The sequence below is a fragment of the Sminthopsis crassicaudata genome, chromosome 3, assembly GCF_048593235.1.
Source record: "Sminthopsis crassicaudata isolate SCR6 chromosome 3, ASM4859323v1, whole genome shotgun sequence".
Lineage (NCBI taxonomy): Eukaryota > Metazoa > Chordata > Mammalia > Dasyuromorphia > Dasyuridae > Sminthopsis > Sminthopsis crassicaudata.
This window is the reverse complement of record NC_133619.1, coordinates 588,785,129-588,855,085: the sequence shown is the minus strand read 5'-3', so window position 1 is coordinate 588,855,085 and position 69,957 is coordinate 588,785,129. Positions and strand designations below refer to the sequence as shown.

General features: G+C 45.7%; 3 protein-coding genes across 9 annotated transcripts; 1 reads left to right on the top strand and 2 right to left on the bottom strand.

The window, feature by feature from the left end:
• The first annotated feature begins 15,164 nt into the window (after positions 1-15,164).
• On the top strand, positions 15,165-49,540 carry COL8A2 (collagen type VIII alpha 2 chain). Of its 2 annotated transcripts, XM_074305125.1 has the most exons (4): positions 15,165-15,633; positions 29,994-30,039; positions 43,749-43,993; positions 45,111-49,540. In XM_074305125.1, the coding sequence occupies exons 3-4, from the start codon at positions 43,813-43,815 to the stop codon at positions 47,033-47,035; spliced, it is 2,106 nt and encodes a 701-aa protein (XP_074161226.1). In that variant the 5' UTR covers positions 15,165-15,633; positions 29,994-30,039; positions 43,749-43,812; the 3' UTR covers positions 47,036-49,540. The 2 variants fall into 2 exon arrangements, with proteins under 2 accessions (XP_074161226.1, XP_074161227.1); XM_074305126.1 differs by lacking the exon at positions 29,994-30,039.
• Positions 49,541-51,212: 1,672 nt separating this feature from the next.
• ADPRS (ADP-ribosylserine hydrolase) lies at positions 51,213-55,085 on the bottom strand. The gene is made up of 6 exons (XM_074305128.1): positions 54,777-55,085; positions 53,681-53,777; positions 53,273-53,480; positions 52,956-53,140; positions 52,436-52,536; positions 51,213-51,984 (listed from the first exon to the last, which is right to left on the bottom strand). The coding sequence occupies exons 1-6, from the start codon at positions 55,057-55,059 to the stop codon at positions 51,692-51,694; spliced, it is 1,167 nt and encodes a 388-aa protein (XP_074161229.1). The 5' UTR covers positions 55,060-55,085; the 3' UTR covers positions 51,213-51,691.
• A 3,929-nt stretch (positions 55,086-59,014) lies between these two features.
• Positions 59,015-69,253, bottom strand: TEKT2 (tektin 2). Of its 6 annotated transcripts, none has more exons than XM_074305119.1 (10): positions 69,136-69,253; positions 68,205-68,413; positions 67,787-67,912; positions 67,327-67,532; positions 62,458-62,601; positions 62,080-62,194; positions 61,713-61,820; positions 61,400-61,543; positions 60,164-60,243; positions 59,015-59,357 (listed from the first exon to the last, which is right to left on the bottom strand). In XM_074305119.1, exons 2-10 carry the CDS (start codon positions 68,355-68,357, stop codon positions 59,045-59,047), a joined length of 1,389 nt encoding a protein of 462 aa, XP_074161220.1. In that variant the 5' UTR covers positions 68,358-68,413; positions 69,136-69,253; the 3' UTR covers positions 59,015-59,044. The 6 variants fall into 6 exon arrangements, with proteins under 6 accessions (XP_074161220.1, XP_074161221.1, XP_074161222.1 ...); XM_074305120.1 differs by having other exon boundaries at positions 68,205-68,409; positions 69,136-69,225; XM_074305121.1 differs by having other exon boundaries at positions 68,735-69,159.
• Positions 69,254-69,957: the final 704 nt, after the last annotated feature.

Genomic DNA, 69,957 nt, shown 5'->3' with positions numbered 1-69,957 from the left:
GGATTGCGGTATGATAGGGGGGAGTGGGCTGGGGCCAGCTCAGCCAGAGCAGAAGATGAGGAGGCCTTGGGACCAGAAGAGAGGAGGATGCTGGGAGTGGAGACCAAGAGAGGGAGCAGGCCGTGGGGTAGACAGACCTGGAGGTACAAACATGGGCAGGCAGCTGTCTCCTGCTCCAGCTCCTCCTCCAGCCTGCCTGCTCCAGCCCTTGAGGAAGGCACTCTTTTCCTTCCCTTACTTAAATGCTCAGTTTTCTCCCTCCTTTATCTCAGGGAAATGAACCTTCTTTGGCTGCAATTTCTTTGTGAAGCCAGCCTCCTTCAGGAAGCCTGCTCTGATAATACCCAATGCATTTCACAAGACCCCTTTCTCCAGCCTTCACAGCCCAACTCACTTCTCAGGAGGAAAATGTCCTCATCCTCTCAGCAGGCTTCTCTAACCGCCAACAGAAACGGCCCATCCATCCATCGTAGAGAGGAAGCAGACCTCAGAAGGACCTCACTGAGAAGAGTTCCTTAGATATCACCTTGTTTACCTGGCTGAGGAAACTAAAATCCAGAGAAGTTTGGTAAATGGAGAGGGATCAGTGAGCAGAAAGGGGCCATGGAATCCACATCCAGGCTCACTGGTCTTCTGGGCCTCCCAGTGGGGCTTCCCCACCCTGATTAGCTTTGAGGCTGAGGAGAGCAGGACATTGTAGTCCCTCCCTCAGTGAGATGTGAAAAGAAGCAGTGGGCAGCCGGGGTGTCCAGGAGAGAAATGGGCAAAGAGGCAAAAATGAAGTAATGAGGATGGGGATGAGGAGAGAGAAAAGATGGGGGTACAAGGAAGATTTTAAAATTCTTTTCAAATTCTATTTAACAGAATCTGTATATACAAAATAACACAGAAATCAAGAGAAGCAGAACCTGTGGTGGACTGAAGAAAACTGGATTGGGTGTGGACAGATTGAATCGCCTTTTGAGGTTATAACCGAAGGGAGTCCATATTGTGAGATATCTCCCCCTATTTGAGTGTCCTGGAAAGAGAGCCTGGAAAGGTTTCATAGAAAAAGACACACCACCTGTTAGTCCTTTTCAGAGAAGAGAATGAATTTAAAAGATCCTTAGAAGAACCCTTGAGGAGTGTGCCCTACATAGAGACCCCCAAGCTGAGACTCTATTGAAAGACACCTTCAAATTAGCTCATCCCAACCTCTAGGCTCACAAGAGCCAGGCCACCCTCCATGAGATGATTTCATTTTCTCCTTTCTCTCTTCCTCCCCTTTGGAGCTGCCCCCAGACTGGCCTGGCCTGGCCTGGCCTAGCCTAGGAGTCTTCCATCTTCCAGCCGAGCCCCACTCTCACCCCTCCATCTGGGTCTCTGGGTGGTCTGGACACATGTGTTCGAGTTTAAATGGTGATTGAAGCAAAATTGTTTTTTAAAAAAATCAGAAATATTTAGGGCAACCTTGATTCTTGTCGCATAACTGGCATTTTTGAGGATGGGGCCATAAATCGAGGGGTGGTTTGGTAGAATAGGGCACAAAAGAAAGACAGAGAGCAGAGGTTTTTGGGTCCAGGAACAGGATCACCTCAGAACTCAAGAGTTCTGAGGAAGACTGGAGATGAGGGTGATCCCCCTTTGTAGCAACCCCTTCTTCCCCTCTATGAACACCTGCTGGGTCACTGCTTCCCTCCTACAGAAAACTAGGAGTTGAAAGTAAATAGTTGGAAGAACTTACCAGAAATCACAGAAGTTCATGGAATATTCTTCCCCAAAGAATCACAGATATTGGGGCAGCTAGGTGCACAGTGGAAAGAGCACCAGCCTTGAATTCAGGAGGACCTGAGTTCAAATCTGGTCTCAGACACTTAACATTTCCTGTGTGTGTATCACTTAACTCCATTTGTCTCAGAAGAAAAAAAAAAAAAAAGAATCACAAGATATTAGGGCTAGAAAGAACCTTAGAGATCATTTGGTACTAAGATAGGTAACTTGAAGCTAGAGAGGTCAAGGCGACACAGATAAATGGAAGATCTAGAAATTGAACCCAGAGCTTCTAATTCTTATATTATTGAGTTTTCTATGATACTACACTAGAAATGGAAACACCGATGTGCTGTGACCAGGAGGGATGGTCAAGATGACTTCAGGTTTTCAATTCTTTTGGAGGGTTCCAAACTCAGTTCAAAATCACACGGACCTTTCCTGCCTCTGTGCCATCTCCTACTATGGCTTGGTCCTTTTATCCAGTGAGACACAACTGAAGTTCCAGGGACTGGGAAGGAGGAGTGGGGACAGGATGTCTCCTAGAGGCCTTTCTCACCAGAGCCATAGACCCAGCTTTTTGCACACCCTTGTCACACAATCGTGCAAATTTCCCTACTCTCTCCCCATGTCACTGTGCCCTCCACTTCACAGGATAGTGGCAGCTGGACCAGGCCCACAGAGTGAGATGGGAGCACTCCCAATTCTTCCTGGGACCCATTTGCTGATGGAAGACTTTTAGCTTGTTTGTGGGCAGCGTGGAAGCCAGAAAAGGGAAGTCGTGGAGATAAGAAGTGAGGACATCACTGAGTATGAGTTCCAATCTCTGTGGAGATTTAGATAGACGAGATAACAGAGACAGACAAAGGTGAGAAAAATACAGAGACAAGAAACTTGGAGCTTGGGAATTCCATGACAGCAGGGGCTAAGGAGAAACATCACACGACTGTGGCCTTTAAAGATGGAAGGGACCTTAAGAGAGTTCAGTTTCCTTCATAGCTCTTCTCTCCCTTTCTTCTTCTTCCTCATCGGCCTGTCCCCCCAAGCACAGGGAGTCACATGTGAGAGCTCCTCAACAAAGGGACTTGGAACAGAGATAGAAGCACACAGGGGGAGAGGGAGAGACAAGGAGAGAGGCGAATGGACTGAGATAGATGGAGAAAATGACAAGCAGAGCTGGGGACAAGAGACACAGGCAGAGCAAAGGCAGAGGCAGAGGGAGGTAGGGAGAAATGAAGACAGAAGTAGAGATAGAAGGAAGTAGAGCTTGAGACAGAGAGAGGGAGAGGAAGATTGGAGTAGAGACAGGCAGAGAGAAAAGAGATAGAGAGACAATGCAGAGACAGCAGAGAGACTGAGGCAGAGACAATGCAGAGATAGAGAGACTGAGGCAGAGACAGAGAAGAGATAAAGAGACCCTGCAGAGACAGTGGAGAGACAAAGGCAGAGATAAGAGGACAAAGGGCTCAAGCTGGAAGGTCGTCTAAGCCCAGGGTTTTCCCAGAGCTGGTCAGGAATAGTTAAGAAATGGCATTTTTATGGGTCCTTGTGATCCCATAGACCAGCGGTGGTGTCAGTGATCCCCAGTCCAGGCAAGACCCCATTTCCTGCCCGAAACCCCAGTAGGGTTTACTGAGTAAACAACTGAGGGGCTGGGAATGCCCATTCTGGCTCCTGGGTCACAGTATTCAACAGCCGTCCCCAAACTCCCAGGGTCAGCGTGGCTGTGGGCTGGGGCACAAGCTGCTGCTTTGGTGCCCAGAAGGGCTTGGGAGGCACACACACTCTTCAAGGGCCAGGAGCTCCGGGCATCTTACCAAAGTAAGCTCAGTAAGGGGAGGAACCCTCTTGTACAACCTCTGGGAGAGGGAAGAGTAGGGGCACCTACATACTAGTGTTTGCATCAACCAGGACATAGGGCCTAATGTCTGGAAGGTATTAGTCCCCAAGGTTGGGGATAGCAGGGCATCTTCTACATGGCCCTCCGGGAGAAGTCCTCTGTCCACTCTCTCCCTGCCAGCCCCATAGCTGACGTTTAGGGGGCTGGGATTATGAACTGACTAAGGCGTGCAGACCCCTCTGTGGTAGGTCCCTAGATTGAAGGGGACTAGGGCTGGGTAGGGGCCAGGCTGCCAGGAATGTGGGGCCTAAATGAGAACATCAATACCCACATTGTTACCACCCCCACCCCCACTGCTGCCCTCCAGGATTTCCCATTTCACATTCCTGGCATGGGGCCCCCTAGCAAGAAGTGTTACCCTAGTTCTGGGGGGTTATCCCCAAGACTGAAGGTCCAAACAAACCGAGGAGTTGGACTGTAGATTCCCTCTCACTTATTCTGGGATACCTTCCTCAAGGCTAGCCAGACAGACCTCTAGGATTTCAATGATCCAATGCTCTCCCAGTCCCACATCACATACAAGAAGGGAATACTGAAAGAAGTGAGGTTTGTGCCAGGGACTGGTTTCTGAGAGGTGGATTTATCCATCTCCCTGTCTTTGCTTTGAGCACAATAAACTAATACAATTCTCAATTAAAGATGCACTCCTGACTATTCAGTTCCTGGATTCTTACAACCATAATTAATTTCTAATGATTTCCCTCAGTTTCTCCTTTTGCTTTTGAAGTTCCTAACATCTTTTTGTTTGTTTTTGTTCTTTTTTTGAAGTCCCTATCTTAGTTCTTATTATATGTGACAAGAAGCAGTTTGGTATAGTAATGAGAGGGCTTGCTTTATAGTCAGGAATTAAGTAAACAAGCAACACAAATTTATTAGGCATCTACTATGTGCTAAAGACACATAGACCAAAAAAAAAATCTCCCTAAACTAGTCCCATTGTCAAAGAGCTCACAAACTGTGGAGGAAGGCATTATGTGCAAAATTAAGTATATAGAGAATAAATGTATAGAAATATAGAATAAATTAAGAATATATAGAATAAATAAATATAGAATAAATACACTATAAATGTGGAGGTCAGGAAAGTAAAACCACTTGTATGGGGGGAAAACAACTTTCTTTTAATTAATCTCTGAAATTTAGCCTTCTCTTCCATTATGAAATTTCAGCCGCATTAAATATGCAATACTATTTATAAAGGATTGACACCTAATAGGGACTTGATGAATACTTGTTGCTGTAATTCTCATCACTCATATGAGGTAACTACAACTTTGTCACAAATTGAGATCACAGATATTTTCATATCACATTATAGTTGTTGCAGATATTTCTGAGGTATTTCTTATGGTCATCTCTACCTTAACATTACTGTAGCAAAAACAAAAACAAATGTCTGTAGCTAATTGAATCTGCCATTAATTTTTACATAACAATTTTCCTGTTTGCAGACTTAATTTCTTTTAAGTTTTATGGATTCATTTTGGTTTTTTACCTCATATAAACTCAGACTACTACCATTTCATGAGAGATCTCATATCTTTAGTCCCGTTCCACTTCTGTTAAAAAAAAATAAACCAACAATCTATTCTTCTTCCCTTTGCCCGTCCTCTTGTAATAAATTTGTATAGTCAAGCAAAATAAATTCCTTCAATGTCCTTTTACGATAATATCAATATCTTTGCACCCAAAAATCTATCATCTCTCTGAAATGAATAATGTTTCATCATTACTCCTATGAAATTGTGGATGGTCATTGCATTGATCAGAGTTCAAAGTTATTTGCTTTTGTGGGGTTGTTATTGTAGAAACTTTACTCATTTCATTCCTCATCAGCTTATAAAAGGCATCCGAATTGTTCGTTTTTATAATCTTGCTGAAATGATAATGTTTTAAAATGATGGTATTACTGAGCTGGTTTTGCTTACTTCATTCTGCATCAGTTCATTCAAACCTTTCCATTTGTTTCTGAAGACATTTTTCTCTCATTTTTTATGGCACAACCTAGTCATTCCCTGCTTCAGGGGATGTTATTGACAGCTGGCTATCCCCCAAGTTTCTGGGTTCTTTGTTAGTACAACGTTTCTTAGTTCATCTTTCTTTAATCTCTTTTAGATACAGGCTTAACACTGGTATAACTGGGCACATGCCATTCACTCCTTCTTGTATATAATTTCAAATTGCTTTCCAGAAAAGTTGTTCCCATTCACAGGTCCAATAATAATGTACCCGTTTTCTCAGTCCTTCTAAAATTTATAATTTTCCCTTTTTTTTTTTTTTTTGTCATCTTTGCCTCTCTAATGGATGTGAGGAGAATCTCAGAACTGATTTAATTTATATTTCTCTGATTAGCAATGATTTGGAGTATTTTTTTTGTATATCTAGAGTTTCCCTGTGTTTCTTCCCTTGAGAACTGTCTGTTTATATCCTTAGATTATTAAACAAATGGGGAATGGCTCTTTGTCTTATACAATTGAATTAATTCTTTCTATATCTTGGAAAGTGGGTCATTTTGAGAGAAACTTGCTGTATAGATCAGCCTGTATTTCAGATCATTAGTTTCTTTTAGCATCCTTTGCATTTTATTTTATTCACTTTAACATCTTATTCAGATAAGGGGGTCCACAAGCATCACCAGGCTGTCAAGGGGTCCATGATACAAATAGGTTAAGAAGCCCTGATATAACTGGTGGTACTTCTACTGCCTTTGTGATGAAGAGATAAGGAGGGGAGAGCATTCCAGTAATGAAGGACAGCTGATGCAAAAGCTTGGAGATGGCAAAGAAAAGAAAAAAGCCAGTTTGGCTGGACCATAGAGTGTGGGAAGGAAATAAATCATGGCTAGAAAGGTAGGGTGGGGTCAGGTTGCCTGGAGCTTTAAAAGCTAAATAAAGGAATTTCTATTCTGTTCTAGAGGGAATAGGAAGCCACAGGAATTTCTTGAATAGGAGAATGACATGGTCCCATCTACATGTAAGGAAAATCATTTTGGTATCTGTATGGAGACTATGGGTGAATATCAAAATGATTTGAGGCAATTAAGAGGCTCCCAATTAGGAGGCTATTACAGTGGTCCAGGAAAAAGAGAATGACGGTTTGAAATCAAGGGGTGGCTGTGTGAGTAGTGAGAAGGGGACATAATTGAGAGATGTTGAGGAAGTAGGAAAGCAAAATCTGGCTGCTGATTGGCTATGAGGGGTGAGGGAGTGAGGAGTCCAGCAGTATAATGCCTAAGTTACAAGCCTGGCAGACTAAAAGATGGTGATGTTTCTGGTAGAAACAGAGAAGTTTGGTAGAGGCAGTGGTTAGGGGTGGGATGGGGCCTCAGTAGCAGTTGGGGTGTGGGTTCAGAAGCAGACAATTCCCTTTCTCCCAGGTGAGGGGATTTTGACTCATACCCTCCTCAGTCCCACAGCTGGAAAAACAGTTTATCCTCTCTTTTCCCAAACAATCCTCATCCCCAAGTGCCATTCCCCCAACAGACTGTCCAGTGCCAGGTCTGGCTTCCTCCAGGATCGGAGTTGTTATTTCAGTGGAATCTCCTAGCCCAGACTCTAGCAAGTCTGGAAAGTGGAAGCAGGGGCAGGTTCTGCTAGGGGGGAGAGGGTTGGGGTGAGAAGAGAGGAAATGAGGACAGGTTACAAACCTTTGTTAGGATACTTTGCCCCTGGAAATCTGGAGAAAAGACAAGTGAAAGAATAAGCCTTCCCCCATTCCTTTCCCTCCCTGAGGTCTGGTCATCTCATTCCCACTGGATTCTCAGGTTGGCGGCCTCTCTTGCTCACTGGAGTCAGGCTAGGGGACATCTGTGTTCTGTTCTGCTCCTCCCCATTCCATATCCATCTAAGAGCCAGGAAAAAGAAAGGCAGTGAAGAGGGCCTTTCTTTCCTAAAACTAAGAATTCTAAGAGACTTGAGTATCTGGAGGAAGTAGCTAGAGTAAGGCTGGGCTGGTGCTGAACAGGTAAGGTCAAGAGTGCCTGATTGAGTCTCAATTAGCCCTGAATCTATGGGAAGCTGGACTGAAGGAACAGTGTGCTGAGGAGCACCCCCTGTCAGAGAGAATCTGAGGGGAAAATGGGAATGGTGAATGCTGAGAATGAGACTTAAGGTTAACCCCCAAGGAAAAGTATGATTCCCTAACCCTGGCAATTCCAGAGTCTGCTTACTAAGCTTTTCATTGATCTATCATCCCCTTCACTGGCTCCTCATTCCTCTCAGTGAGCTCCCATCCCTTTTATGCAGCCCTCTGAGCTCTCAACCCCTTCACTGCATCCTTGCCCCTCTCCCTGAATTCCTCATCTCTATCACTGAGCCTGCATCCCTACTCACTGGGCTACCCCATTTCTGTCATTAAGCCCTCACACCTCACCAAATATTTATTTTCTCCATTAAGCCCTCATCCCATCTCTGAGCCCTAGATAGAAGAGACCCAATTTAGAGACAGGGTGTGTATATGTTAAGGAGAACCAGAGAAGGAGTGAAAATGGAAGGGAAACTGATGGGGGTGGGGTAGGAGAGAAAGATGAGGAGACAGAGCCCAGATTGAAGGAAGGAGTTTAAAGGAGAAACTGTGTGTAATTTGGCCAGCAGACAGCAAAGTGGGAGGGCCAGCTAGGCTAGGGTGGAGGGAAAAGAGGAGGTGCTGACAAGGGGTGGGGGGTGCCTGGGGACCCAACTGGATTAAGGAGGCCCTAGACCGGCAGATCAAATCACACTTGCCAAGGTGGGAGGTTTGGGGGTTTTGAGCTTTGATATGTACCAATCCCACCCTAAAAAAGGGAGGACTGCTAAGCAGGACAGTTGTAGGGATGAGCTGGGATGAGGAAATGAATCAGCCCATTCTTCAGATCAGGAGATGGAGGTTTGCACCAGGTCTCTATCTTTAAGCCTTTATTTGAGAACTTGTCAAGTCCAGGAGGGATCAGCCAGACAGAAAGGGGGGTGGGAATAAGAAAACATTTCTGCTGTGGATCCTGGCCCCATGCCTGGATGAGGTCTCTGGGGGCAGATCTGCTCCCCCGCACCCCCGGTAGCCGAGCACTTTAGGAGTGGTGCCGAAGGCCTTCCCAGCACTGCCCCCTGGCCCCACGGAGCTCACAAGTGGTTTTGGCCCAGAATGAAGCCAGGGGAAGGGGGTCTGTGCTAAGAATAGGCCCCCAGTTTTTGAGCCAGCCCATCACTAAGAGATCCAAGACCGTTACTTCCCCTGCCTCCCAGCCCCCCCCCCCCCCCAAATCCCTTCCAGTCTTGAGCCAACTCAGCCTAGCCCGGCCAGTCCGGCTGGAGCTTCACCTTGGCTCTCAGCTTTATTGCCCATAAATAACTGGCTAGGCCTCTTCCCATCAACATTTATTAGGACCATAAACCAGGTGCTCTCTAGCCTCTGTTGGGGGCTGGGGTTCCCTCATTCTTCTTCTTGCTCTTGGGGCTCCCTGTCTCATTCAAGTCCAAGTTCTCTTCCTCTATCTCCAAACAGAGGCTCCCAGAGCCAGAAAGGGTGTTTACAACCCTTCAGTGCCATCAAGGAATGGCACCTACTCCATGAAGCCTTCCTGGGTTAATCCAAAGAAAACTGAACTCTTTTTAACTGAACTTCTCTTCTTAACTCAAGAAATCTAGATCAGGAATTCTCTTCCTCTCCCATGCCCATCCACTCTCTCATATCTCAGTCCTTTGCTCTCCTCACTTCTTACTCTGTTGCCCAAATGCACCAACCCCTAAGCTCTCCAGAATGGAGTCACTACACAGAACAATCAAGACTGGGAAGCAGAAAGAGAGGTGGCCACCGGGGAAAGCCAGAGCCAGCACTGGATTCACAGTGCCCTTTAATAAATGTCCACAGGAAAGAGCCATCTGCACCCAGACAGAGAACTGTAAGGACTGAGTGTGGATCACAACATTGTATTTTCACTTATTTTGTTGTTGTTTGCTTGCATTTTGTTTTCTTTCTCATTTTTTTCTCCTTTTGATCTGATTTTTCTTGTGCAGTGTGATAATTGTGGAAATCTATATTGAAGAATTGCACATATTTAACCTATATTGGAGTACTTGACATCTAGGAGAAGGATGGGGGAAAGGGAGGGGGGAAAAAACTTGGAACACAAGGTTTTGCAAGAATGAATATTGAAAACTATGCATGTGTTTTGAAAATAAAAAGCTTTAGGGGCAGTTAGATGGTGCAGTGAATAGATTGCTGATCCTGACAACAGGGACCTGAATTCAAATCCGACCTCAGACACTTAACACTTCCTAGCTGTGTGACCCCGGGCAAATCCCTTAACCCCAATTGCCTCAGCAAAAATAAATAAATAAAAAAAAATTTTAAATGTCCACTGTATGAATGAATGAAGGGGTTTCTGTTTCAGGACTGAGTGGTTTCCTGCTTCTCCCTCCTCCCCCTTTTCCCTCCCTTTGGTTACTCTGCTCCTCCCTCCATGACCATTCTGCTCCTCCCTACCAATACCTGGATTCCCTCCTCTCCCCTTCCCTTCCTCTCCAAAACTTCTTCAATTTCCAAAGGCCCATGGGAATCCTACTTTGCCAACTCCAGCCTTCCTGGCTCTCTTGGCAACCTAAAATATCATAATTGGAAGGAAGCCTAGTGATCGCTGCATCCAATCTTATCTTCTTACAAGGTGGGAGACTGAGACTAAGAAAGGGGAAAGGGCTTACTTTAGGTCACACAGTTCAGTTCTATGATGACTTCCTTCCCCTTTCCCCAGCATCCTATCTGACGTTTTGTTCTTCCAAACTCCAACTTTGAATTATTTTTATCAAAATCTGCCTTAACTCCTTGAGTGTCTGTAAAAAGCTAGAGAAAATCATGAATCTGTGCTAACTGATCAATTAGAAATAGAAATCAAATAGAAACTAGAAATCTCTTCTTCTAGGCATCCATTCAAATCCACCTAATCAGCCAAATTTTTTCATCTTTCCTCAAAACTCCCAGGGCTCTTTCTTCCACTTACCCTCTCAGCTATGAACCTTGTCTCATGTCACAGAAAAAAATTGAAGCGCTTCCCCTCCCCAAGAGCTCCTTCTTCCCCCTCCTTCTTTTGTATCAATCAAATGCCTTCCCCCACTATCTCCTAGTCCCAACTCTGACTTGGGGAGGGGGCTTTTCCTTGTTTTACAAAACAAACCCCTTTATATGCACAAGTGATCCCATCCCAGCCCATTTCCTCCAAGAGATCACTCTTTAGTCCACAGTCTCATTTATCTCCAAATTCTCCCTGTCTCTTAGCTGCATACCCACAGCCTACAAAAACACCCAAATCTCCTCCATCCTCAAAACCTTCACCTGATCTACTACCTGTGACTCTCTCTCCTCCCTTTCACAGCTATGCTCCTTGAGAAAACTGTCTCAATAGATGCTTCCATTTCTTTTTCTCTCATTCTTTTCTTAATTCTCTACAATTTGACATCATTCAACCGAAATAGCTCTCTCCAAAGTTACTGATGACCTCAAAATTAGCAAAACTAATGGTCTTTTCTACAGCCTCATTCTTCTTGTCCTCTCTGCAGCCTTTGACACTGTATATAAACCTCAATTTCTTAATACTCTCTTCTCTCTAGGTTTTCATGATGATATCCCCTCAATCTTCTTTGCTAGATCTTCATCTATTTCATACCAGATACCCTGGAAGGTCCTCCTAAGGTCTATTCTGGGTATCCTTACTTTTTTCCTCAATATTTTGCTTGATGATCTTATCAGAATTATCAATTCTCAACTCTATTGAGATTATTCTCAGATCTATTTGTCCAGGCCTAAGCTCTCTCCTGACTTCCAGTCTCACATCTTCCACTGCCAAATGGACATCTTGAATTGTATATCCCACAGACTTTTAAAATTCAACTTATTCAAAACTAAACCCATCTTTCTGTCTTAAACCTTTCTCTCTTCCAATTTTCCCTATTACTACTGAAGGCATCACTCTACTAGTACCTCCCCTCTCCCTATCGAGTCTCCCAGGCTTGCAGCCTAAGTGTCACCCCTGACTTCTCTCACTCTTTCTCACACTCTCCCTCACCTCCACATTTAAGCTGTTACCAAGTCTTGTTGATATAATTCTGTACATCTCTTGAATATGGCCCCTTCTCTACTATAACACTGCCAACATCCTGGTGCAAGCTTTCATCACCTCACACTTGGACCATTGTTCTTGAGCCCATGCCCTTGATTCTTTCCAATCAGATAACATCATCAATTATTTCTCTTCCCCCTTCAAAAAACCCCTCCAAACTCCCAACAATTTCAACCTCTCTTCTCTAGCCAGTTCCTTTTCTATTGCCTTCAAACATACCCAAGTCTTCTTACCCTGAAAACAAAACAAATAAAAAAACCAACCAAAACCCACCCCAAAAAACCTTCATAAACTTTATATGCTCTTAAGCTATCATCTTTGATTTCTTCTTTTCCCCAGCCAAATGGCTTTTAAAAAAAAAGCTTTGACATTGTGTTTTTCTACCTTGTTCTTCAGTCTTTTGCAACCCAGATTCTGACCTCATTATTCAGCTGAATGTAGACTGTCTACAACAGCAGGCTCCTGCTTCCTTTTCTCTCACTCTTTTCTTAACTCTGCAATTTGGCTTCCAACCTTATAGTTCAGCCAAAACTGCTCTTTCCAAGGTTCCTTATGATCTCTGCTACCAAAGTAGGCATCTCAGCTTCTCTGTCACATTTGATACTGCCTTCTCTTCCTCTCTCTTCTTATCGCTATTCTCTCCAGGTTAGCCTCCGGCCAATTCAACTGCTCAGTCTCGCTCTCCCAAGATAACTCATTGTCCAGATCATGTCCTCTAACAATGATATTTCTGACCTGGGCCCTTTTTTCTTCTTTCTTTTTCAATGTAGTATTCTTCATTTGTTGTCTCTCTAGCTTCATTTCTCTAAAGTCCCAAGAGGGCAGTGGATATGATACTAAGTCCTGGAGTCAGGAAGATTCATCTTCCTGAGTTCAAATCTGACCTTGAACAGTTATTAATTGTGTGACCTTGAGCAAGTCACTTAACCCTACTTGCCTCCATTTCCTCATCGGTAAAGAGAGCAGGAAAAAGAAACAACAAATCATTCTAGTATCTTTAGACAAATGAGATCTTAAAGAGTTGGATGTGAATTAACTGAACAATACCCAAGGCCTAAAGAGGAAAGGAAAGGAGGAAAAGGAAGAAAAGTAGGATCTTAGAATCATATATTTAGATGGCCTTAAAATCCTTCATATGTTTAGAGTTAGATGGTCATCTAGTCCAACTCCATCATTTTACAGATGAGGAAACTGAGGCACAGAGATCTTGGACCTGGGTTTCAAGATCACACAAGTAGTTACTTCAAGAAGAAAATTGGAAGAGGAAGGAGAAGTGGGAGAAAACAGTATGAGGGCAGGATATCAGGGTCATGGGGTCCTGTGTTGGGGGTAGGGAAGAAGAGCTATAGAGCTCTTTTAAAAAGGAAGCCAAGAGCGTGTGTGCTGGGGAACAAGGGAGGAGGAAGGGTGACTTCCCCGAACTCTGAATTCCTGAATTCAAGTAGAGAGAACCAAAAGAAGTACAAACAAGACTCTCTCCTTGCATTTGACATTAACAAAGTCAGGTGTAGTGGCTGAAGGAAAGACCTAGAATCAAAACTCTCTTTAGATACCATTTTGCTTTGTGACTTTTGGCAAATTGAAGGCTCTAGATCTCTGCTTTAGGACTGGTAGGGTCATCAGAGGCTATGCAATCCAATCCTATAATGCAAGTTAAGTGACTTGTCCAAGGTCACACCCAGATATTTGAACCCAGGTCTTTGGACACTGCAGCTAGAGCTCTTTCCCCTGCACTACCTTACCTCACAACCTCTGATTCACTTTCCTCTCCATAAATTGGAGAGTTATGAATATTGGGTGAAATATATGGAAAGCATAAGGTGAGCCTAAAAAGCCTTTTCTAAATGTGAGCTATTGTTACATGGGTGACCATGGTAGAGGCAGGTAAGTGGTGCAGTGGATAGAGCACTGGCCTGAGGTTAGGAAGGTTTTAGTTCAAATATGGCCTTGGACACTAGCTGTATCACCCCAGGCAAGTCATTTAACACTGTTAGCCTCAGTTTTCTCAATTGTAAAGTAGGCATGATAATGGCATCTACCTCCCAGAGTTGTTGCCAGGATCAAATAATATTTGAAAAGCTTAGCACAGTGGCTGGCACATAGTAGGTGATTGTTGTTGTTATTTTTCAGTCATGTCTGACTCTTCTTGACCCCATTTGGGTTTTCTTGGCAAAGATACTGGACTTATTTGCCATTTCCTTCTCCAGTTCATTTGACAGATGAAGAAATTGAGGCAAATAGGATTGCTCAGGTTTACACAGCTAGTAAGTGACTGTGGCCAAATAGTTACTGTTTGAGAGTGCCCATGTTTGACATTGCATAGTGTGTCCTATGAGTGTAAATTGTGGATAGATGAAAGAGAAGGAAAAAGAAATAAGTATTTATAAAGCACCTACTATGTGTCAGGCATTGTGATAAGTGCTTTATAGATATAACTCACAGACCAAGTCTAGATACCACTTTTATAAGAAAACCCAGTTCTCTAGGATCTCAGAACCTCCATTAGGGAGAGGGATCAAAGGAAATGGATTTCAGAGATTTGATTCTTGTAACCTTTTGTGAACTCTACAAACCCTTGCAATCTCTAGGTTACCTAAGTATATGGAAAAAATTAAATAATCCTGAAAGTGGAAGCAGATAGTAGAGAAGAGACCCCTAGTTAAGAGTAAGGAGAAGGAGGTAAGCTGAAACCAAAATGTTGAAAGATTGAGTGGGGGGAGAAGGAGGGAAAAGGCACTCAGAATGAACAGCAGAGGGTCAGCTGCTGTCAGACTCCCAAAGATCCTGCTGGTCTATTTCCTGTGGCTGAGAGCTTGATCTTAGACTAGGTGACATAGTCTTTTGGGCCTTTCAGGTGAATCTCCAGGTAATTGGTTTGAAAGGTGGGGCAGACTGAGGGCAGCCTCCTGTGGCTAAAGTGAGGTAGAAACAATGTGGGAGACCCTTTGTCTTAGAAATCCTTGACTCTTGGAGAAGAGCTTTAGGGTTTAATACTAACTGGGCTCATGAAAGTGATCCTGTCAAAGTGGGCTTCAAGATGAGATGAGAAAGACTGGAGCTATGTGGTCCAGGTATCTTTAGGTGACAGGGAACTTTTGGCCTCAAGTAAAGGAAGAACAGAACCATTCTTCCCTGGTGGGATCTTCCCGGCCCCCCCTCCCTCCCGAATTAACCCCAGTCCCAAGTCCTGGGCACTGAATACAAGGGAGAAAAGTCAGACAACTTAAGGCTCAGTAGTCAGAGACCAGATAGACGGAACGATAGAGAGATCGACTCAGAGATCTAGAAAATTAAAAAAAAAAAAAAAAAAAAAAAAAAAAAAAAGTCGACAGCTGCCGCCGCAGCCCCCTCTCCTGGCCCTCACCCGAAGCTCCAGCCCCTCTTCCCCTCCCTCTCCCCATCTTGCGCTCTTGCTCCCTCCCTCCTCCTCTCCCCCTCCCTTCCTCCATCCTCCCTCCCTCTGTCCCGTCTAGCCTTCACCTCCCGCAGCAGGAGCCGTCTGCTCCTCTCGGGCTCGGGAGCTGCCCGCACTGCCCTGCTCTGCCCGACCTTGCCCTGCCCTGCCCTGCCCTGCCCAGCTCGGCCCTGCCCTGCCCTGCCAGGCCCTGGCTCGGGTCCGCTCGGCTCCTCTTTGCTCCCCGGGACCCGTGGTGCTCGCCTGCCTGCCCGGCCTGCCGGGCTCAGATCCCGTGGGTTCTGCTCGGCTCGGCTCTGTCGGACATTCAGTGGTCCGAGCCCGAGTCTGCCTGAGAGGCTGAGGCACAGAGGTTGGAAGGGAGGGAGGAGGGCTGCTGCGGGCCTCGGGCCGGGCTCCGCTGGGGCCCCGAGAGGCCCCATGGGAGCGTGAGGAGCCCCGGGCCCGGCCCGACGGACAAACAGACCCGGAGTGACAGCTCAGGTAAGTGCCCACCCGGGCTGCCCCAGGGCTGGAAGGGCGTGGCTCGGAGGGTCAGAAGGCATGGTCCGAGCCGGGCACGAGGAGGTTGCCACGCCTGACAGGGGCGCTGAGCATCTGTTCCGTTCCCACTGAGCGCCGGGAAGCTCGGACGCCAGGGTCCCTGGCCCAAGGATGGCTTTTCCGATGGGTCATGGACGGGTCCTTCGCTTTAGGGTCGTCCCTTTCCAAGTGAGTGCCAAGCAACCTGGATGTCTGGGTCCCTGGTCATTGCAATGGGGAGGAGGGGGAGGGAGGAGAAAAAGAGATGGGGGGGGGGGGGTTGCTCCCGGACCACAAGGGTTTTTGCTTGGATGAGGAACCCAATCAGCATAGGCTGCGGCCGGGGGAGGTCGCGGTGGACAATGTGTAAATGTTTGGGGTGGGGAGTCGCGAGGCTCCGGAGACTCCCCACGTCATCCCGAGCGCCCCGCAGCGCTGGTCCTCCCGCCCTCCCCGCCTTCAGCACATTTCTCCCGGCTGATACCGAGCCTAGCCGACGGCGCGGAGCTTCGGAGAGTGAGTGGCTGGAAACTGTTGCAGAGAGGGAGGCAAAGAGAGGGGCGCCTGGAGCGGGGCCAGAGCGTAAGGGGGGCTAGGTCTGGGGACAGAGAGCTGGCGAACGGGGCGAGGGGCACGAGGAGTGGGGGCCAAGGAGAAGGGGATTTGGGCCTGGGCCAAGGGCATGAGAAGCGGGGCCAGGGAGAGGGGGGATCCAGGCTTGGGGACAGAAAGACCTGTGAGGTCAGGAAATGGAGCTAGGGAAGGGCTTGCTGGGACAGGAGCTGGAAGGGGTCACAAAAGGGGGATGGGGAGTGAGGGACTATGAGTGGAACCTGAGAGTTAGGTGTCTTAAGGCCTGGGGGCCAAGAGATCAGGATGCTGGATGTGGGGAGCAGAAGTAAACAGGTGGATGGGGCTGCTCCCTCCAAATGTAGCCCTCATCACTTAGTATCAAATCAGTGATGAACATGAGAAAGGGGGCTTCTTCTTCTACCATCCCAGCTGGAAGAGGAAGAGTAGGGGTCCTGATTTTCATGTCTTCAGAGATCAGTGAAGGGTGTAAGCATCTGCCTCTGGGAATCACACAGGCGACCAGGACTCCTCTGACCTGCCTGTTTCCAGAGGCCCTGAGAGAGGTAGTTAGTTCACATGAAATGACCCTAGCTTGCATAGAGAATGAAGAGAACTGGTAGGGCAGGTAGGACACAGGGTACTCTTTCCTAAAACTCTTGCCCCAGGCGTAGTCAGGGACATCTTCTCATTTTCTTGTATGGGTCATAGCCTCAGTCTCTCTTGGTTGGCGCTGCTTTCCACTATTTCTCTCCCTGTTTCTTTCTATCTTCCTATTCATCTCTAGCTCTCTTCATCTGTCTCTCTGTTGTTCTGTGCTCCCCCTTTCAGTCTGGGGCTCTCCAGCTGTTTTCCTGGTTTCAACCCACCACAGCTGGGGTGACTGTGGGTTCTATGGAATGTTGGGCTGCCTCCCCTTCCTCTCCAGTCTTGGGGTGAGACCCAGGCTAAAGACAGGAGGAAGGTGGAGACTCAGAGAATAGACAGGCCAAAAGTTCTGTGGAGCTCAAAAACTAGGCTAGGGGACCACCTGGTTTAGCATTAACTAGACTTGCAGGGAGCCTCAGAATCTATAGGCTTGTTTCAGGTCTGTCATGATGAATGAGTCTGGGGAGACTGGGGAAAGCATAGATCCCTCTGAGGTCATTTCATCCAGCTCCTCGATGCCAAACTGAACTGAATCCAAACCAATCAAATATTCAGAGGAAAAAGAGGAAGGGTCTCCCAGAGATCCTGTTTCCTGTACCAGGTTGGACCATATGGAAGAGGCTGTGTGTGTGTGTATGTGTGTGTGTGTGTGTGTGTGTGTGTGTGTGTGTGTGTGTGTGTGTGTGTGTGTGACTATGAGTGTGTAAGGAGAATTCTTTTCTCTAAATTCTTCCAGGGGGCTTGGCAAAGGGAAGGATGGGCAGGAGCTCTCAGAAAGGAGCTGGGGTCTGTATCTTGAAGAAAGCAGAAACTTGACTGGGGTAACTTCAGAGAGTCTGATACGAAAAGAGCAATGTTAAGTCAGGGGATTTGGTTTGGAGACGGAACCCTATAGGGAAAGAAAAACAGGCTGAAACATCCACCCAAAATCTCCCACAGACATATTGACAATGACCATCCAGGAACACACACACACTTCTGGGTACAGCAGAGACACTCACACGTGCAGACACACACAGATCCTAACACCCAGACACACATACACACACTGAGCTCCTCGTCTCCTATTTCAGTCCATCCACAGCAGTGAAAATGAGTGTTTCCTCTCTTTGGCCCAGAGGAGAGGGAAGGGGGAAAAAATGAAATGAATGTGTCTGTGAGGAAGGGGGAGGGGAAAGATCCCTAAATTGGTTTGTCAGCTTGAGGTCTAATTACTGCCAATCCTCCAGTCCTCCCTGCCTTCCTCCTGTCTTGGGAGCTAGATCCTGTGAGGCAAAGGCCTGAGGCCTCCTCCCAGCTTTTCTCTGGCAGTCCCTATTGACAGTCAACTCCCAAAACCAGTTCAGAGTTGCTTCTCCAGCTAGCTGGGGCACATGCCCAGAGGAGAGGGTCCTAAGCCTCTCCTGAGCAAAGGTTCTAATACTCTTGGGGGATTCGACCTGCTCCCAGCTCTGATCATCAGAATGGGCTGGGAGAGGAGGGCAGGGAGGAGGGCATTATGTATAGGTTATGCCTGATCTTGGAGGTCCCCTTGATGCTTCCTATGGTAGGGTTTACTGTATTGCAGATCAAGTATGTAAGGGGAAGGAGTGATTCTGGAGATGAAAGAGTCAGCACAGTGATAATAAGAGATGCATGTGTGAGGGAGCTAGCAGTAGCCATGTGCTATGTTTGTGTGAATCAGGTATGGGAGAGCAATGTGAGTGAATAAGCATAAGAGAATGTGTCTGGGTACACATGTGTGACAGAAATTGTTCTATGTGTGTGTATGTATGTGTGTGTGTGTGTGTGTGTGTACATCAAATGATTCCCTGTCAGTATGAATGTGTACGTGCTCATGTGAGTGTACACTTAGGGATTTACTTTTTCTATGGGGCGGGGTTTGCACATTAAAAAAAAAGAGAAGCCCTGAATGTTTTAGCCATGTGTGAATTTCCTGGGGTTTGTCCTGGTCATCAGTCTTTATGTTACACCTCACTTCTGGAGGGTCAAAGTAACCAACAGGCATAAGAGAGATGGAGAGAAGAAAGAAATAGAATAAGGGAGACAAAGGGTCAAAAGGTAGAGGGAAAAAGAGAAAGAAAAACATAACTGACATGAATTTTTACAAATTTTCAGTATTTGCTGGACATTGCTATAGTAAGATATTGACTTGAAAGATGACCACTATCTATATATTGACCACTGACCATCTTCTTCTTTCTCCTCCTCCTCCTTATTCTTCCTTCTTTTTCTCTTCATCTCCTTCCTCCTTATCCTCCCCCCTTCTCTTCTCCTCTCTCTGTCTCTCAAAAAGAACAAAATAGAGGGTTAGGGATAATATAATGGAAGTAGAGGGAAAGGGAGGTAGACAGATGAGCAGAAGAGATAGAGAACTTAAAAGAGGAGAAGGATTATAGAGACATAAAGAAAGAGTTTCAGGAAATGAGAATGGAACTGAGGCACAGGGATACAGGAGACAGGAAGAGAGCCAGATAGAAAATGGGATCTAGGGATAGGAAGCAGAGGAATAGAAAAAGAGAGACAGAGACAAAGGGAAGGATGTAGGAAACATAGTGATTTATATATAGTTAGGTACTTAACAAATACTTTTTATATTGGAGACAGAAAGAAACAGACTGGAACAGAGAAATAGAAGTTCAGAGAAACTGGGAAAAAGAGACAAGAGGAGAGATAAATGGGGACAAGGACAGAGGCTCAGATCAGAAGAAGGGATAGAGAGGCAATGGGAAAGGAGTATAGGAGACAGAGATATAGAAGGACAGAAAGAAATTGTGTGTGTGTGTGTGTGTGTGTGTGTGTGTGTGTGTGTGTGTGTGTGTGTGAGAGAGAGAGAGAGACAGAGACAGAGACAGAGACAGACAGAGACAGAGACAGACAGAGACAGAGACACAGAGAGAGAGAGAGAGACAGAGAGACAGAGAGACAGAGACAGAGACAGAGACAGAGACAGACATACAGAGAGAAAAAAAGAGAGAGACAGGAAGAAAAACAGAGGGAGAAAGATTCATACACACAGAGAGACAGACAGAGACAGAAATAGAGAGACAGAGACAGAGGGGGGGAAGGAAGGGAGGGAGGGAGAGGGCAGGGGTTGGGAGGAAAAAGAAGGGAGGAGAGAGAGTGGGTGAGCCAGCCCTTTGGTATAGGTAGTACTTCCTGGATTTCTTCTGGGGTCCTCTGTCCTCAAAAGTTTGAAAAGCCTCTACCACAACCCACTGTCTTCTTTACTCAGCACCTCCAGACTTTGTCACTGATCGGGGTAGAAGTGAGATGGGGTGTCAATGAGGGATAGTGCTTTCCCCCATAAGAACCTGGATGATGTTCTATTCTTTTCTAGAGCAAATATATTGGACAGAAGAGCAAGGGAGGGAGATGGGAGAACCCAGAAAACCAGTATCACCAATTTAGACTTATAACATACAACTCAATTCAATTCACTTCAGCAAACTTATTAGGTTCATCCTTTTTTTTTTTTTTTTTTTTTTTTTTTTTTTGAGTTATAAAAAGTAAAAACAAAATCTCATATATGTCCGGTTTCTGTCTTTAAAGTGCTCATAATATAGGCAGGGAATGCAATACAAACAAATGACTTAATGAAAGTCGGAATCACAAAGGTTCAGAGAGCTGGAGAGGCTTGCTATAAGAATCAGAGGACTCACAAAGTGAATTATGCTGTGTCTGGAAATAGTAAGCTTCCGATTCCTAGAGGTGTTTAGGTGGAAGCTGACAGATCCCTTCATATGGATATTATAGATTCAATTACATGTTGAATTGTATGGATGTTGAGGTCCCTTTCAAACTCTAAAGAAGAGATAGCTTCTAGCAGGATAACCTGGGGAGGTTCTATAGAGAAGGCATGTTGTTCCATAAAAGAAGGAAATATTAGCAGGTAAATAGAAGGACTTAGCATTTTGCAAGTTTTAGAATCTAGCATGTGCAAAAGCATCAAAAAAGTAGAACACTGGATTTGATCTGGAAACAGCTATTAGTGCAGTTTGGTCCTAGTGTAAGGTACTCAAGGCCAGGCAAGAGGGGGGTATTATGAAATAAAATACAAGAAGTACATTGGTACCATATTGTAAAGGGTTTTGAATGCTACAATCATGAGTGTCTATTTTATCCTGTTGACAATGGGAAGTCATTAAATGTTTCTGAGTCGGAGACATGGTTAGACTTAAAGTAATTAGGAAGTTTACTTTGGCATCTGTATTCACTTATTCACTCATTTATTCATTCACAGTTTAAAGAATGGATTAGAGAGGAGAGAGGCTGGAGGCAGAGAGACCAAGTAGGAGGCCATTTCATATAAGAGCCTGAACTACTGTATTGGCTTTGTGAATAGAAAGAAGGAATAGATATGAGATATCCAGGGACTATATATCTAGAACTTTTCATTTCCCGGACCCAGACTCCAATGTATATAATTAATAATAATGGAATCCAAAATTGGTAGAAGAATAATGTACCCAGGTGGTAATGATGTAAAAGATAATGTGTTCTAGTAGTAGTAACCATGTATTATATCAGCTACCTGAGGCAGAGACTGATTTATTTCTGGTTTTGTTTCCCTCAAAAGGAATTATATCTTCCTTCAGGAAGAGCTGGGTTGAAGTCCTTCCTTTGATATGTAAGGACTATGTGACTCAGAGAAAGTAACTTGACTTCTTAGGGGCCCACTGGCAATTCTCCAGATTGCACTGTAGGTATTTTGTTGAGGGAGCTTCCTTATCAAGAGTTCTCTACAAGTTTGGACTCCAATTCTTTTCTTTTCTCCAAAAGATAATTTAACTCGAATCCTTCATGGAATAGAATATAAATAGACAGCATGGCAAAGTGTATGGGGGGCCAAGATTGTGGTCTGCCTGAGTTCAAATCTGGCGTCTATGTGACCCTGAGAATATCATTCCACCTTTTATTAACCTTAGTCAGTTCTTGAAGACTACAACTTAGAACAGTTGTCCAACTAAATTTGTTGTGCTTTTGTTGTTCAGCCATTTTAGTCATGTCCTATTCTTTGTGACCTTATTTGGGGTTTTCTTGGCAAAGATAATAGAATTGTTTGCCATTTCCTTCTTCGGTTCCTTTTGCACATGAGGAAACTGAGGCAAACAAGGTTTGTCTTAACAAGATTAAGTGACTTACCAAGGATTATTGGGTAGTGTGAGTCTGAGGCTGGATTTGAACTCAGGACTTCCTGACTCCCAGCCCAGACTTTTATCCACTGACACTTAGCTGCCCAATTACATATAGTGGAGAAAATTTTCTCACAGGAAATTCCCTGTTTTACTTATAAAATCACATTTTGGAAGGCAGAGAGAAGTGTTAGATAAAATTGTAGCCCAATAAGACTGCTATTAGTGTAAAAGAGCAACAATGTTTAGCAACAAGATATAGTTAGATAATAACTATATACAATGTAATAATGCCAAAGTAATTAACTATAGAATAACAATGTGGCTATATAGAATATAGCGCATAGACACAATAGTCCTCAAACTTTTTAAATAGGGGCCAGTTCACTGTCCCTCAGACTGGGGGAGGGCCAGACTATAGTAAAAACAAAAGCTCACACTCTGTCTCCCCCTCAGCCCATTTGCCAGGACCCTGGGGGCTGCATAAACCTCCTCAGCGGGCCGAATGTGGTTTGAGAACCCCTGGGAGTATAGATAGTGGCTACAGAGAGTAACAATATAGAGTATACAGTAATATAGAGTAACAATTCAGTAGATATTCCAGAGGGGGCTAACTGATTTGAGAGTAGCCTAACTCTCACTTATGAGGGGATGATAATGCAGTAATAATGAAAGGTGGGTGGTCTATGGAGTCAGGTCAGAAGCTTGAGTACTACAGGGGCACCCATAGAATATGGAAAGGTTCCAGAGAAGGCCTTGGGCACATTGGCCATCTCCTATGTAATGAATTTGTATAGAGGGTCCAGAATTCTCTAGGACCGAGGAGGATGGAATGAATTGTGTTTAACGGAGGAAGTACTCATAGCCTTGAGGTAGTGATTCATGGTACCCATTCCCACCTACATGTCAGCTCTGTGACTGTGGACAAGTAACTTAATCCTTTGTGTCTAAGTTTCTCATCTGTAAAATGAGAGATTTCAACTCAATTAGCCACTAAGCCCTTCCAGATTTAAATGTATGATTCTATGACAGTTAAGTATCCAATTAGCATCTAGCTCTCTAGACTTTATTTCCAGTGCTTCTTCTCTGTTTCCTTCCTTCCCACCTCTTCTCCCAAACCCTTCAAGATCATCTCATCTCTCGTTCTACAGATGACTTTTGGGTATATATGTATGCATGTATACACATGTCTATATGTCTACATGTATATATTTGTGTATGTTTATACACGTGTATATATGTCTGTGTGCATGTATGTATATGTGTACGTAGATATAGAATTTATATTTTGGGTGTTACATATATGTATCTATATGCTCACACACATATCACCCCCCACCACCACTCCCTTTGTTTCTGATCTCAAGTTCCCAGCTTCTTGTCCTAACCAGTAGCTGGCTCACCTGAGGAGGTCATTTGATGAGGGGCCTATCACTATAAGGGAAAGGAAATTTAAGCAGGGGAAGGAGACAAGGGGGTTATGGTGGTGGGGAAGAAGAGATGATGGAAAGAAGAAAGAAAAGGACAAGAACAAGACCATAAGGTCATCAATCCAGAGTTGAGTTAGAATCATCCTTAGAGGTCACCCAATCCAATGATGCTGAAAAATGGAAGTCATTTCTGAGAAAACACTCAAAGTGGGGAAGGAATGACCCAAAGACTTGAATTAGGTGAATAGAATCAAGTTCTTGCCATCTGCCCACTTCTCAGCTGTTCTCCATATCTCCCGTTCATACCCCCCACTACTTCCTGTTATCATCCCCTTCTCCTTCATGAGAGGCAATATAGTGCAATGAATCAATGATTTGGAGTCAAAGGATCTGGATTCGAATCCCATCTCTGCCATTTACTATCTGTGAGAAATTGACTTAATTTCTCTGGATCTCAGTTTCCTCATTGGTAAAATCAGAGCTTGAATAAAATGGTCCTTTCAGCTCTAAATCTAAGATTCCTGTGTTTCTTCTTCTAGTGATTAGATCTCGGAGATATGTATCCAAATGGAAGGTAGGGAGACATCAAGGAACATCACAACTGTCTCCAAGTATCTAACCTGTTCTCAAGTGGAAGGAGTAGCTATTTCTACCCCACCCAAAACAGGTCAGAACTAGGACCAATGAGGATTGTGCCAGAGTGGTATATTTTAGCTCAATGTAAGGGGAAATTTTCTAAGAATTACTGCTAACATGCAATGAGTTGCTTTGGAAGAATGATGAGTTTCCCAGCACTGCAGGTCTACAGTAAGTCTGCAGCATCATTTGTCCTGTATATTATTGAAAGGATTCAGCTTCAGGTAAGAGCTGAACTAGGTTCAATTGAGTTGAATAACAAAAATTTCAGAGCTAGAAGAAACCTCACAGGCTATCTAGTTCAACTTACATCTAGCCAAGAATCCCTTCTACATATTTTAAGATTATGGGATTCTAGGAGGAAGGAGGGACTGAGGTCTCAAATACCTCAGCTCTGAGGGAGCTCTGAGACTTAGGTGAGCTTCAAGGACAGGGCTTTAGGAAAAAGGACAAAGCCAGGAGGCTAGGGGTTCCTTTTCTTGGGAGTAGAAAGAGGATGTGACAGCAAAAATGGAAGAAGGTCCCAGGGGCTCTGGGAATGTTATGATAACTTATTATTGTGATGATGCTTTAAGATTTGAAAAGTGATTTACATAAAATATTTCATTTTATTCTCACATCAATTCTGTGAAGCAGGTTTTATTATTATATAAATTTAAGAGATGAGAAAACTGAGGTTAACTCAGCTAAATAACTTATCCAGGGTCATCTAGATAGTAAATACTGGAGACGAGATTTGAACTTAGATCTTGACCCAAGTCTGACACACTATTCAGATAAAGGAGATAGGGCAGGGAGGGATGGTCAAGGAAGTGTGTTTAGTCTAGGGCCAAGGAGATGGGAGAGATGACTTTTTCAGGTTAGTTCACATGGACTCCCATTGGTGATTATAGATTATAGGCTCTCAGCTCAGAATTGCTGGTTCGAGGCACTTGAGATTGTCAAGAGTGTGTGTATGTGTGTGGAGAAGCACTTTTGTCCTCCCACACAGAATGAAAGGATAGTCCTGGGTCTCTGGGAGAGAAGTATATACAGGGAATAAAATTAATATTTCACTCCTTTAAGGGAACAGGTTGACATGAAATAGTTTAAGACTGCTGGAGAGAACTCCCAAAACAGAATAGACAGCCCCAGTCCTGGTCTGAATGAAGTCATTCACTGACCTCTTTCTGATGGGCCTTTGTCCCTCTGGGGAGGAGTATATGGAGACTGCTCAGTTTCTGTTGCAAGGGGATTCCACCCTAATAAGGACGTGGAGGTTCCTTCCATGTAAAAAAAATTTCAGGGAAGATTTTCCAGCTTCCCTCTCCTTCCCTCCTCTGCTTCCTCCTGCCTCTCCTGCCATTGTAGCAGCTTCTTGTTTCTGAAAGCCATCCAGCCTCCAGCCCTCCCCTTAAGGTGTCTGAGCAGGTGAAGCTAGCCCTAGTTGTGGGGAGGGTTTCCTCACCAGGTCATAGATTTGCATTGGCTTGAGTGGAAGGGAGGCCCCAGGCTAAACAGCCTCGCGTGGGCACTTGGAGCAAGGCCAGTTCAGGAGACTTGGGCTCATGTAAAACATTCTTTTCATATTTCCTGGAGCACAGCAAATCCAGGCGACTTACTGCGGGAATGCAGTGGGAATGTCCCCAAGTGGCCTCCTGAGCTTGAGTTGGGGGTAAAGAGGGGGAAGGGAGTTGAGAAGGGGAGATAGAATAATGGTAAGGCTGGAGCCCTGAGATCAGAAGGGGAAGTGAGATCTCAGTACCATCTCCTTTTCTTCCTTTATCATCCTCCTAAATTCATGTATTAAGGATGGAGAGACTATTCTATCAGGGAAGTTGGGGGAGGGAGCTATTTCTTTACTTTTGAGAAGAAATGATCCTGGAAAAGGGAGTTTGAGGAGGGGAAAATAAGTTTGGGAGAGGATATTAACTAAAAAGAAGGGAAACTTCTAAATTTAAGCTCACTGAAGTCAGGGACCATGTTGAATCTCAAGTTTGTGTCTCATTCAGCTAAGGAGTACAGTAGCCTATATGAAGTAGGTACTTAATAAATATTGGTTCAGTGAAGATTTGGATTCAAGTTCAGGCTCTATTACTACTACCTGTGTGATCTTAGGCAAATGACTTCCTTGGGCTTCAGTTTCCTCCTCTATAATGGCCTCTGAGAACACTTCCAACTTAAGATCTCAAATATTCTGGCTTGCCAAGAGTTACAGATTAGTGTCTAAGGCAGGATCTTTTCTGACCTCAAAGCCAATGCCCTCACCACTCCACTTTGTAGGCTACCTGATAGTTATTCATCCTCATTTCTCAAACACTTTGATGGATTGTTCAGAGGGAGATCTGAGGAGAAAAAACCCAGGAGTGCAGTAAGGATCAGGGAGAATCCTTCCACAAGAAGACTTCTGTTCAGTTGGGACTTACTGGATGACTAGGGGGCAAAGGGTGTGGTCCCCTCCTGATCCAGGAGTGGACTTGGAATGAAGGAAAAAAGAAACTTCTCCCTGCCCCACCTTGCCCTCATCCCTCCCCCAACCCAGGTTAAAGGAGTCAGGCTGAGAACAATGCTCTCCATTGTGGCCAGCCTGCAGTGCTGAAGAGATGCCTGTTGCCTGTATAGCAAGAGGGAGGGTGCTAGTGAGGTATCTCAATCAGTGCCCTGGGCCTCCTGGGCTGGAAATGGGAGTCCCACTGGGACTCTTGTAGCCCAGATCAGGAAATGCTAGTGCAGGAAATGCTTGTGGTCTTGGGACTGAAGCAACTACTGAGCTCTGGAATAGGGCCTCAGGGATGGGAAGGAGACCAGAGCTCTAGATACTCCTCACTTCTCCTGCAGTCCACTCCCATTCTATCCAGATCAGGGTGAGCTAGGTCCTTCAAGAGGTCACTCACTCACCTCTATATCCCATGTTAACTGGACGACTGATCAACTGGCAGGCAGCCAGTATATATGCTCACGGGACTGGAGGGGGGAGGCCTCCATCCCATCCCAGCCCCTGAAACTTCTTTCCATTGCCCAAAAGGGAGCCACATGCTGTGAACATTCAGTCAGAAAGAATGTCAGACCAACACACACACAGATACTGACTGAGAGATTCACACTGACGGTTATGACGATTTTGCCAAATCTGTGATTTCATCTGGGAGCGAGCTCCCAGGCTCTCTCACTTCGGGTCAACCTTTTCTTTGCCACATGTAATCTTAGAGAGGCCCTGGGATCCTAAGATGTTAAGTGTTTTATTCAGGCTTCCACACTAGGGTACATCCAAAATGGACTTGAACTCACCTGACTTCTGCCCAAAGATATTCACAAACCCTGAGACACAGGCAAAACACATGCAAACAGATCCAGGCAATAGAACCCAGCCAAGTATACAGACAGTAACAACAACAATAAATAGCTTGTATGTAGGATTCAAATTCAAGGCTTCCTTACTCCAAATCAAACATTCCCCACTTAGCTGCCTGGAGTAATAATAGCTAGCATTGACATGGTTCTTTAAGACTTATGAAGTATTTTTACAAGTTATCCCATTTGATCTGTTGTTTTTTAGTTGTGTCTGACTCTTCTTGACCCATTTGAGTTTTTTTCTGGCAAAGACAATGGAATGGTTTGCCATTTCCTTCTCCAGTTCATTTTACAAATGAGAAAACTGAGGCAAACAGAATTAAGTGACTTTCCCAAGGACACACAGCTAGTTAGTATCTGGGGTAGATTTGAACACAGGAAGAAGAGTCCTCCTGACTCCAGGCCCATTGTGTCACCTAGCTGCCCACTAAATTAAGTGCTACTTTCCTTTCCCACCAGCACCATCACATTTCACACTTGGGGAAACCTATCTGTGAAAGCTGTTAAGGACTGCTCAACTGCTGGTGCTCCTCTAAATTGTTGTCCCCAGGACTCCCCAACCCTAGGCTCTAGATGAGGGTTCCCTAAAGTCTCTGTGGCTTTCATTGGAGAGGTATTTAATCTGAAAATCTGGGATGATGTGGGTTAGAGAAGCATTGAGAGAAAGAGGAAAGAGTAGACCAGACAGTAAATTCATAATTCTCCCCTCAGCATGTTAGGTAGTCATCTTCCTGGTTCCCATAAAAGAAAATGATGCCAGAATCAGAGAGGCCCCAGGAAGACCTCAGGTCTCTGAGAACCACTGTCCTTAATATTTTCAGGTTGCCCATATTTTCTTCATGCCCCAAAGGGACAAAAAATCTGCACTAATGCCCACCTGGAGTTGGGCCCTAAGATGCGTCTCCTGCTTAGGATTTAAGCTGAGAGAGGGAACATTCTTTGCAGAACCAGAATTCTCAGTGAATTTTCTGAGACAGAATTTTGTGGACTATGCTCTCTCTCCCCTCCTTTGTCTTTCCTTCCACTTCTCAATCCTTAAACTTAGCACTTAGCCCTATTATTGCTCTAGCAAAAATATTTGGCAGCAGTCTACAGTATTGGGGCTAAAGGGAACTGGGAAGGTTGGTAAGGGATAAGAGATGGTTGGAGTGAAGTCAATTCAGTTTCAGTCAACAAGAACTAACAAGCACTGGATAGAGTAATGGATTTAGAATCAGAAAGACTTTGATTCAAATCCTTTCTTGACTACCTCTGTGGACAAGCCACAATCTTTCTGGGCCTCAGTTTATTCATTTATAGAATGCTGACAATAATATCTAATTTATAGGGAGTCAGTGAAGTTCAAATGAGAGAAGCACTTTGCAAACTTTGGCTATTTAAACTTCAGATGCCTTTTTTTTTTTTTTAATTGAACCTACAATCTCATCAGTGTTGAATACTCAGTGGAAAAAATCTCTTTTCTGAAGCACTTGTGATTCTGGGACCTTATCCACTCTTCCATTTTGCCCCTCGATGTTAATTTTTCTCCTCCTCCTCCTCCTCCTCCTCCTCCTCCTCACTAAGTTATTACAGTGTGATTGGCACTGTGTTTGTGGTTGGTACTAAGGGAGATACCAAGTTTAGGTAAACTATCATCCCTGCCCTCATGGAGTTGACAGTCCAGTAGGGGAAATTCAGGTCTTTGACATACAGTATTACCTGATAGGGGATTTAGTTTCAAAGCAAAGTTTTGGGTGCAGTCCAAGCAGGGAAAGACTTCCTAGAAGTGGCATCTGAATTGGGTTTTTAGAGAATGGGTTAAATGTCAACAGTCTAGTAGAATAAAGACTGTAAGGGCAGAGAACTTTTTCTTTTGAGTCTTTTTAGTGACTTGGTAGCTGCTTAATAAATGTATGTGGATTTGAATTGAAAGGAGTGGGAAGGGCATTCCAGGCTTAGGGAACAGACAGCGTGGGGTGATGGGGTGTGGGGGGGTATTGGCTGCTCCACAGTTTTCAGGGAGGGGAGAGGAAGGGAAGGGTGGAAGGTGGAGTAGAAGAAAGTTTCTGGGGACGGGTGGGGAGCAGCCTCACCGTTCCGGAACAAACCCACAGAGCTGTGGGCCCAGGCTGTTGAGGGCTTCTGGCAGCCAGTGACTAGGGGAATGGAACCGTCAGAGTTTCCATGTGAACAGATGCAGGGCTGGGGAGAGAGTGGCAAAGTCCTGGCTGAGACTCCCTGCAGGGGAAGACTACCCACCCACCCCCTCCAAAATCTTGGATTCGATCTGGATTTTTGGAAGGGTTCGAGTGGGAGGAAAAGACTTTCCTTCTAGAGAGAAAAGTCATAGATCTCTGAAGTAACTTTAAAACTGGTGGTAAGGAAGTAGAGATGTCTCCCCCGTTTAAGTTTCTAGAGACTCCTAGAATCTCCAGGCTATCCCTACTTCTGAGCTTCAGTGGTTGGGATGTGGAGGAAGGAAGCTTCTGGGGAAAGGGGGAAGCTTTGCTCTGTTTTGAGGTGTTGGAACTGGAAGGCAGAATCCCCCTATCGCTCTGTCCTCATTCCCCTTTCTGCCTTCCTCTGTTCTCAGGGCCCAGGAGCGGTGACACCTCTGCTAGGAGGGCCCCAATTCAAAGGTAGGTACGAGCTAGTCTTGCCTCACTTCTCCATGGTCACGGCCCTCTATCCGGTACAGAGGCCTGTACTCCCCGCAGTCTAACCACGCTCCCTCCCGCAGCACGGCGTGCTGGGTCTCCCGGTGACCACTCTGCGCTCCGCCCGAGGACTGGCTGGCGAGCCGCAGGACGCAGGCGCTGGCTCGGCGCTCCGCGGCGCCCCCGCCCCCTCACTGTTGACGGCGGTTTGAATGGAAACCCAACTCGGAAGCAGCTTTTTCTCATTTGTAAACTATTTCCCAACCGCCCCCTTGGCACTGGGTCCCCTCGGCTCGGCTCGCCTCGGCTCGGCTCTTCCTGGGGCTGGCTTCCTTCTGGGTTCCCCGAGTCCGGGGCCTGGGATCCCAAGCCGGTTGCAGAGAGGAGCTAGAGCCCGTATTCCAGATCCCGCAAAGCCTCTCTCGGTTCCGGGGCTGCTTTTGTTTGGGGTTTGGTTTTTTGGGGGAGGAGGGAAGATGTAAGTGCAAAAGGCCGCTCCTCCAAGCTACTGCCCCACCTCGGAGACTGATCCCAGCCTTGGAAACCAGACCCCTCAGCAGCCTGCGCAGAGGCTCCTGCCTCCGGGGGAGGTCGCGGGTCCCCGAGAGACAGGAAGGCTTGGGCGCTCCCTCCCAAAGGAGCATTTGGCAGGTGGTTTCTCCCCACCTCTGGCCCTGGACTGCCCCCTTCCGGCCAACTCAGTTCAAGTTCTCCCCTAATGCATCTTCTGCCGACCCCAGACCTGCACCCTGAACCTACTAGAGGCTACTTCTCTCTCCCCCAGCTCCTGCTTGGCTGTTTCTTCTTAGTTTTTTCCTTTTTTTTTTCTCCTGAAATGGTGCTCGTCCAAAGTCATGAATAAATATAAATGCTCTTGGAGAGTACTGAGAGCTGAGGGGAACGAAAAATCTACAGATTTTTCTCCTTTCTCTTGTTCCTTGCAAGGCTGGATGCTTCTCAAAGGCCCTGACAGCATCTATGTACCGCCTGCTGTTAGGAGTCTGTCCAGATACATTGTTGCCCAAGAATTCCTCTTCGTTGTTCCTTGCTTATCCAGATACATTGTTTCTAAAATTTTACTGTAGATTGGAAGTCTGGGAACTATTAGGTCTCGGAGGGAGGGGAGAGCCCAAAAACTTTGGGGTGGGGGGAAATGTGTCATGGAGTGGAGAGATGGAGCTGGAGATAAGGAAGAGCTGGAAAGAAAGAATCTATTTGAAGTCTCTCCAGAGTTGGTAGTAGGAGCATCCTTCTCCAAGGGGCAGATTGCAGAAAAGCAATAATTTTATTTACATATCCTTTGAACAAGGGCCCTAAAGGGGCCCCATTCTTAACTATATGTGGGATGGACTAAGCTTCTAGATTTGGTTCAGCCAGAGGCCTCACATCATTTCTTAAGGCCCAGCTGAAAAGAGGCATGAAATCCCACTTATCTTAACTCTCCACCCATGGCTGAGGTAGACTAGGATATGCCATCAACCTAGAGAACAGGGAGAGCCCCTCATTTCTGCTTTTGTAGGGCAAATAAGACTTATGAAATAATTAGGGACCTCTGAGGGGTCTCAATACTTAGGATAAATGTTCCAGGAATTCAAGAATAGAATGATTAGTATGGATCTCAATATTCAGGGAGGACTTTTAGCAGGAGGAAGAGGCAGCATTTGAGCAATGTCTTGAAAATAGAAATGATGAAATACTTTGGTTGGGAGGGACCATAGGTATTTACCTCCCGTATCCTTTTTGCCTCTAGGCTAGACTTTCCTGGAATGAATAACAGCAATAATAACAATAATCCCTTATATTTGTACTGAGCTTTATAGCTTAACAAAGTATTTTCCTGACCCAGGCCTGGAGCTAGGTTAGGTAGGCAAGGAGCTTAGGGTGAAAATGGGAAGAAATAGCACTTTTTAAATGTCTTTGATGAATTCACATATTTTTGATACTAGCTAATCCTAAACTCTGTAGCTTGTAACATTGGGATGATAATGCCTAGAATGTTGGATTCGTGGTCAGGAAGATCTAAATTCAAATTCCAGGCCAGATAGTGTCTAGCTACAGTGCCCTACCAAAAATGTTTAACTTCTTCAGTGCCTCATCTTCCTCCTTTGTGAAATGAGAATAATGATAGCACCTAATTCACAAGGCTCAAATGAAATGATGGGTGAAAAATACTTTTCAAATCCTAAAGCTCTATATCAATAGAAAGGATAATTTCCTTATTAAAGAACATGACTTAGGAAAAAGACTAGGAAGATATTTGAATCATATAAGGGGTAAGTAAGTGTCTTGGCCAGGGCAATGCAGCTAATAATATGCCCTAAAAGTGGCATTTGGTTCTTGTTTTTGCAGTAGGTTTGTCTAAATTCATTTTTTTTTAAGCCATAAAGTTTAAGTGATTTACCCAAGATCACACAGATGGTGTCTAAGACTGTATTGGACTGACTCCATGACTAGTGCTCTAACCCTTGGACCACCTAAATGCTCCCAATAGCTTTGTCTAACTTCAAAACTAAAAGGGACTTTAAAACCGAGCTAGCACTCTTATTTTTAAAATTAATTTCTATTTAAAATGTTTTGTGTCATATTCATCCTTATGCCATTCCTTCCAATTGAACCTTCAACAAAGAAGGAAAAAGAGGGAAAACAGTTCATAAAATCAAACCAACAGGGGGCAGCTAGGTGGCGCAGTGGATAGAGCACCAGCCTTGAATTCAGGAGGACCCGAGTTCAAATGTGATCTCAGACACTTAATACTTCCTAGCTGTGTGACCCTGGGCAAGTCACTTAACCCCAGCCTGGGGCGGGGGGGGGGGAGATCAAACCAACAAAAGAGCAATCAAGTCTGATTATATGGGATCTTTCTGTCTTTGGCCTTCAAGGGGACATGAATACATATAGCATCTATAGATATAAGGAATGGCCATTTTAGTTACTTTTTAGTATAATCTCAAATTGCTTTCCAAAATGGTTGGATTAATTCAAGTGACTTTTGTTATCTTTGCCAATTTGCTGGGCATGAGGTAAATTCTTAAGAGTTAGTTGGACTTTCATTTCTCTCATCTTGTTATTTGAACTTTTATGTGATGTTTAAAGTTTATAAATTTGGGGGGCAACTTTTGTTCATATTTTTGATCATTTATAGGGATTTTGGTTACATATTTGTGTTACTTCTTTCATATATCTTCTCAGAGATATTTGATGTAAATATTTTTTTCCAGGCTACTACTTCTAAAAATCTCATCTTAATGTGGAGGCAGCCAGAGCTGGGAGAGAGGGAAATAAAGTTGGACCAAGAGACAAAGACTCCCAAGTCTTTCCCTATTTCTACTATACTAAGCCTCCTCGTTATTTCATAAGAAACCAAGTTGTAGAAGTAAGGAGGAGGTGGGGAAGTGTAGAACCTCCAGGGACAGTCACACACAGAGAGTCACAACTTCAAACTATCTGGAATGCAAAATGCCTTGTTCTCACTCTCATACTTTCACATACACTCTCTTTTGATCATTTGACCCTCAAAAAGATGCTCTCTACATTACATTATTTTAAATTTACATACGGAAAAGCTGTGGCTCAAAAAGGGGAGAATTGACTTGCTTAGGACTAGGAAAGTGGTGCATCTGAGACTAGATCTCCTGTCCCCTAGTTCAGGGATAAGACAAAGAACTAATAGCTGAAAGGGATGGAGCAAGAGAGTTTAAGGTTGATCAGAAGGGAGAATTTCCTAATCTTTGGAAAAGAATGTAATGGCAATGAGACAGCTATGTATGACATTGGGGCAGGTGAAGTAGGGAGGCCATAGAATCTTTCATTATGGGCTGTTCTACCTAGTGGCAGAAGCATGGCTCAGATCACCTCAGAAATTTTCCATTACAAGGATCTTCTTTGAAAGTCAGGGGACTGGACTGGGAAAGAAGAGAAGTCAGGGGTGTTCAAGTTGCCTGTAGACCTCCTGATAGTTCATTATTAGAGTCTGCCTCTGATTTATTCCTTACTTGATGAACCTTTGATTAAAGTCCTTGAAGGGGAGGGGAAGGAGAGATCAAAAAATCCAGTGGCACTTTGGTTGAGTTCAAGCTGGTTACAGAGAAAAAAATAACAGAAAGCCAGACCTGGGACCTTAATCCAGTTCATAAACTGAGGAGCAGTAGATGATAATCCTTGAGATATTCTGACAGTAGTCAGGAGACTCAGTACTGCCCACACCTTGCTTAGAGACTCACCTTAGAGTGATGGGTGATGGGGACAGGCAGCAGTAGATTATAGAATGTCATATCAAGAAGGGACTTTAGAGATTAGCTAATCCAACTGCTCCTTCACCCCTCTGTATAGAAGGGGACACAAGTTCAGAAAAGTGGAAAATGTTTTTTCCAAGTTTACACAGCAAATTAGTAGCCAAGTCTGGATCCAGACTTCCAGGCCAGGGCTTCAAGCTTGGGTTCTTAAACCTGGGTTCTGTAAATTTTAAGGAAAAAAAAAATCTTTTGGTACTTGCATTTCAATGCAATTGTTACAAGGCTATTAAAGAGTCTGAACTGCACTAAGACTTTTGGGACACGCAATATTATTGGTTTCCTTTATAATCCAATGTAGATTATTATACACTTAAATCATTCTGAGGGTCCACAACACAAAAAAACTACTAGAGGGTGGAAGAAAGGGGACCTAATTTCAGTCATGGGGTGTCTATTGGAGATGTCCCTTCTGGGAATTTAAAGCCTATTTTTCTTGGAGGTAGAAGGAGGATCCTGGAGAGGAACCCAAGCTCCCAGGCTTTGGGTACGAAGAGTATGACCCCTCCATATCATCTTTGACAGAGAATCAATCAGCATCTCCTTGAATATCTTCAATGATATTACTCCGCATCCTTGGTGGGACAGTTCTGATTGGAGGTTGTTTTGGTTTTAATTTTGATGCCTTTTGTTTTTCCCCACAATAATGATAGTGGCTAAAACACACACACACACACACACACACACACACACACACACACACACACACACACACACTGCCAAGTTCTGAAGTAAAAATCCTAAGCTAAGGAATAAAACATCTTTGAGATAGCCAGGGAGCAAACCTATCACCCTGGGGAATGTCTGGTGGATTTCCAACCAAAGAGACCCATGAAAAAGTTTATATTTTAAGAGGAGGGGAGGAGACAGTATGAGATAGCAAGGCCTGGTCATGAGATACCAGGGGTCCCTGGCAGTCCCAGCAAGAAAAAACTACTTCATTCTGGCTGTTTTGCCCTTCATTTCATGAATCTCAATGGAAGAGAACTTCCAGCTTGATTTAGGCGTCTTACAAATTAAAATCCCTAGGTGGATGAGTAGGAACATAGAGTAAATATCTTAGAAGTAGGAATGTAAGAACATTACAGAAACCCTGACATTACTAGAATTATTTAAGGGAGTGGCAGTCCATATCACATTTCGTATTAAAAATTTCTGTTCTTATATTACCAGTTTTCTGTCATCTGGTATATACTTTGCAAAGCACTTTCTGTATATTATCTGATATCTACAGCATCTTTGTGAAATAGATACTATTCCAGTTTTAAAGGAGAACAAAACCAAGCCTGAGAGGAGTTGAATCACTTATTCTGCTAGTAAGTTCCTGAGACAGTATTTGCATTCAGATCTTTCTGACTTCAAGTCCAACACCCTAGCCACTACACTAAGCTGCCTCACATTTCTTACCCGTATCCTGCTTCCATACCCAGTGAACTATCCCTTTTAAAACAAAAAACAAACCAGAAAAACCTAATCACTCAACTATGCCTGACAGCATAGGAAATATTTCATACATGCAATCCCCTACCTCTCTAGTGAAAAGAGAAAAGGGTATTTTCTTATCTCTTCTAAGCCCAATCTTGATTATTATAATTACATATCATTCAGCTTAACGTCTTGTTTAGTTTTTTGTAGTCATATTGTTTCTGATTCTGTTTAAATTTACCCTGTATCAATATCTTCCCATGTTTCTCTTGAGTTTCTCATATTATTATGGCTCAATAATACTATATTTTATTCAGGTACACAATTTCCCTAACCACTGATCTACTAGCATTCTCTTTATTTCTAGTTTTTTGACATGCTAACAAGTACTGCTGTGAATATATTTTGTTTACATGAGACTTTTCTTTCAGTCTTTGACCTTTTTAAGATATGTAACTAGCAGTAAGAGCTTATTCCTCCACATCCTTGGTTGGACAGTTCTGATTGATGGGAAGTATTCACTTTTTGGAGGAAGGGAGGTATAATTCCTAATGGTTTTGCAGAATTACTAGATCAATTCAAGCCCCTTCAGCACTGTATAATGTGCCTGCTTTCTCACAGCCCCTCCAACATTCATTATTTGTCAATTTGTTTTATGTTTCATTTCTCTTATTAATATGTTTATAGCAGTAAGTCTGATGTATGCAGTTTTTTTTTTTTAAAAAGAACTTTAATATCTTTTGACCACTTATGCATTGAGGAATAACTCTTGGTCTTTATACATTGAATTAATTCCTTATATATCTTGGATACCAGACATTAAATAATATAAAGCGTTTTACCAATCATCATTTTTCCTTCTTATTTTACCTATGCTGATTTTGTTCATGTGACAGTTGGTTTTTTAAAAATTCAAATAGATATTAGTTTAACTTTTGTGACTTCGGTTAAAATTCTTCCCCTAGCCATAGTTGCAAAAGGTATCCTTTATCCACTTAGATTTTTTTTAATGATGTAACCCTTTATATTTTAGTTGACTATCATTTTAGAATCTATATGGTTTAAGATGTTTGCATGAACCTATTTTTTGCCAAGCTACTTTCAGTAGTTTCTGTCAGATAGGCAGTCTTTCCCCAAAAAATATATTGTTAGTACATTCTTCCTTATATGAAAATTAGTTTCTTTTAACATTGTACCCCACTCTTCCCGAGTGTTCCTAGTTTTGCCCTTTGAGGTTAAACAGAACAAGACTAATATATCTCTTCCACATAACAGACCTTCATATAATTGAAGTCAGCAATTGTATTTCCCCGAAAGCTTCTCTTCTCCAAGTCAAATATTCTCATTCCATTTTGCTTCATAAGCTATGGTTGTTTTAAATTCCCTCACCATTCTGGACATGCTCCAGCTTGTCAATGTTCTTCCTAAATTTTGACCCCAGAGATACCCACAATTCTGCAGATGTGCTCTGCCTAAAGCATAGAAAGCAGGACTATCAGCTTCCTTGCTCTGGTTTTTCTTTCTGCAGAAGGAGCTAAGGATTTGGCTGCCTACATATACATGATTCCATACTTCTGATTCCATCAGCTCCCTTCCCAGCCTCACATACTTACCTTGTTAGCCCACCCCCCCAACCCCCAACCCTCTCATCCCCTGCAACTGAAAAGGTAGGAATCAGAGGGTAAGGCCTAGAAACTTAGTTTCTTTCTGATCTATAAGTCCAAGGGAGGTCCTTGATAAAATTGCCCAAGAGACAATTAGACCCAGGAGTAGACATAGACCAACTGTGGCAAAGACAAAGCAATGGGGGCGGGGAGTATGAAGGTGGGGGGCAGTAACAGAACAGAGCAGCAAGAATCCCCACAGAAATATCTTCATAACAGGAAATGTCTCATAAAATACCTGTGGTTTGGCCAAGCCCTGGGGCTGACCGAGCTATGCACCTCGAAGGCAGCCGGGCTCCCCACACTCTTTTGGGTCTGGGAGATCTGGGGCCATGATGGGGAGGAGGGAAAAGGAGGAGGCATGGAGTGCATCTGGGTGTACTTCAGTGGAGGCCCCTTAGTTGTGGGGTGGGGGAAGGTTTCTGGGAGCAGAGACTATGGGCCACAATGAAGTGGGAATGCTGAACAGTGAGTAAAGAAGCAAACTTCCTTCGGAAGAACCTAGGATCCCAAGTATTTTATACCATCCACTGCCACTACCCCCATCTTGGGTCAATTAGAGAACTAGAAATGTGTTCAGTGAAATATCAGGATGAATTTTCTGACATGAGAAGCATGATACTACTCAATGGAGCAGGTGACAAAGGGAGGCTGGGATAAGGGAGAGTGAGAAGCATGGCCTATTTGTCCTTTCCAGTTGTACTGGGTTCTCCTCTTCCTATCTCCTTGTGATACCCCGGCCCTGGTGAAATTTAACCAATTCCTTCTCTAAGCTAGAATTAGGGCAGAGAGAGAGAACCTGGGAAGATTCTGGACATTTCCATTGTAAGGTGGGGATTGATCTTGACTATGTTATCTTGAGGGGAGGGGTAGAGAGGAGGATCCTAGAGATTCTGGAAGGGCCCCAAGCTCTGACTAGACTAGTGTTTGGAGACAGGAACACACATCTTGGAAAGAGTGAATTCTAGGAGTTAAGCATCCTTAGAGAGAGCAGGAGTCTCATGTTTTTTTCCTAGTTGATCCTGTGCTTCTGGATACTTCCTTGATATACTGGGCCCTAAAGCATAGTGAAAATGAGGCAGAGTGAAGGAGAAACTAGAAGTTGGGGCTCCTTCTTGCTGACTCGTTAGATGATAAAGTCTAGGATCTAAAGCAGAAGGCCTGAGTTTAGATCCCATTTCTGACAGTTATTGTCTGTCTGGCTTGGCAAGTTTCTTCCCCTGAGTCTGAGTTTAAGCATTGGACTTGATGATTTCCAAGGTCCCTCTAGGTTCTGAGCCTGAATTTAATATTCTAACCTTTCTGGTCAGGTATTTCAGGAGGGTGTCTGAAGGGGAAAGATCTTCAATTCTTTCCCCTGAGCAGTTAAAAAGGCATATGATGAATTAATGGACCTGAAAGTGTCATAAAAATTACTATTTCCTCTACCCTTCAGTATAGCCAGTCAGTCAATCAATAAACATTTATTAAAAGCCTACTATGTGCCAGGCATCCTGCTAAGTGCTAGGAATAGAAAGGGAGGCGAAAGATAGTCCAGGAAAAAATGTCTAGAGGGAGACAGATAGGGGCAAACTGCACCATCTTGGTCTGCTATTTGGCCCTTCCATGGGCAGGAAAGCAGAGAGGGCTCTGGCTCAAGACAATTCTGGCTGTTTTCTGGCTCCAGCCAGGCTTTTACTGCAGAATCGCTGACTTGGATGAAACTCTATTTCACAGGGATTTGGTGAAAGGGTAAAAAAAAAAAAAAAAAAAAAATCTCCTTTAAGGGTTTACAGCTGTCACAATACAGTGTGGACTCCTCCCAAACCCCCTGAATCAGCACTTCCTGTATTTGTCTTACCTGGTTCAACCCACAGTCATGGCTCAGGCCCCAAGCTTTTCTCTCTCCCCCCTCACAGTCCCCTCAGCCTCCCCCAAATCCCATGCTCCAGTCTTCCCTTCCCAAATCTCCCATTTTTGCTCCTATACTAACTGACCCTGTCTTTCTCCTTTTCTGAGCCTCAGTTTTCTCCTCTTAAAAATGAAGGGCATTGGATAAGAGTTTCTAACATCTACTATTCCCTTATTCTCTGATTCTTCTCCTCTCCAATTTTTCCTCTACATCAGCCCCACTTAAAGGGACAATATAATGTTTTCGACCAGATCTATGGGTTGCATTGGTATAAGGAGCTCCCAAGGGATAAATTCAGATCTACCAATGATGAACACCTATCCTCCATGGCAGAACCAGACCATCACCAACTCAGAGTGCCTGGAGCACTCTGAGGTTAAGGGGTTTGCCCAGGATCATAAAACCTTGTGTAAGAGGCAAGACTTGAACCAAAGAACTTCTAACTCCAGTTCCTCTATGACATCAGATGATATTATTAAAACCTTCTAATATTTGCAAAGTGCTTTACATGGATCACCTCATTTAAGCCTCAGAACAACATGTTGATTGATGCAAGTCTTACTATCGTTTTCATTATCATCACCCACAAACCAAGCACGTATTAAGCAGCTGGACCGTGATAAGGACTGTCCTAAGGGCTAGGGTCACAAAGGCAAAACTGTCTCCACTTTACAGAAGAGGAAATTAGGACTGAGAGATGTAAAGTGACTTGATATATCACACACCTAAAGTTAGGGGCAGGATTTGGACTCAGGTCTCTCTTTGTATGCTGTATGATCGATGGTCCTGCCCCCTTCTCCAGTTGGCCAAATAGATTCACTGAATCGAGCTGGAAGATGGCCTGGCTCTTCTACAAAGGGCTGAACATGTGGTCATCCAGCTTCAACTTGGAAGAGTTCCCAGAAGGAAGGATCACACTCCTTGAAGCTTTCCTGGGGAGAGCTCCTCTGATAAGGAATCTTTATTTTAGGAAATCCCGAATCTGAGCACCCCACCTTGGACCAAGGATAACAAATTTCACATCCCAACTCTTCAAATTCTTGATAGTAGCCATGAAGTTGCCCCTATCTTCCTTTTTCCAAGCTAAACATCCCAAGTTCCTTTTTTATAAAAAATTGTTGTTGATAGCTGTTGTTTGATCTCACCTGCTTTCCCAATGGATCCTTCCTCCTCCAGGGACAGAGAACGGATCTTTCCTTGGTATTGGGAGTACCCAGATAAGAAAACTCCTACTAATTGAGGCTGACCATTTCCATAGCTTCCAATCTCAAAGAATTGTAGGGAGCATTGAGAGACTTGCTCTGAATCATACAGCTTGTATATGTCAGAGGAAGGACTTGAAATTTCTAGCTTTTCCTAAGCTGTTTTATAACAAAGAATAAAAAGAAAAGAGAAAAAAAAATAGTTCAGCAAAACTAACATATTAAAAAAACACACACCTATGTAGTGTTCTACAAACAGTTTTCTACCTTTGCAAAGAAGCAGAAGAAGATGCCCTCTTATTTCTCTTCTTTGGGAACAAGCTTAGTTTTTATAATTTAACAGCATTCAGTTTCAATGACTTGTGGTTAGTCATCCAGTTTACATTCTTATAGATACTGTATATATTGTTTCTCTAGTTTTGCTTATTTCATTCTGCATCAATCCTAGCTTTTCTCCTGCTTCTCTATAATTCATCATCTTGATTTCTTACAGTCAGTATTACATTATGTGTTTTTTTATAATCTGTGATGGTACTGGTAAAAGGGAGTCTATAAATATTTTAGTGTATTTGGAACCTTTATTTTTGTCATTTATTACTTTAGGGTATATTTCTAGCAGTGGGATCTCTAGGCCAAACAAATATAGGCATTTAAAATTCTTAGCATAATTCCAAATTGCTTTTTTAAATGATTGGACCAATTTACAATTCCAACAACAATGCATTAGTATATCAATTCTCTTTTGACACACTGGAATTCCCAAGATTCTTTCAGGTGGTCCATGAAAGCTATTTTTATTGTAATACTTAGGTGTTACTTGCTTATTAAAATAGTTCCTTCCTTTGCCAACCACATATCTGTGTGAGGCAAAATATTTTTCATACATTTCAACCAAAACAATATATCATGACAGATTGAATGTAGAGCAGATAGGAAAATCCAGCTGTTTTCTGTTAAGCCAGACATTAAAGAGATTTGCAAAAATATATTTAACAATACCAGTCTTCTTACTAAAGTTTTTGGTTTGAAAAATAAGTTTTTAATTAAAAATATAATTTATGCTCATATTAATGGGTTTACTAATTTATTTTAAATTGAATTAGTAACAAATTAAAATTTGTTTTAATTTTAAATATAGTAAATATCAATAATTACAACCAATTAATATTTCTTTGGGGTCCTCAATAATTTTTGCATGTTAAGAAATTCTGAAACCAAAAACTTATATAACTAATGAATTAGTATATCCATTTATCATTATCCCTCCAATAGTGACTAGGTTCATCTTTACTAGCTTTCTATATTTCTTTTATAGATCTTTATTAAGCATGTACTTCAGCCTTTTCATCCTGGTTATTATCTTTGGACATGCTCCGAGTTTTCCAGGTTTTCCCCAAAATATGGTGCTCATAAGTAAAAGCAATTCCCCAGATATGGTTAACAGGGCAAAGTATATAGTAAGATCATTCATCACTTTCATTACCCTCAACTGCCTCCCTCAAACCTGGGGAGCTGGGGACTTCTAGAATAAAGTAGACATTGCTGAGGGCTCCATCTTCCTCTGTGGAAGGGAACTGACTCTATTTGTCACTCTCTCTAATTATAGTCTAGCCAAGGGACCATTAGATTTTTCGATTCCTTTATCACATTGTTGACTCATATTGTGTTTATAATACACAAAATCTCCCATTTTCCCCACAAACTGTTGCCTAACTTTTCCCATCTTATTTTTGGAAATTGAGAGCAGGACTTTACAATTAGGCCTGCCAAATGTCATATATGTGTGTGTGTGTATGTATATGTATATATATATATATATATATATACATATATATACATATATATACATATACATATTATATATATATATAATATATATGTATATATATATATATATATATATATAATCTGTGTGTGTATAATTGGTCCATTGTTCTAGCCTGAGATTTTTTGGTGATTCTAGATTCTTGTCATCTATCTCTTCAAGCTTCTTGTCATCTTCTCCATTTGACAAGCATATCACTTCTATCTTCATTCAAATCATTGATAAAAATTAGTTAAACTGTTTTATGACAATAAGGGGAGGGCATTTGGTTAGACTTCCCTTTAAACTGATGTTGACTTTTTGTGAGTTCACCTAACTATATTATCTATCATCTAGCCCAGGTCTCTGTCTTACAAACAAGAGAATCTTTGTCACATTGTTTCCTGAAAGCTAGGCAAACTGTTGTGGATTGAATTTCCCTAATATGGTTTTATACTCCCGTGGCAAAGTAGACTGAGACCTGGATTTAAAGAAGACCTTATTTCAAATCTAATCTCATTCTTATTAGCTGTTTGATCACTTAACCTCTGTCTGCCTCAGTTTCCTTATCTGTAAAATGAAGATTATGAGTACCTACTTCCCAGAGTTATGAGTATATAATTAAATATTTGCAAAATAGTGTTATGGAAATGCTAGCTGATACTTCCTAGCTGACACTGTTTTATTCCAGTGGCAAAAAGGGCAGAGACTGACGTCATGGGGGTTTCTCATCTTACCCCTTTCTCTAGCAGGGATGCGGGCTGAAGCCTGTCCTCATATGTCCCCTATATACCTGCAGTCCTTGGCGCAACTTGCCAGTTGTGTAATCCTGGCACTTTCCTCTTCTGTAAAATGAGCATAACACCTACCTCCAAGGCTTGTTGTAAGGATTAAATGAAATGACATATTAAACGCTTTGCAATCTTAAGGCATTCTAATAAATTCTACCTATTATGAAAGCTTTTATGAATTCCCCTTTAAATATGTGTTCTAGGATTCACTGGCCTACAGTGTTTGAAGAATATGCCCTCTTTCTTTTTGTCCTCCTTTCTCTAGTCCTCCTCCTACTCTCCCTTTCTTTAAGATTTTTCTTAGAGCCTCCCCAATCCTACTCCCTCTCCCAATATAGTGATCACACTCCCAATAATGTGACCTCCAATAGTGACCTATCACCTTCCAAGAATGATCCTGATATTCCCCAGATAATGACCCTGCTGATTTCCCGCTAGTTATTCGGCTGCTCCCCTAATAGTGAGCCTGCTTTCAGGTCCCCATAGTGACCCCGATGATCTCCCGCTAATGATCCTGCTGGTCCCCTCCTTCCCCTTCCCACAGTGATCCCCTAGAGTCTCATCTCTCCTCTAAAGCCCTCGGGTGCCCGAGATCATGCTGAGTTTCTGCCGTCCCTCCCCACAGAGCGAATCGCCTTTAGAACCAGAGCTTGAGCCGGAGCTAGAGCCCAAACGGAGCGAGAGCCGCCATGCCGCCGGGGCCCTCGCCCCCTTCTCTGCGGCTGCTGTTGTTGCTGCTGCTGACCGGGTTGCGGGCCGCAGCCGGAGGAGGGGCCGGTGGGGGAGGCTACGCGCAAGTGAAGTACGTGCAGCCCATAGTGAAAGGACCAGCCGGGCCCCCCTTCCGGGAGGGCAAGGGCCAATACCTGGGTAAGCGCTACCTCAGCCCAACCCCGCCCAGTCCTTGGGCCCACCCCTCCCTGAGCCCCGCCCCGCCTCCCCCGGTCTTTCCCGTGACCCCCCCTTCTCCAGCCCTCTCCTCCCTCCTTCGCTCCGCCCCTCCTTTCCCTCCTCTTTTCCATCTTCCTCCGCCCTGCTTCTTCGCTCATTTCGTCTCCCCCCCAACGTCTACATCTCCATACCCTGCTCCTCCCACTTCTCCTAGCCCGGTGTCTCTTCTCTGTTTGTTATTCCTCCTTTTTCTCTGCCCGGCCAGAGAACTGGGATAAGAAAAACATTCAGGGCTTGTGAGGACTTCAGCTTGCGTCCAGAGCCAGTCAGAGGAGACAGCTCCTGCTGCTCGCTACTTCTCTTGGCCTGCGTCGGCATCTCCACCGTGTCTGCCAATTGCTTCGTCTCTGTCACTGTCTTTCTGGAATTGGCCCTTCCTAGCTGACACTTTTATTCCAGGGGCAAAAGGGGCGGAGACTCTGACATCATGGGGGCTTTCTCATCTTACCCCTTTCTCTAGTAGGGATGCGGGCGGAGGCTTGTCCTCATATGTCTCCTGTGTACCTGCAGTCCTTGGTTCCCACCCCTCTAGGAGAATGGCCAAAGCCCGAGGTTGAGTTCTGGTGGGCAGCCTTGAGTGACTGGGTCAGTTTCCTCCCACTGAAGGAGCTCCAGCCCCCAGGCTTTAGTCTGAGGGTTCCTGCTAGGAGTCTGAGCACAAGGGCATGAAGAGACTGTGTCTCAAGTTATGGATGTGTAGCTGCTCCCCTCCCCCCTACTCCTCCCACCATGCTCCTTGATTTCGGGGAACCACAGCACAAGAGTAGGTCCTACTGCCTCTTCAGTGTTCCCAGTGGAGTAGAATCTTCCGCGGGGAAAGGGGAAATGTGTCATCTCCATCTTTATTGCAGCTTCCTGAGATTCTCTCACTGCTTACTGAGTCTTTTTTCTCCTCAACTGCTGTCCTTAAAGTCTTGAGGTTCTTTATCTAAGGCTGGGTAGGAAGGGAAGAAATCCTGGGGGGAGGGGCAGGAGAGTGATCTCATTACTAAAGGCTTTCACCATGGACACCCTATCTGTCTATTTCTTTCCTCAGAACTGCCACCACCAATGCTGCCAATGGATCTGAAAGGGGAACCTGGACCACCTGGAAAGCCTGGCCCCCGGGGCCCTCCAGGACCTCCTGGTTACCCGGGAAAGCCAGGTACAGGCAAGCCAGGTCTGCATGGTCAGCCAGGCCCCGCTGGCCCCCCAGGCTTTTCTAGGATGGGTAAGCCAGGTGTCCCAGGTGTCCCAGGAAAGGTGGGCAGCAAGGGCGAGCCAGGTCCAAAAGGTGAGCCAGGCCTTCGGGGGGATCAGGGCCTTCGAGGACTGCCAGGACCTCCCGGACTTCCAGGCCCATCAGGCATTGCTGTTACTGGCAAACCAGGCCCACAGGGCGCTCTAGGTCCACAAGGTTTTAGGGGGGAACCAGGCCCCAGAGGAGAGCCAGGACCTCGCGGGGAAAGAGGCCTCAAGGGAGATAATGGGGTGGGCACACCAGGCCAACCAGGTGTTCCAGGAAATGGAGGTCCCCCTGGCCCTCCAGGACCTCCAGGTCCTATGGGCTTGGGCAAACCTGGCCTGGATGGCCTTCCAGGAGCCCCAGGAGATAAGGGAGCTACTGGGGCCCCTGGGGGACCAGGACAAACCGGGGAACCAGGAGCTCTGGGCCCAAGGGGTCCCCCGGGACTAGATGGCATTGGGGTACCTGGGGCAGTAGGTGTACCTGGGCCCCAGGGGCCTATAGGTGCAAAGGGGGAACCTGGGATCAGGGGCCTTCCTGGCCTGCCAGGCCCTACAGGCTATGGGAAACCAGGGCTCCCAGGCCTCAAAGGAGAAAGAGGCCCAGCAGGGATCCCAGGAGGACTGGGTGACACAGGTGAGCCAGGAGAGGATGGTGAGCCAGGTGAACCAGGACCTCAGGGCCTCATGGGCCCTCCTGGCCTTCCCGGGTCCATGGGACTACCAGGGAGGCATGGGCTACCTGGACCCAAAGGGGAAGCAGGGCCAAGTGGTCCTCCAGGGGTGCCTGGGATCCGTGGTGATCAGGGCCCAAGTGGTATTGTGGGAAAACCTGGAGTTGTTGGAGAAAGGGGATTACCTGGAGCACAGGGACCTCCAGGGCCAAGTGGGCCCAAGGGAGAACCAGGCATCGTTGGGCTTCCTGGGGGACCAGGTGCAGCAGGAGGGCTGGGACAGAAAGGGGAGGTAGGCCTTCCAGGGCAGCCTGGATTGAGAGGACCCTCAGGGATTCCTGGGCTTCAGGGCCCATCAGGTCCCATCGGACCCCAGGGTCTTCCAGGCCTGAAAGGGGAACCAGGTCTCCAAGGTCCTCCTGGGGAAGGCAGAGTGGGTGAGCCAGGCTTAGCTGGACCTATAGGCCCCCCTGGCATCCCAGGAAACCCGGGTCTTAATGGCCCCCCAGGGCCTCCAGGGCCCCCTGGACCCCCTGGGCCCCCAGGGGGGTTAGATGAGATGGGTATCGCAGGGCTGCACTTGCCCAATGGGGGGGTTGAGGGGGCAGTGCTAGGCAATGGCAGAGGGGCCAAACCGCAGTCTGGTCTCGGGGAACTGTCCGTGGGTGTGGCCCCAGCTTTTACTGCTGTGCTCACTTCTCCCTTCCCGGCTTCGGGGATGCCAGTCAAATTTGACCGGACACTGTACAATGGCCACAGCGGGTACAACCCCGCCACGGGAATCTTCACCTGCCCCATCGGCGGCGTCTATTACTTTGCTTACCACGTGCACGTGAAGGGCACCAGCGTGTGGGTGGCGCTCTATAAGAACAATGTGCCGGCCACCTACACCTATGACGAGTACAAGAAGGGCTACCTGGACCAGGCGTCGGGCGGGGCGGTGCTCGAGCTGCGCACCAACGACCAGGTCTGGGTGCAGATGCCCTCAGACCAGGCCAACGGCCTCTACTCCACCGAGTACATCCACTCGTCCTTCTCCGGCTTCCTGCTCTGCCCTACATAACGGGCCAGGGACCCACACTGCCGACTCCCCTTCCCACACCCATCTTTAGTAGTAGTGTTATTTTTTAATTAAAAGAAAAAGGATTTGATGGTTAGAGAGAAGACACCGGGAGATGGCAGTGGCTAGAGGAGATCAGCTTTCTTCTTCCAGTTGCCTCTGAAAGAGACTGATCCCCAAGGAAGCTGTGCAAAGGCGGGATCACCTCCCTTCCTCCATTCCTCCTGGGACTGGGGCTGATGATGGTGCCGGATTGCAGGAGATGGCCACTGACCAGCTTCAGAGATGATGAATATTAATTCACACTCAGGGCATGTGGCTCCTGGCTTCCAGGCCTTAATTGGAATTGCTCCACTCCTATCCCAAGGATTAGGGGACTCATGGGCCGCCTATGCACAACTTGGGGCAGAGACTCACTGACCATTCTTGGAAATCTGCCTCTCTCCATCCCTGGGCTTCTCTTCTGAGTGGAAGAAGGGAGGGCTTCTCACACTCAGACCGCATTGAGGAGTCAAAGACGTTTCCCATCCCAACTGCCCCCAGCTTCTGATGCATGGGGCTTCTGGCTCCAAGACAGGTTATTCTGGAAGAGAGGAAGACAAGTCCCCAGATAGTTTTTGCCAAAGATGCTCTGATGGCCCGTGTAGTGTCCCTTTAGGAACAAAGTGCAACAGGCCAATTTTCTGTACTGCTCACCAACTGCCCCAAGTAGTCCAACTAGATGGGTGAATAGGGATAAAACTTGAGGCTGGATCTGGCCGTCTTACAGGGCTTAATACTGCACTTATCTTTGCCTTTTTTAATCTCCCACAACCCAAGCTCCTTTTGGAGGAAGGGAAGGGGAAATGTAGAGAGAGCCTTAAGAAAAATTCACTCCCAAAGGGACTCTTAAGGAATAGGAAGACAAGGCACCCCGATATGTAGAGAATGGAAAGGCACTTCCAAAGCCACTGCGTGGATGGGGTGCAGTGTATTCAATATTGGGATACTGCAGTAAACCTGCCTCCACCAGACCCAAATAAAGAGTACTTTATGGGTAAGGCTCAGGCATTGTAGCCCCTGCTCCTAAAGTTCTCAGGCAAGATCAGGGGAGCGACCAGTCTGTGGTAGATTGACTGGAATCTATGTATTTATTGGATTCTTCATTCCCACCTCGCTTTCCTGAACAAGAGCCATGAAGCAAGGGGTCAGGGGCCCTCTCCCCTTTCATTTTGATGTTATGCGTGATCTTAGGGCCTAGAAAACTAAATTGCAGAAAAACTGGATGGTAACAGATGTTAGTCTTGGCAGCCACCTCTGGAAAGAGGATAGAAGGCAGTCAGGTGGTTTTCTTCCTGACTTCTCAAGTGTATGTTCACAAAAGGGGCAGGAGAGGAGCTTTCGCTGGTTCTCCTTGCCAGAAGGTTCGCTCTTGGATGATTGGCTGCAGCATATTCTCTTGCCACTAGTTCCAGTCTTAGCTTTGGAGGTGGAGAAGGGAAGGGGACGTGATGGGGGACAGCTAGGCCAGTGGTTACTCCACCCCACTGTGAAAAAGGATTTCCCTTCAAATTGACATCTAAATGCCCAGCAGCCCTATAAAAAGGGATCTAGTGTTAATCCCTGCAATTGAGGGTCCTATGCCTGACCAACCCAACCATTTTATTTAGACTACGTGTGAACTTTGGAATCATCTCTGAAACTGCCGGTGCTAGCTGCTCCAGAACACAGCGTCTGTTGTAACAAAACTACTGCCAACTTCTGCTTGTTTTCCAGGCTTTGGCTCACTCGGGGCCTTTGCTAACCTTTGTGCATCCCAACATCCCTCTCCCGTCTTCTTCTCCCCATAATCTAGGCCATCTGAATCCCCACTTCCTGGTGGCAGGGGCAAAAAAGGAAATCCAATTTACTCTTTGGTGCAGGGGTTGGGGAAAAGCTTGGGTGCAGAAGTCAGGGCTCTGAAGGATTTTTCATCCTTCTTGGGCTTATCCTATTGGCAGGAAGCACCAAACCCCACTTGCTTTGTGTTACTTATCCCTTTCCTTACCTGTGCCAAAGCCTCTCTTGGGCTGAAATGGCCAGGCAGGCACTGATCTGCCCCAAATATGGAGTTAGGGGCAGAAGGAAGCCACTCAGCTAGGACTGCCCCCCACCACGTACTCCTGGCCACAGCATGGACTTCCAGCCAGCATGACCTTGGATTGGTCACTTTTAGGTGCCTCCTTAAAGACTGACTCTGATTAAGTCTGTCAATTTTTAAACTATGAAAACTGCATTACCCCTATGCATTTGTATATTCTAATTCTTACTGTGTTTTTTAAATGTTTAAAATATTTGCCTCTAGTATTCTCATTTCTAACCTTATATATAGTGGGTTGTAGTTTTGTACATACCTATTCCATGCACCGTGTCAGAGCAAATTCGGTTAAAAATCCAACACACTTGTGATAAACAAATGGGTTTCTCTTTGGACCTAAAACTACAATACTTGATTGTATTGACACATCAATAAAATCTATTAAAACTGTATTGGACTGTCCTCTTGGATGAAATAAGTTGATAAAAGCACTGACTAGGCCCAGGGTTTCAACCCTGTTCTCTTGCCTTTTGCTGGAACCTTAAGCAAACTTGCCCGGAGCCCTCATGGGTGCCTAACCCCCCATTAGGCTCAAGGATTGTCATTGGCTACTCAGGATAGTTCCTAGGTGGTAGGGACTGACACACACAAGGAGACACACAAACAACTCATCTATTCTTAGGGCAATTCTGGGCAAGCCCAGAAAGGCAGCTGTGGGCCTGCCGGTGGCTGATCTGGGGCAGACACCAAACTTCTCCAGAGCATTCCACAGAGCTCTCTAGCAGTGGAGCGTGACAGCTGGCTCAGTGTCCCTAACACAAGTTATTTCAACATCTGATGCAAATTATGAATGAAATTACTAATCCTCATTCCCGAGGGAAGGCAGAGCTGTCACCAGGCTCCAGTTCTCAAGTGTGGAGAATGGGGCTCAAGGTGAGCCAGCTGTCTGGGGCTGACCTCCCTCCTGATGAAGGCAGTGTCCCCATTAAAGGGAGCCCTACAGACCATTTGTCAGAGATATTTGTGACAGGATTTGGACTTGAAGCAGGGGTTTGGACCAGACGCCTTATTAGGTTTCCTATGAAACCATGTGTTTGGCAGCCTTGCCTGGGGGCAACTAGGGGTCCTTAACTTCCTCTAGGAGAGTCTATTCTTTGAGCCAGGCAGATTTGGGGAAAACCAACTTGGGACATTCTTGCTTGCTTGCTGTCTGGCCCTTTGGAAAATCCAACTTGGTCTCCAAGGTCCAATTGAGTCTAGAAACAGCTGTCATTGACAATATTTCCCTCCTACATTTTGTTCTCAGTGAGGGACAAATTGCTCCTTAGGCTAGACCTCCCCACTAGAGGCAGGGGCTCAGACTTCACATTCCCACAGCTCTGAGGGGGCAGGAGAGATTCCAGTAGAGCAGCAGCATCTCAGGGTGCCTGACGCACTTTTCCCTATCCAGGAATCAGTCTCTTTTGTAAATTCCCAAGTGCATCCATCTCTGCTCTGGGGCAAACCAACGACTTCCTCTTGGAATCTAACAAGAGCAAGTAAACAGGACCCTTACAAGGCGAAACATTCCATCAGAGAGACTGCAGAACAAAGCTTTTGACAAAACAGATGTAACTGGGTTTTTGCTGCTCCAGATGGAGCAATCTTGTTACCATGGGTCATACAGATAATGATCTTGCCTAACCCTCTTTCTTCAGGTGCCATTTCCCTTTCAAGTGCAGCTGCCCCAAAGCAGGCTTCTGTCTTTGGTCTGGTGAGCCTGAGAGGCTGGTCTGGCTCCCGCTGGGAAGAAGAAACTTTTTGGACCCATACTCTTTCCCCACTACCTCACCCTTCTTGATATCCAAGGCTAAATAGCTTTCAAATCCTTGGGGAAAACATTCCTGTGGTAGAGACTTGGCCTGATCATCTGAGCCCTGCTGGGTGATACCCTACAAGAAAAGCTTGCAGAATGGACACTTCTCTGATTGTTTCACAGATCAGAGACAGAGAAACCTGTGTCCCTGTCCCCATAGGTCCCCCTTGGGAAGGCTGCCTTCCCCCCCAACACCCATTCCCATTGGCACACACTACCGGGATGAAACAAAGAAATTCCACAGGCAGAAGAGAGAAATTATCCAGAGCTGAAGAGCAAGGAGCTTAGAAGAGGCCAGCAGGATCTTCCGGCAACTTTATTGAGAGGCTGAGTGATTTCCAGTGGAAGCTGTAGTGGGTAGCAGTGGGACCTCAACCAAGAGATCCACTTTAGGGTCCAAGAGTCCCCCAGACTTCAAGACTCTCAAGGCCCCTGGGCTAGTGAGTCAGGCTTGGTCTCCCCAGTCTCATGGTTTCAATTATCTTTCGCCCCTGCCAAGAATCAAAAATGTCTCCCTTCATTTCAAGCCTGTTCCTGCTTTAGTCACGTAGGTCTCCTGACTCAGGCCCCAGAATCATGCCCGGGGATTAGGAGGTCACAGGCGTAGTCACGTGAGGACCTCGGCAGCAGAGGACCGCACCTCTTCCTGTGCCCCCACTCCCCACCATGACCCATGGCCTCAGACTGCAGGAGGAGAGGGGCAAGTACAGGGCGGGAGGCCCTGGGCTTCTGCCGCCTGCAGCACCCCTCACAGGTCCTTGCTGAAGAGCTGGTGCAGGCTGCGGGCCAGCACATCCGTCTCCTCATAGCCCTCACAGCTTTGCTGCCAGCTCTCCGGAACCTGCTCCATGCCATAGTAGGCCCCAGCAATGGCCCCCGCCATGGTGGCAATGGTGTCAGTGTCTCCCCCCAGGGAGATGGAGTAGATGAGCGTCCGCTGGAGGCTGTTGAAGGTGGCTGGGATTGCAGGGTCAGGAGCCATGCAGCGGAGGAAGCAGTAGATGGCGGTGGGGACCGACTCGAAGGCTGCAATGCCATTCCCTGTGCAGGAAACAAGGCCACGCAGCCAAGGTCAGAACCCGCCAGGACCCCCTCATTCAGGGAGAAGATTGGCAAGTTCATAAGCCTAGAAAGTCGGCCAAGGAAAAGCCAGACATGAGGCCGACCAAGGAGTCAGGCTGCTCAGTTTGGCTAAAGGGCCCTTCTTGTGTTTGAGAGTAGGTACGTTAAGCTGGTGCACCATTTCTGCACATGGCAGGGTGGCACTTTTTTGCTTTCAAAGCTATAATAAAGGTAAAAGACACTGAGTCCCCTCCCCCCCAGCTTCTCCATTTCCACCTCTGCAAGAGCCAAGATGCACGTTCTCCTTCCGGCCCGGGCCCAGGGTGGCGGGACAAGTCAGGGGTGTGGCCCTGAAGCACGGAGGAAGGCCTCATCCATGTAGGGGGAAAGGGAAAGAGAGAGAGGAAGGTGCAGCCTCCAGCCAACCCACCGAGCTCAGACAAAACTTCCTCCTTGGCCATTAAGCCCTGCTCCAAGAACTCCCCGATCTTCTTCAGTTTGCTCGAGTATGGACGCTCCCCCATGCCCAGCCTGGGAATCAAAGAGAGGCCAGGGAGGTCACAGCTAATGGGCATGGAGGCCAGATTTGGGAGAATGGTGAGGAGCATGCATTGGGGTGGAGGGGAGAGGTAATAGAGAAACCCCTTTCAATAGAGAACACATGCAGCCTGAGAGATGGGTGGGGGGAGGAATGGGAAGATGTACACATGTGTGTGAAGAGCAGACAGTGTAAAACCTGGGGCGAGATCCAGGGAGCCTCAATAGAATATCTCTTCCTTGGAAAGGGAAAGGGGGTGAGGGGGAAGAGGGGAATTTCTTTCAACTTTTACCTAGTGTTTTCCCCAAGAAAAGGAAAATGGAAAAGAATCAGATGCTGCCTGCTAATACCGGCCTCCGTCATGCTCAGCCCACACTCGCCCGCCAGCATTCAGGTGTCCCTCCCCACTTACTCCCGGGCTTCTGACAGAGAGCGGTCGTCGCTCTCCACCTCCTCCATGTGGTCCAAGAGCTGCTGGAGGAACCACTCCCGGGATGACTCCCCCTGGAGGGCCAGATGCACGGCCAGAGCCTGCAGGATGGCACCGTTGAAGCCCAGCGAGGAGGCGTGGGTCAGCTGGGCCGAGAGCCGGGCAAACTACAGAAAAGTACGTGGGAAAGGACGGAAGGGAAACGTTGTCATGGAAGCTGTGGCGGGGCAGGGGAGGGAGGCAGGAGACTGCGGCTCAGGCCACGCCGGCCACGCCAGTGCTCAGCCCGGCTCACACACCTTCTGAACATCTCGGGCGTCACTGTAGGCCAAGGAGATGCCCGCTACCCGCATGGCACCCCCATTGCCATAGGAGCCCTTCCCGTTGAACTGAGCCCGAGCTGGCTCAAAGACGTCCACGCATTTGGGGTTCAGCAGCTTTTTGAACACAGTGATCACTGCGGCGCCGTAGCCTCGATCGGGGTCTTTCTTGTACTCCTGAGCGAACCTGGAGAGGGGAAGGCAAGGACCCCGGCTAGGCCCGAGGCCCTCAAATCAAGGCAAGAAGACCATCTGGGGGGGAGAGGGACCGGCGCTGCCAGGGAGAAGCAGCAGCGGTGTCGCCACCTTCCTGGGCAGGGGGATCAGAAACCTCAGACGGACAGTAACCACGTGGGACATCGCCTTCTTCCCGCCCGCCCCCCTCACCTCTTGGCCATGTCCACCTCGTCGAAGGCCTCCTTGGCCAGCAGGGACCGCACCAGGGCTCTGGTCATGGCCGTGTCGTCCGTGTAGCACAGGGCCTCTGCGGGGAGAGTCGGTGGAGTTGGGCGAGGCGGTGGGGGCCAGTCTCATCCCTCTCACACTCCGGCATCCCCCAACACCAAGAGGGGAGCCTTGTTCTCTGCGTGGCCTCCGAGTCCAGCAGCATCCCGTCTTGGGGAGAACACCCATCCTGCCATACTTTGGCTGAGGCATCTGCCCATCGCCTTTCTGAACCCTCGGGCTTTTGTCCCTGCACAATTATCCTTCTCGGAATGTCTCCGCTGCCCCCCCCCCCCCAGCCTACAGGATGTAATTTATTCTAGCCCCGAGCTCGCCCTTGAGAGGGGGCAGATAAAAAGCAGGAAAGGGAGAGGGAGCAGCTCTGGGCAAAGGAAGGATCGCAGCCAAGGCAATCCTCGGGTTCTTCCGAGGCGTAAAAAAGCGGGTCCGGGACCCACCTCCGCTCCGTGGGACAATGCCATTTTCATTAATGGCTAAAGGCCCGGTGAGATGCTAATTAAAGCTGGGGGAGATAACACACTAGATGATCCACTCAGGAGCCAAAAAGATGAACACAGGTTCCACCTTCCCTGGCAGAATCAAGAGAAGAAAGTTCCTGGCGTGTTCAGAAAATCTCTCAGTGTCAGACAGAAGGGCAACAATTTGTCTGGGAACGGTCCAAGTTCTTCAGCGAGAGGCAACAAGAAAGCTCCTGCAGCCTCAAGCTCTATTAGGAGTATTAGTTAATTAATGAACCGAGTAAATATACAAATAAGTGATGAGGTAGTTTCCAAATATGGGAAGGCGGCCGCACGGGATTTCAGCGTTATGAGGCTGTCACAGAGGTGCGAAGGATCGGACAGCGCCCGCCCGCGCGGCTGGGCCAGGTTTGGGAAGAAAGGAAGAGCCGCTCGGCAGGAGGTGGCCAAACCGGCCCGCCCCACGTGTTCCTGAATGGAGCCTCTAAACCCGTCTCTAGGTTTGTTTATTGCCCCGCCCATTTCCCCGCCCCCTCCTGTGCGCGCGTTCCTCCTCCCACCTGTGCGCGCGCTCCCCTTCGCTCCAGGCTCCGGCTCCAGGCTGCTCACGTGACTCAGCACTGACGCCATGGTAACGCTGTCGTACGCCTCGTAGACGGCCCCCACACAGTCCCCGAGGAGCGCCCCGGCCAGACAGCCCCGGAACCGCGACAGGGAACGCGCCGCCCCGGCCGCCGCGCCGCCCGCCACCGCCGCCATAGCAGTCGTCGTCAACCGCCACAGTGTACCGCCACTTCCGGGAGCGCCAGGAACGCCCACCACCCTCCGCCGCCCCGCCCCCATCCCGCAAAAAAAAAAAGCGCCGGGCCGAGCTCCCCCGGAAGCCGCGCCCCGGAGCAGGCCCCGCCCCTGCCCCGCAAATCCCACCCCATATGGGGTATAGGCCTTCTTTGACCCGGCTTGAGCCGGAGCCGACCGCTCTCCTTAGCACAAGCCTCGCCCTCCCCGCAAGGCTCCGCCCCTCCTGGGCGATCGCTCCCGCTGGCCCTCCTCGCTTTTATTTTGACCACTAGAATTTGTCCGGCCCTCACTTTGCGACTGAGGGGCTGAAGGTCCGGAGCTGCGCTTTCATCTGTGTAGCAGCCGCTGTCCGCCGCCAGCCCTGGCAGCGATGCGGGGCCTCGGGGGGCGCGGCACCCTGCCGCCTGTCAGCTCCGGAGGAGGCGGGGCTGCTGTGTGCCCCGGAGGAGGCTCGGGACTTAGTCACGTGCAGGCCCCGGAGAGCTCTACAAACGCTGAAAGGGGCTGAGCCAGGGAAACTGAGTAAAGGGAACCCAGACTGAGTAAAGGGAACCTTGCCATAGTTAAGAATTTTTTTTTCCCCCCTGAGGCTGGGCTGGGGTTAAATGACTTGCCCAGGGTCACACAGCTAGGAAGTGTTAAGTGTCTGAGAGCAGATTTGAACTCAAATCCTCCTGACTTCAGGGCTGGTGCTCTATCCACTGCGCCCCCTAGCTGCCCCATAGTTAAGAATTTGAACCCAGCTCTTGGAATGCGAAGGGAAGCGGAACCTTACCACGTGACCTGAGCAAAGATTTTTAACTCTGAGAATCAGTTTCCCCATCTGTAAAATGGGGATTATGATTGTGTGGTACAGAAATGGTGAGGGGTCACCATTTAATAAAAAAGCTGGAGAGAGCTCTAGAGAAAAGCAAAGTTTATTGTACATTCTCGGGAGAAGGGCGTCCCACTCTGAGTAGACTATCGAAGAGAGGAAGCGCCTCCTGTGGGCAGGACAGCACCTTTAATCCCTAACGCAAAACGCCCCCTCCCACCACTGACCCTCATCCTCATTGGCTGAGAGTCTTACATTCTAAACGCGAGATCTACCCATGAAATTGAACTTGACCAATAAGTACATAGTTACCCATATTTGGATGAAATAGGGAGATGTCATAGGAGGGGAAGGCAATGCCCTTTGCTCGAACTACAGAGTCCTTCAGACCTACTTGAACTCTGATGAAGCCTTACTCGATTTTCACAACTGTCTTGAAAGATCTCACCTCATCTCATTCATGATATACCCTATCTCATGAATTTGTAAAGAGGATCAAAGGAAGTAACTAACCTACCTTTAATAACAGTTGTATAATCATGAGCTGTTATAGGGTGGGTCTTCTTCCCTTAAACCACGTGTCTCTCCCCTTTCCCCCCAGCATATAAAGAAACGGGCTTAGAGAAAGGAAAGGGGTCCAAGAAGCAGAAGGGAATTCAAATCCCAGCCCGCTGGATGTAAGAAACCAGAAGTTGGAATCTCGGCTCTTAGAGGAAGTCACAAAATCAGAGAACTGGACTGGAGGCGGGCTGCTTAAATTGGTCAGGACAGATTTCAAGTAGTTCTTGAACGTGGTTGGGGGAGCGAATTTATTTTCACTAAACTAGCTCCATTCATGGCAAACATTGTAGAATTTCAGCGTCAGAAGAGTCCTTAGTAATCACCCAGGCTGTCTGGGCCTCAGTTTCCTCAGGAGAAAACAAGTTGAAGACGAAGATTTCTAGGACCTTCCGACTCTACATCTTAGAATTTGATTCAATTCCCGGGTTTTACAGCTAAGGAAATTAAAACCCAGAAAAGAGAAAGGTTTGCCTAAGGCAAGCATGTGCTAAGCAGCTTTTCCCATGCTCATCTGAGCTGGACTTAGTCCTTCTGTGAGAACTATGCAACAGCAACCAGAGGCCTGAGTGCAAACTTCTGGGATGTCAGTTTCGTAAGAAGCATCATGTCATGTAGAAGCTGCACTCTGTACTCTACCCAGGTGGTGCCTTAGCTGATTTGAATAAATGTTTTCCAAATGGTTTCCTGAATGCACGAATATCTCTGAATGTTACTTAAGAAATTTCTCTTGGCCCCTTCCAACTTGAGTAGACTTCTTCCTGGGCAATGTTACAGATATAATTTTTCAGCAAAGTGTGTGACAGTTTTATGTTTTCCTTTAGCCCTCAGATAGGAGTTCCCAAAATGGAATCCTTGCCTCTCTTTCTCTTGCTCTCCTTTTCTCGCTTCAAAGTTCTATTCAGGTCCCACTACTTCCCATGCACAACTATTCCTGATCCCAATAGCTCACTGAGTTTCAAGCTAGAAGAGAGGTTTTTTGCAGGGAAAAGTGGGGGGAGGGAGCTGTTCAGGAGTGACATGGCATACAGAGATGGCAACCATGGCATTGGAACAGATCCCTGTAGGGCAGAGCATAAGTGGGGGCTTTAAATGTTCCCAGTGCCATGGGGAGATTGTTGCCTCAGGTGTGAATTAAGATGAGCACTCTGACCCAAGGCCCAAGTTTCAGAGGTTTTGACAGTGTGTCACCTGTGAAGCAAGGGAGGAGGCCAGGCCAAATCACTGAAATCAGCACATTCTTAGAATTCCCTAATGAGGAATGAAAAAATGAGAGACCCAAGAAATAATTCTACCTCCACTAGAGTGAGCAAATATCTGGAGAAAAGGCATAATGATTTCTGGATTGGTTAAGACTTTCCAGGGCTGAGGCCATATGGTTTTCATCAGCTGTTCATTTTACCAATGAAGAAACAGACCCAGAGGGGTTAAGTGATTTGCCCAAGAGCATATAGACACCATGCTGCTTTCACATCCAGGGCTGCTTGGAGGGAGCGACAAAATTTGGAAGCTCAGAAACTCATCCCATCACCTCTGTTACAAACAGCCCTTTTCTGAGGCAAGTCTATGGGCCAGAAGCTTGCCAAATACCTGAATGGAAATGGAAAATTTAAAAGCTCTCCCAACTCAAATCATCTCATATTAACATACACTGAAGTGCCCTGCTCCTTGTGGGCAGACATCTTTCCCTTTTTTAATCTATCTACAGTACTAAATTATGATGTCCGGCAATTCCATGCAGCTTTCACTAAGCACCTACCATGTGCAAGGCAGATGACTGACAAGGGTCCAGCCAAGTGACAGGGAAGGACTCTAGTGGAGTACCCTAACAAACTATTCTTGGTCCTAAGTCCTTATACTAGTGATTTAGATAAAGCTATCTAAAGCATTTATATTAAGTCGAGAGAGTTGGGGTGTTGAATGATAGCCTTGGGGTCCAAAAATATCTGGATAGACAAATGGGTCAAAATGATTAACATGAAACTAAATAGAAATAAACTTCTATACTTGGTTTAATAATAAAATGAGTGCAAGATGGGAGAGATCAGGCTTATATGAATTAAGACCCAGGGATCTTAGGGTACTACAAGCTATCCTTGCTGTATTATGTGTCAAGAATGAGGAATGTGATAGCTTTGCTAGGTTCTACCTTGATCAGACCACTTGTGAACCACCGTTTTCCATTCTTGACACCGCATGTGTGAAAGGACATTGAAATCCAGAAGGCAAAGATAAAGATGGTGAGCCTGCTACTCTATAGGATCTGGGAATACATCAATGAAGTCTTGGAAGGGCTGTCATGTGGAAGTGAGCAGATCTAGAGGCAATGAATTTAAACTAGGGAGACAAATTTAGATTTGACAAGGCTTTCTCCCCATCCCGCTATCCTCAAATTAAGGGGGTTTTCTCAAGAGGTTGTAAATTTCCCCTTACTAAAAGTATTCACATAGAAGGTCTAAGATTGTCAGTGATGCTATAGCAGAGGGTCAAGTTAAACTAGATCACTCTTAGATCTTCCCAATTCTGAAATTCCATCATTCTGAGATTACTCTTGCTTTTGATACTAGGCAAAGCCTCTTCCTAAACTCTCACAAAAGTCAATGATTATTGCTATTACCACCAGTATTATTACAACTAATGTTTTATTAGACTTACTTATACTCTCCCATCCCCGGTCCCATTCCTGGTCCCATTCCCAGTCCCATTCCTGATCCCATTCCTGGTCCCAGTCCCATTTCCTGTGGCCCCTTCATGTGGAGCCAGTTCCTGCTGCTGGTTCTTGGGTGGGACCATATAGCGGTTGGTGGTTCGGTTAAAGGTATCTACTTCTGGCACGAACTTCTCAGCTGGTATTGTCAGCTTTCGGCGGATGTCCAAACACTTGGTGTCCAACATCAAGGAATTGGATTTGCAGGCAATGTCAGCCTGGATCTGGGCCAGTTGCTTGTAAAAGCCACCCCGGGTATCCCTAGGAATGTTGAGAAACATTTAGGGCAAGGCTACTCCTGCCCTCTCTCCTTGTGGCCCAGAAAAGAAGCCACAAAAGGAGGGCGGGGAAAGGAGCCTGAACTTCAGTGTGACTCAGTTACCATGTACCAAGCCACAGCAAAGACAGCAGCTCCTGGTAGTCAAGTCCCACAAGCCCTGGCCCCAGTCCCAGGACTCTTCTAGTTTATCTCTGGCATTAGCTTTTTGTATGTTTGGGAAAAGTCCCTTACCTTCCCTGGAACTTCAGTTTCCTGATCTATCAAAGGAGAGAGTTAGACAATGATCCTTGGAGATGCTCTCATACTCCCAAATATTACCCTACTCTTTGTCCACGAACTATTCTTTGTATTCTTACCTCTCTGTGCTTTTGCTCATCTTGCAACCTGTACCTGTATATCATTCCTCCTCCCTATTTCCATCCTTCTCCTCCAAAGAGTAATTCAAATGCCATCCAGGATATTCCTCTAGGAAGCCTTTCATAATCCCCAGATTCCATAAGGATATTTTCCAAAGAACATGACATAGTGTTCTATCTGTATTTCCTCCCGTGCACTAATCATTTAATATCATGTGTCTGTGGTTCACTTTGGGAGCTCCTAAAGGGAAGAGTGTCATCTAGTCTTTAAACTTTACCCCACAACCATACCCCCAGCTCCAGACTTGTTCTTTACACCCAGTAAGTACTAAAGTTTGTTGAATGAATGAATCAGGGCTCATGTCAGCCAAAGGGCTTCAGTGGCTTATGGGGCCCCAGGACTCTCAAGTTCACTAAGCCCCGAAACCTACTGTGCCTGAGTCAGTTTCTGCTTCAGGGTAGCGATGTTAGCTTCCAGCTGATGCACTTCATTAGTAAGCCCATATTGCACCTAGTTAAGATAAAGATGGGGATCAGAGGATCCTTCAGTTCCACCGATTCAAGAGCTGTAAGGAATCCTAGTGAGATTTGGCTATGTCTTTTGTGTAACTTTTTGCTGAGAACATGAGAGTGTGCTTGCAGTTATCTGTTAGAAAACCAGGAGGTATAGGAAAGGAAGGCCTTATGCATTGATTAATAAGTTTCCTTTGTTAATGACCTCTATTTGTCTTGGAAATCTAGCCAGTTCCCTGAATATATGCAGTCATTCTAAAGGAATAAACAAATATTCTCTTTCATGACTCCCTTGAGATGAAGCATCATGCACCTGGAAGGCTGCTTTATTTCAAGAGTAATGTATCAAACAAGAATACTTGGTGTACTGCCTTCCTTTTTCTCAGCCTATAAAAGCCCCTTGGTGAGAAAAGGGCTTTGAGAATCTCGCCTAGAAAGGACTGTACACCTTTCCTGGAAACTTTTCCCATCTGAGACTCTGAATAGCTGTCAGGATTAGGGATTCTCCTAATCAAGAAATTCAGGTTTGGTGCTTCCTTTGAGTGATGATGATGTATGTTGTATGTTATATTGCATTTATTGTTATGGTAGCCACTGTGTTTATTAATTGTGTATTTTAAGCTATAAATTTGCGCTTATGTCTTATTTGAATCAAGGTGATTTAATAATAATCAAGCAGTAATCAACCTGTACCCAACCTCTTTAAGTCTGTGAATATTGAATGCAAATTTGGAACCTAAATTAACCTTCCAAGAGCTCAGCCTTATACATTTGTGTTCATCTTCAGGGAGCTGAGAGGGAAAGATCTGAGGTTGTTCTATTACTATTATTATTGTGTATACATTAACTTATACTTTAATATATTTTACATGTATTGGTCAACCTGCCGTCTGGGGGAGAGGGTGGGGGAAAGGAGGGGAAAAACTAGAACAAAAGGTTTTGCAATTATCAATGCTGAAAAATTACCCATGTATATATCTTGTAAATAAAAAGCTATAAAAAAAAAAAAAACAATTGTGTATGTACACGTGTAAGTTATTTACCCTCCTTCTAATGTCTATTTTTTCAGGACTTTTCTATCACTGGCTTTGGCATCAAGCAGGGAAACTGTTGTGCCTGGCTGGACAGAGACATGTGAATACACATGAATATACCTGGTCCCTGGACAGCTCCATATTGGGCCTGTATGTTCGGATATCCAGCCTGGTGTGTGCTAGCTTCATATTCCGCATCTTTATGGATAGATCTTCCTCCACCTGTCGGATATCCTCCTCAAAGTCCACAGTTTCTCCCAAGGTCTAAGGGAAGAAGCCAGAGGGTGGGTGGACAGGCTTCCCTGCCCACTCTTCTCTGCTGACAACCCATCAATATTGATTTCTGTTGCCTGCCATCTCTCCAAGCCCACCCTTGGTTCCCACTCCCAGCCCCCAGATCCTCCAGAGTCTTGGAGGTCAGTGGGCTTCTTACACTTTTCTCCTGCCACTTGAGCCCATTCAGGGCCTTCTCTATTTCTCGCATCCTCTTTCTGAAGGCAAACTCAGTGGCCACACGCTGGGCTTCCAATTCATTGTTGGTCTGGGGTTAAGGGTTAGGAAATAAGGGAGGTGAGAACAGAGCCAGGGGAACAATAAAACATGAATGGGATGTGGGAATATGACAGGGATCAGGGGGGCATGTGATACCCTGATAAAGAGAGGGTCCAAGAAGGGGGAAGGGAAAATGGGAAGATGCATTCTCTACATAGACAGATGAATTTATGTTTGGCAAGGATGTTGATGAGCTCCCTGAGCAGGAAGGGAAATGAGTTTTTTGGAACCTAGGTGCTGGGGCTCACCTCAGCAATGGTGAGGGCTGTAGCTTCCCGCAGGTCTGCAGAAGCCTTCCTCTCAGCCTCTGCTCGTTCCTTGTTGTATTGGCTAAAGTCATCCCACTGCTGTATCGTGCAGGAGCTGGGGCAGCCAGAAGAGCCAGAAAAGCCAGGCTCTCACAGGGCCCCGAAGGCCAGGCCCATAAGGGTTATATATGGGTTACAAAGGAGTCAGACATCGGCCACACATGGTAGGACAAGGGTAGGATGTGAATTCTTTAAGGGCTGTCTGGTGGACAGGGTGCATGAATGAGTAGGTAATCAAGCAACGTGGGTAGGGAGGGTCCATAGATCAAGGAGAAAGCAAGGGAAGGCGTCATCTCAGGGCCAAAGACTCAGACTTACCCATTGGGAATGCGGGTAGGGTTGACCTTCAGAGAGAGATTGGGGGAGTGAACATTGAGTGAAAGGCAGACTCGATCTATCTCTAGTGCTTCCATCTTGTCTCTTTGGTCAAAGTTCAGTTGTTGCCTTGCCTCTTGAAGAAGGCTGAGGAAGACAAGGACTTAAGGGTTCAGGTGTCTTTCAAATACAACCAGACAGAAAGACAGATGTAGTCTTCAGGCCCAAGTTAGGGCCCAGTTCAAGGCAGAGCTCCCTCAAGTAGAAGCTGAGTGAAGAAGGGGTCTCTTTCCTGATTTTTATTCCTTATTCTTTAGAGGATATCGAGCTATTCAGATATCCTGATACCAACTTCAAAGCCTTGGGTGCCAACTCTGCCCAGATTAAAAAAAACTGCCTTTTGGGGCCAATCCGAGGCCATCCACACAGCCTGAGAACTATACAAAAACTTGCAACTTTAGTACTAAGAGTGATTTGCTCTTAAGGTCATACTATCAATTGTAAAAAGTCACCACTAGGACCCAGGTCTCCTAATTCCCCACATTGGGCTTTTTCTACAGCATATGTCTGTCTACTGTCAGAGGTGCCAGTACTATAATGGACAGTTTTGATTCTATAACCTTGAGATTAAGATTCTCATGTTCTGGCCAAAGGTCAAAGGGCCAAGAACATTTTACAGTTTTCATGGCTCTTTCTCATCTATGATCTTACTTCTCACAAAAGTCTTACAAAGTAAACAAACATTGAGGGGCCTCATAGGTCAAGATAGGAATTTGTTGTGGTGGTTGTTCAATTTTTTCAGTCATGTCTGACTATCCTTGAAACCATTTTGAGGTTTTCTTGGCAGAGATACCAGAGTGGTTTGCCATTTCCTTCTCCAGCTCAATTGACATATCAGGAAACTGAGGCAAACAGGATTAAGTGACTTGCCCAGAGTCACACAGCTAGTAAGTGTCTAAGGCCAGATTTCAACTGAGGAAAATGAGTCTTTTTGATTTCAAGTCCAATGCTCCATTCACTGCATCGCCTATATGCTCAGACTAGGAAAAGAAGGCACCAACCAGAGTGAAAAATGATCTATGAAAATGGAGGTTCCAGAGAAGGCTTAGTTTGAGGCAATGGGTAAGAAAAATATGGAGGCAGATAAAACTTCATTTCAGCACTGTCTCCATGCTTAGCTAGGTTGTCTGAAGACAGACTGGATCAGCATGAAGATGTCCTGTGTAATTATACCCCAGTTAGGCCATTTGGAAGGAGATTTGGTAATGAGACAAATTGTCAGTCATAGAATATTAAGATGGAAAGGACCTAAAAGATGACTTATTCTAATTTTCACTGAGGAAAATGAAACCCCCAAAAAGGAAATGGAATGCTCCAGGACACAGTCAGTGAAACCATTGTACAACCCTAAGTTGACATATCTATTTAATGCTGGGATTTCAGGGAAGTGTAAAAAGGTCTCACAGTTTGTTCTCATTCAAGGGGAGTTTCTAAAGAAGGGGCAATAAGGCATCCTGGGTGATCCAATGACCATATATGAATGTACTAAGTATAGATAACAAGTAACTACAAATTCTAAAATAAGGAACAATTTGATCTTGGAGGTATCACTAAAACTGGGTGGGATGAGAACCATGGCTGGCATATCGCTAAGTAAAATGATAAGGTATAAGGAGGAATGGGCAAATTAGAATTGTAAATGAATGTATATGAGGTGATCCAGAAAGTGGGGAGACTGAGTTTTGAAAGCATGGTGGAGAGAATTTAGTGAAGATGAAATATTTCAAGGGTTGATATTTATTAAACAGAGTGATTCCAAGGGCAGAACTTGAAGCATGGAATGGAAGCTGTAAAGAAAGTCTAATGGGAAGAAAAAGAAATGATTGCTAACAATTACCCAAAAAGGAAACAGTATGCAAGAACTAAAGGTGGAGAATCTCAGGGATTCTGGCCTTGTACTGGATGTCCTCCACGATCTCCTTGGCTTTGATTTTATGTGATTTTTTTGGCAGGATCCAACAAGAGCTGCTTATCAAGGTAGAGGAGAATTTAGGTGCATCAGGGAAGACAAAGGTTCAGGTCTGGAGGGAACAGGTGACATTTTCTGAGTGGTTTGACTTTGAAGTTGCCCAACTCCTAGAAAGAGTTATCTACATTTCTTTAGCATGTACCTTTCTTAAGATCTCAAAGCCTTTCCACATTGGCTTCTATTCCCATCCTTTGTGCTGAAAGTACTTTCAAAAAGATGCCAACAATATATCTCTCCCCCCCCAACCAGTAATCTCTTTAAAAAAAATTTTCCCCAACAACCTCTTAATGGATAAATCAGATGGTTTTCATCAGTTTTCATCCTTCTTGATCTCCCTTGAAAGTGCTGACACTGCTAAGGCAGTATAGCATAGAAGTTGGGGTGCTGGAAGGGGTCAGCTGGGCTCAGATATGAATCATGTCTCTGACTCCATCTGTGTGACCACAGAATCTTTCTAACTTATCTATAAATTGTGAATAATAAGCCTGTACTTCCTGTGCTTTATAGAACTGTTATGAGGTTCAGATGAGATAACAATGTAAGCAAAATTCTTTTCAAATCTCAGATCATCATCTATTATTATTTGTGACCACTCCTTTCTCCTTCTGAATATTCTTCTTTTGGCATTGGAGGCATTTCTCTATATAGGTTCTCCTACCAGGAGAGCCAAGCCTTCTTAATTTACTGCCAGATCTCTTTCGGGCCACAGCAGATCCTCTGGCTGAGGTGAAGTCATTCCTCATGAATTTCCCTCCTGGAACCTCTTTACTTCTCAGACTACATGTTATCTTTTGGTCTCATCATCTCATCCCATACCCAACAGTTAAATTCCATGACACAGATGACTCCCAGATCTTCCTATTTTTAGCCATAATATCTCCCTTGTACTCCAGAGTTCTGCATCTCCAACTCCCTACTGAATACTTTTATCTGCATAACTTATCTTGCAATTCAATATGTCCAAAAATAAACTAATATCTTCTCCCCCATCTCTCCAAACCATTTCTTCTTCTCAACTTTCCTGTTTTGGTTAATGGAACTGAGGCTCCTGGACCCAAAATTCTGGAATCATCTTTGACTCCTTGTTATTCCTTATCCTTCTCTTGTGCCTCCCAATATCCCTATTCCATCCCCCTAACTCATCAATACAATCTGCGCTATATCTCTTGACTCATTGCTTCTTCTTACACTGTCACTATTCTAGTTGAGACCCTTATCACTTCTTACTTTGTCTAACTTCCTGAACTGGTCTCCTGGCTTCCAGGTTCTATCCTTGCCCATTAATCCTTCACACAGGATTGCCAAAATAATCTTCCTGAAACACAGGTCTTATCATGTCACTTTCTTCTCAAAAAAAAAAAAAAAAAAAAAAAAAACCCAAAAAAACAAAACAAAACAAAACAAAAAACCCTAAAACCTTCATTGGTCCTTTTATTGCTTCTAGGAAAAAATACTAATTTCTTAGCATTTGAGAACCTCCACAATCTGGCTTCAAATCTACTTTTTTTTAAAAGCCTCATTTGCATTTGACTCATCACACATTCTGTCCTGCAGCCAAGCTAGATTGTAGCTATTCCCCAAACTCAGCATCCTATCTCCTACCTCTAAATTTTGCCCAGCTCTCTCCATGTAATGAATGTAAAGTCAGGAGTGGCTCTCTGGAGGACCTTGGGATCAGCCCCGGTCCTTGGTCTTAGTGGAGGAGTGAAGGAGGTAGGAGGGCAGCATGACTGGTCAAAGATGGAATCTGGAATATGGTGTCTTCTCATGTCTGTGGCTGAGAGCTGCTGCTGAGAAAGCCTTCTGAGTCTGAGACTCCCTTTAAATACTCCAGTAGATTACGTCACCACATCACACTGAGCATGTGCAACCACACTGAGCACACTGTAGAACATTACATCACCATATTACCCTAAATATATGCCAACTAGATTGATTACATCATTAAGTATATGCTTAGAGAACCATTATCTCACATTGAGTGGGTGCTTAATTATAAATATCTTCCTGTCCTAGATTTAACACCTTTTCAGAGTTCCTGCCCTCTACATCTCTAGGCCTGAAATGCATTACTCTTCCTCAATTTCCAAAATTCCTATTATCTCCCTATAAGGCAACCTGAGGCTCAAGAGCCAACTCCCTCTATGACTCTAATATAGACACATACACAGATGTAAATATTTTTTCTTGCTCCAAATTTCCTTACAACACGTTTCCTTTGATCTGTTCACATTTTATTTTGTATCACCTTCATTTATGGATGTATCCGCATACTACCCCTGAGTAAAATGCCAGCTCTTTGTATCCCTGACATTTAATGTAATTTTTGCACCTTACAGTAACTTTGTACATGGAGTTTACCTGAATTCTGAGGGGGGATGACAATTATTACCATAGGACCCCATATGTGAGAGAGTTTGATATACACCATCTACCTCTAAGCTCCACTGAGAAGCAGGTCATAAATTACCCCTTCTTTTTCAGATAATTCCAGATCATTTATAAACTTCCCAACCAGAAACATGACATTCCATTCATGTTCAATACTCAATGAGTGAATGCCTCTAATTTATGATTTGTGGCCACAAGGACATTGACACTTTAATATACACTGCACATAGGTGGGCATGCGAGTAAGGCTGATGGCATATATATGTATATATAATATCCATCACATGTGGGGCATGCAAGCATGTCTAACGTACTCTGGGCAGACACGGAACTTATGCATCCCAATGTAAAAGACATGCATGTGTGCCTAAAAGCAGGATTGCACTGGTAAAGCCAGGCTTACCTGCACCTTTGCCTATAAGCACAGGTACCATTTGCCCTCCAGTCCTCACCAAAGTTGCTCAAAGATCTCTCTGATCTTCTGCTGCAGGGCTTCCTTGGCACAATCAATCACCTCCACTTCCTTGTGCAGCTCATCCTCCACAGAATCCTTCACCAAATCAATGTCCCGCCTGCTCTCCCGAAGTGTTAGGCACTCAATGGCCACGTCCAGAGGGAGGTTCTTGGCCTGCAGGGCCTTCTCTGCTACCTCCTTCATCTGGGGGTAGGGGCAAGGGGAGTGAAGTCCAAAAAATATTATTATTATATTTATTAAATATAAATTAAATATTAAAATATTATATATGTATATTATTCCAGTTTGGATTAATGCCCCATCAAACCTCTTGATACTAGAGTGGGTGTCAAGGGTGGAATGGCAATGGAAGCCAGCAATACCTCCCTGCCCAAGAGGGTGTCTGCCCCATGATTTCCCTGGTACCCAACTTTACACGCTGCCCTCAGCCCCCTTGCCTGGGTCAAGGCATCAATCTCAACATCTAGGTCAGCTAGACATCTGTCTAGCGTCTCCTTCCATCGCTCAACAGAATCTATTCGCTCTGACAGGCGGGTCTGATTGTCATGTTCATCCCATATGGTCTGGAAGAGAGAGGAATTGTGTGAGAAGGAGCATGTCATAGTAGAAAAAAAGACTAGCCCCTGCTACTTCATGGCTGTGTGACATTGGGCAGATTACTAAACCCGCCTGTTTCTGCATCAGGAAAACGTGGTTACTTGTTTGCACAATTCCTTTTACAATGTAGCTGTGGTAAGGAAAGTGCTTTGGAAAGCTTGATGTATCATTTAAGCTGGGGGAGTTATTGGCATTTAGGGATTTCAAGGGATACATGTCTCTCTCCCTATTTCATGTGATTTTTCTCTTTCTCCCTACCTGGTTTTTGGTCTCATTACGGAGAATGCGGAACTCCTGTCTCATCTGGTGTGAGGGATCCCTCTGCTGTTCAGCATTAGCGGAAAGCTGGTGGTTGCTATTGTGCCAGTCAGACAATTGGAAGCGTTCACTAGGCTTGCTCAGTGTGGCCATGGTTCAAGGCTGGAAGGGGCACTCACACTTATCCCTGGATGCCTTCAGCTCGCTATCTAGACAAAAAAACACCCCCCCCCAAAAAAAAACCTGGATGAAATCATCTAGCAGCTTCTCTCTCGCTCCCACCCTCCATTCACTGCCATGTATTTTCCTTCCTGCCCACCTATTCTGCTCCCCCTTTCAGAATGCAATTAAAAGGGTTTTTTTTTTTTCTTTTGTAAACTTGCTTCTCTTTTCACGGTGTATGTGCACCTATGTGCAAAGGAAGAAAAAGGGGGGCAAGTCCTTTTCCCCTTAATCCCAGTAGTACTAGATAATCAGCATGCCCTAAGAAAGGACTTGAGCTAGTAACACTGGCTGCTGCTGGTGGATACCTAGTTGTGCTCAGCTGAGGGAAGTCAGGACCACTTCTTCCCATCCCCCCAAACCTCACACCAAGTGTGCCAGTCTCAGTCAACCGTTCATTGTGTCTCGGTCACGGCTCCTCCCCTTAAACCCTAAGTGGGCTCTGGCCTGGAGGTTACGTGGGAGACCGGGGGAGTGTAAGATACAGTCCTCGGGAACTCAATCTGGTGAAGAGCTCCTGAGAGGGGCTTCAGCGCCTCAATTTCGGACGGCTGCCCCCTCTTCCCGGCCTCCCCAGAGAGGATGGAAGGGCTTGATCGGGTCTGGTGAGAATGAGAAGATGGGAGCCCAGCAGGCGCTCAGCGACAAGGCGAGATACCCCAAGCACGAAAGGGTGACTCAGGGCTGAGGCGCCCACCCCTCTCCTCACCAGCTTCTCAGGGCTCTTCTCGCCTCTTTCTCTTCGCCCAACACTGTTCTCTGGGGCCACTTAAGCCACCCCTCGGTAGTTTAGCACTCCCAGGAGAGTTGCTAGGCAACCGCTCTCTTCGAGAGCCAATGGGAGCCAAGCCTCCCTTGTTTAACTTGGCAACGCCAGAGAGGAGAAAACTCGAAGTGAAGAGGGCTGGGGATCTTGGGGTCGGAGGAAGGCGTTCTTTGATAGGGAGGAGCCTAAGTGGTAAGTTATGACGTCAGCTACAAAGTCTCTGATAGGGGAAGAAATAGACAGGATTCTGTCCCTAACAGGAAGAAAATGGCTCGTCCCGGTCTCAGTTCTTCCCTCGGGTGACAGAAGGCTAGTTGTAGAGCCATGCGCCAATCAGCAGGTCTTTGGTTTTCAGTTATCTTATTTGTAAAATGGGGATAGTAATGCGTGGGCCATTTAACTTCCCCAGACTGAGGTAGCAAATGGGATAAGGTATGCAGAGTGATTTGTGACCAGAATAGATGAATGAAAGGATTAGTTTGCTTAAAATCAAGAAAAATGTGAGAAAGGGAAATACAGGATAGGAGAAAACTAAGGGGGGAAAAAAGTGTCATACACATATGGGTGTGGGTGTGGGTGTGTACATAAATATGCATGTACGCATACTTAGAGAGAGAGGAAAACAAGCATTTATTAAGCACCTACTATATGCCAGGCACTCTGATAAGCACTTTACAAATATCTCATTTGAAATTGGGTTACTTGCCCTCTAGGGGGAAGAGAGAGAAAAAAATTGGAATACAAGATGTTGCAAGGGGAAATATT

Bases quoted from the DNA above. Each gene is read 5' to 3' on its own strand.
- COL8A2 (XM_074305126.1), top strand. From the start codon at position 43,813: ATGCCGCCGGGGCCCTCGCCCCCTTCTCTGCGGCTGCTGTTGTTGCTG. The intron at 43,994-45,110 runs GTAAGCGCTACC...TTCTTTCCTCAG, and splicing joins GGGCAAGGGCCAATACCTGG to AACTGCCACCACCAATGCTG.
- ADPRS (XM_074305128.1), bottom strand. From the start codon at position 55,059: ATGGGGGCGGGGCGGCGGAGGGTGGTGGGCGTTCCTGGCGCTCCCGGA. The intron at 53,141-53,272 runs GTGTGTGAGCCG...ACTTTTCTGTAG, and splicing joins ACGCCCGAGATGTTCAGAAG to TTTGCCCGGCTCTCGGCCCA. The intron at 52,537-52,955 runs GTAAGTGGGGAG...TTTGATTCCCAG, and splicing joins TCTCTGTCAGAAGCCCGGGA to GCTGGGCATGGGGGAGCGTC.
- TEKT2 (XM_074305119.1), bottom strand. From the start codon at position 68,357: ATGGCCACACTGAGCAAGCCTAGTGAACGCTTCCAATTGTCTGACTGG. The intron at 67,913-68,204 runs GTAGGGAGAAAG...TCTCTCTTCCAG, and splicing joins GTAATGAGACCAAAAACCAG to ACCATATGGGATGAACATGA. The intron at 62,602-67,326 runs GTGAGGACTGGA...TGTCTTCCTCAG, and splicing joins GAGATCTTTGAGCAACTTTG to CCTTCTTCAAGAGGCAAGGC.